Source organism: Epinephelus moara, chromosome 19 (genome assembly GCF_006386435.1).
Source record: "Epinephelus moara isolate mb chromosome 19, YSFRI_EMoa_1.0, whole genome shotgun sequence".
Lineage (NCBI taxonomy): Eukaryota > Metazoa > Chordata > Actinopteri > Perciformes > Serranidae > Epinephelus > Epinephelus moara.
The window spans coordinates 10823438-10886701 of NC_065524.1; the positions used below are offsets into that span (position 1 = coordinate 10823438).

Consider the following 63264-nt stretch of genomic DNA (forward strand, 5'->3'; position numbering starts at 1 on the left):
TTGTGTTGCTATGTGTGGTATTTATTCAGTTTTGGGAAATCACAATGTCTAGAAAGCATCAGTGGCTGCAGCTGACAGGGACAGCTAACACTAGCAGCAAAGCTAACATCAGGACGTCATCTGTTAAAAGCCTCCCGTTGTCGGATACGACATGAAACTACTCCAGTTAACTCAATCATGTTGTAACTAAGACATCCGCTGGAAAAAAAAATTTTTTCACGGACCGTTTACTGAGTTTTTACAGACACCACTAATGGCTAACAGCTAACGGTTAGCCCAGCTAATCTACAATAACCATATTATTAATTACAAAACGTGCACACAGAAATAGTAATGTTTGTTCAGTCATTGTGTTTATAGACTTTACAACCATCAGATTAGTCTAAACGGTGATATATTGACATGAAAAATGTGATATATATATATATATATATATATATATATATATAGCTAAACTCAATAAGGTAAGCAACAAGGCGATTCCCATTAACACAATGGTCAAGAGTGCTGGACCAGAAGTGTCACACAAAAAACTGGTTCTGTTTTGCCTCCATGTTTCCGTTAAAAATAAGGTGACTAGCCTCTGTGTTTACTGTATGGGTTTTGTTTCATGATGATGCTCAAACTATAGGAGCCACTATATTCTCCACTCACTTGATAATTCTCCTATAGGGAGCTTTTTAACCCTCCAATAAATCATTTTAATGCTCCTACTCTCATCTAGTCAAAACACTGAGAGGTGTCGTCCATCATTTATCTGAATACAGTGACAAGAAGTGGGTAGAATGGAGGTGAGAGCTAAGGACAGCACTCTGAACTTACCTGTCTTCTCTACTTTAGATGCTGATATATCCCACTGCCTTGGAAACACTAAAGTATTCTTGGCTTACACAATATGCTTAATAGAGTTTCTACTTGGTTTCATAACCACTTGCTACAATGCTAAAATCAATCAATCAATCAATCAATCAATCAATCAATCAAATTTTATTTATATAGCACATTTCATACAAAGTAATCTCAATGTGTGAAAAAACAGTCCTGAGAGTAAACACCACAGAGGGGAAATAGAGAGACAGAGGCACTAACTATTCATAGGCCTGGAAGAACAGGTAGGTCTTAAGCCTGACTTTAAAGGATGACACACTTGCAGAGAATCTCCGATCATCAGGCAGTTTGTTCCAGAGAGTGGGGCCATGATGGCTGAATGCACCTTCAACAAATTTATTTTGGATCATGGGCACAGTAAGGAGACCACTGTCTGATGATCTGAGGGTTCTGGGGGGTATATGCTGTGAGCAGGTCAGAAATGTATTGAGGAGCCAGACCATCAAGTGCTATGTAAATGGTGAAGAGTATTTAGAATTCTGTATTTTATTGGAAGCCAGTGAAGTGTTTTGAGTATGGGAGTAATATGTTCCGTTTTTCTAGTCCCAGTGAGTACTCTGGCTGCAGCATTTTGAATAAGTTGGAGACGTCCCACCGTCTTTTTAGGGAGTCCCGCAAGAAGGGCATTACAGTAATCTAGTCTGGAGGAGATTAAAGCATTTTTGTGGAGGCTTTATTGTCTACATGATTTATTGTTTCATATCTGTGAAATTAAAGCAAATAAAAGCTTAGTTTCCACTGAGGGAAATGGTTTCAGCTTACAAAAATAGCCAGGAAGTCTGTGTCACAGCAACGTAGTACTTGAATATGGAAGTTACTTAAAATATCCATCCCTACAAGCAGCTCTGTGAGGCTGTACTTAGGCACAGCTGTCGTTTGAGCTTATGGTAATGTCAGTATGCTAACATGCTCACAACGACAGTGGTGTAGTTGTAGCTGATGAGGTGGGTGTACTATTAGGTAGACTGGTAGAGCACCAAGGAGGTAGTTGGAATACTCTCCTGTACATTCCAAAGGATATAATGGATATATTTTGGCTGATAGACATAGACAGAAAAATTTGTATCTTCATGGCTAACAGCCATGAACTAAGGAGGTATAAATTGGGCAATAGGCCCTATAGTCAACTTTTAGTCATCTTATTACTACAACAAAAAAATCCCACTTAATACTACTAAAAAGGTTTTCCTCTGGCTAAAATATAATGCATAGTAGGCTATGCCTTCACATTGCACCTGTCATATTCCTGGTCTCATCCTCCTCCTCATCATTACGACTGGGGTTAGTCTGTCCCTCAGCTTCATTGTCCTTGGGACAGGGAGCACCACGTAACATTAATTGCATGCATCCACAGGAAAAAAGCAAGCACATATTTTCTTTTGGTACAGGTTTAAATTATAATGACTTAACGCAATACCTAGTAGGCTAGTTGGCCTCTTGAACCGGACACCTAGAAGAAATACGCAATTTGCCAAAGCCAACCTTGCACATTACACACTCACGAACGTTAGCTAACGTTAATGCACCTGCTATAATGGCACTGTCGGCTCCAGCTCCGTCTCCGTCGTTAGCAACACCAGCAGTCTCAGCCCGTCAATCAACGCCGCGGCCAAACAGGTCGGTTATTTTGGAGCACTTTGCTGCCTCTTCTTGTAAAGATTGAAGTTTTTATTCGAGTTTTGTCCACACCACCCTTTAGTTTTTTTTTTTTTTTACCGGCTTTATCCATGTTTTCTGTCTAACGATCAAACTAGCTTGGTCTGCCATGAGTAATGATTGATGACTGCGGCTGAGCCAATCAGATTTCAAGAAAAACGAGAGCCTCTTTCGTATTGGAAAAGGGCCACTCTTATCTCCTCCTTCAAGCATCAAAACATAAGATTGACACCTACATTCTCTGAACATCTCACAGCAAACAAACAACATGGGAGGGACGCACATTGCAGTACTGACAGCTAGCAACTAGCTTGACATTCACTAGTCTTTTTTTTTTTTTCTTTCTTTGACCACCAGGCTGGCCCCACCAGCCAACACCAGCCGACGTGATGATTGGCCCACTGGGATTCGTCCCGAACGTCCCAATGACCAATCCGCCATTGGTGTTACCCGTAGAGCCACACAGCTAACGTGGCAAAAAATCCCACACAACTGTACCATCTATGTTTTATCGATAAGAATAAATCCAGATGGGTCAAAAAGTTTGACTCTCGACTCTTCTCTCATTTTTTGTACACATGTGATCATCCAATCTTTCATCGCTGCCTGCCTTGGTTGCACCCTTGGGGCTGTCAAGACACAAAATAGAATATCTCATCCTTTGTCAAGGGGACTCCCACTGCGCACTAGCCACTACCTACTATGTGATTGATCGTCCACCACTGGAGCTTGACCTCAAGACCCAATAGGACTGGATGGAAAGATCAAGGAGGAAAAGAATATAATTAGACAAAACCCAGCCATGGTTAGAACATGAGATCGCAAAATCTGGACACTAATCAATAAAATCAATCAGTAAAAAAGCAGACACAGCTTCTCACTGACCATCTAGTCACAGGGCTCTTTTTTTTTAACAATGGACTGATAGCTGCATTTAAGGACTTTGTGGGTGCCATTATGCTCTCAGTAGGGGCCCAAAGTTAGCTGAGCGCTCATCTAATGCCTTGAGCTGCATTCCTTGCCTCCTTGTAGCCTGCAGTCCACAGGTGATTTAGGATCCCTTTGCTCCTTGTTGCTTCAGATTCACTCTCTAAATAAAATGACAGAGGACAAATTGTATTGCCTCTTCTAGTGCTGTGAAAGCACTTCGCTCTTTCTCTTATCCTTCAACTGTGGCACTTGTGGAAGTGGTGACAGAGTGCTGTTCATGTGTCAAGAGCAGCATCATTCACAAAGCAGAGGAACTGAGTTAACTAGTGAGGAAAATGACAAAGACTGATGATGATGACTGACTGATTTATCCAACACCGCCGATCCAAAGCAAGCTTTCTGTTGTAAGCACAGTTACGATGATAAGCTTTTAGTGCTCTGTACAAATGTGTTTCAGAAAGGTGTCTAAGTGTGTTTTATAAGGTGCTTTAGTGTGTGTGTTTGTGTGTGTGTATGGAAGAGTGGGAGCAAGAGAGTGACGGCAAATTTATATGTTCTAATCTGTTTTTGAAGGGCATGCGCCTGATTTAAAGAGTGGCAGGAGGCTGAAATGTATAGAAGAGGGCAATCAAAAGGCAGGAAGTGCATATCTACTTTACTGTATCTGCAATTTGCAGCAAAGGCTGTACCTTGTGACTGTAAGTGCATGGTAATCTCTTGTAACTGTCAGTTAACATATGTTTTCAACTTTTTTCATGTTGCTGTCGTCACTGTGCGTCACTTCAGGAACCAAGTTCAGCCACAGCAAATTGATCTCTCATCACCTCCAGGTGAAATCATTTCATCCCCAGGTGCTGACAGAGTTTGTCATGGTGAAAGCAATTTTGTACATGTCAAGCGCAAGAGTGATATACAGTTGCAATGATTTAATTTCCCATGGTCCTCTTTGTGACTCATCCGCATTCTTGACTGTAAGTCTTCATGTAGTGAGATAGTTTATATTGTATAACAACACACAAAAACACTTCAGCTGGGCTTATTTTTTTGACAAATGACCTTCCTTTTAAATGAGTATAGTTATATATCACTTAGTACCACCACTTTATGTAGGTACTAACTGTAGGCCTGATCTCCTGCTCAATGAGAGGAGGCTTTGTGTGGTGTAAAACTAACTTTACACTACTACTATTTAACAATGGTAGCATTTACAGGTAGACAGCCAAAAATCTCTCCTAAAAAGATCACTGCTCTTTTATACATCTGGTTATCAGCTGGAGACCAGAAATCTTTTCTCAGCTGGATAAATGCACAACTACTGAATCTGAAAAACAGCTGCACAGTGGTGTACTGGTTAGCATCGTTGGCATGGGGGAGCCTTTCTGTGCAGAGTTGTTATTCCTGTGTCAGCGTGGGTTTTCTTAGGGTACTCCCGCTTCCTCCCACAGTCCAAAGACATGCAGAAAATTTTAAAATTGCCTGTAGGTGTGAATGTGAGCATGAAAGGGTGTCTGTCTCTATGTGTCAGCCCCGTGATAGTCTTTCGACCTGTCCAGGGTGTACCCTGCTTCTCACCCAATGTTAGCTAGGATAGGATCATTGTTGTTGATATGATCTTTACTCATAACATCAATGTATTTCCATGCATTTAAAAGCCTACCGATAACTCTTTCCTGTTGTACATACAACTCAATTCCTCTATCAGGTTTTACCTAACAGTACAGTTTAGAACAATCCATCAAACTACACAAACTATGGCTTCAAATATTTAACATATGAAGCTCAGAGCAACCAACATAGTGTAAAGAACTAGACATAGTCTGTGTAGGGTGGGTGGAGAGGAAAGTGGATGGGTCAAACAAACACAGACTTTCACCCAGGACACAGTTGTTTGTGTCTTGTGTGAAAACAAAACTCAGTGCTATTTTTACGCAAATTCAATACAGCTTGAATGTAACATTATATAACTTAACTGTGTATTTGTCCCATACTGATGTCATGTCACTATGTATTATTTTAAACATGATGTTTTTTTTGTAAACTTAATCAACTTAGTTTTGTTGCCTAAACCTGATCACAACTGTCTGAGAACTTTAAGCCTGTGTTACAAGTTTTACCAAGGAGACAGCTGTGTGTCACATATAGATTTTAAAGGCTGTGACTCATACAGAGGGGTGAGCGTCAGTATTTGATGACCTGGGATGTGAACGCTTTAATGTGTAGGCAAAGGGACAAGACTTTGGTATAGAAAGAGTTCTGGTTTGCATTTGTAGTCCGAGTAGTATTGACCGATCTCATCGCCTGTGTACAGAGGTGGCCGAAATGCAACCTATCAGCTACTGTATGACGATTAATCAGCTTCATTCTACTATTTTAATCTATTTTCATTTATATGCAGATATCTGTTCATAGAGATTAGCTGAAATGACCGGCACACGGAAGAGGAAGTCCTGGCCTTGATATCCGCTGGCTACACCGCCAGTAGTGGGCCACCAATCAAACTGATCAGTACACTCAGTTAGTGACACATTCATTTTAATCTTTGAACTCTGAAAATGTACAGTTCAGCTATAATAGGAAAGGATTAGAGGTTTTAAAGGAATAGTGCACGTAATTAAAATTGTGTCTTACTTTATCAGCTGAAAAACTGTTGATGTTCAAGTCAACTCAGCACAATAAAAATAACACTCATCAAATTAGGTGGCAGAGCTTCATGTAAGCCTTAACACAGCCGCTGACAGGGAAAAATAGATCTTCAGAGCTTCAACTAGAGTTAAAAAAAAGACCAAAAAAGCCTGTTAACAGAATCCAAGTGAATAACTCAACATAAGGCATGGTGACACACAGACCAAATTATTTATTAACTTATTTGACTATAATCTTGAATCTCTCTTCCCTTGCTGATTAGCTGCTTTCATCTTGTCTGTGGAAATGCAGTGACATTTAACTGCTCTGCCTGCTTTTTGATGTTGACAGCAGAACTATTAATTCTACATTAACTGATTGTTTGGCCTCCTGGTGGGTATTACAACAAGGTGGAAACAACATTTACTGCTAAAATGGATAATCTAACATTTGAATTTATTAGTGCTAATTCAGGGTGCGTGCAAAATAAGAGAATCAAAACATAAAGAAGGCATGGGAATCCCTGTAAGCAAATAATGTAATTCTCACAAGTCAGCCCTGCTTTACAAAACAACACAATGAATGCTGTTTTCATGTTATGACTGATTTGTCAGAGCTGTCCATCTTTGAAAGGCTGGGTCTAATTGCTACTGTATAAATATTCCACAACATCTTTTTTCTACGAGATGAAAAAGGACATTAGGACTTTCTATTTCCCCTGCACTTTGAAAGCCATCATTAATTGATAAGATGTCATCATTTTGTCAAGACTTCAGCGTTAATATTTTATCCCAGGAAAAAGGCAAAGGCAGAAAATTGTGAATCCTAATGAAACAGGCCTGAATGAAAAGGCAACGTGTTGTTGGTACCTTTGGGTGATTCAGATGGAAACTAAAAATAAATCTGAATGTCAGTGATAGATTTTAGCTTGAATAGGTAATGAATTCAAATACTTGCTAAATTGGGCTCTAAAATAATTAGTCTTGAGAGATTATATGAATATTCTCATTCACTTGCTGAGAGGCGGGCATTGCCTCAGCACTAATCTCCTGGATTAATTACATTGTTCTGGGTTTATTTGTGAATGTTCCAATCAAGTTACAGAGACTACAAATTACAATATAAATTCTGTTTTGTAATTAGTTTGTTATGATTAGATTATAATAAAGTTCACAGCAAATGTCTGAGGTAGAAGAGAATCTCTGATTTACCACTCCATACACATCATGATGGTGTCCCACAATTATCATCACCCAAGTGAACACACTTGTTTATCTTCTCAGGCTTTCTGTCAACCTGCAGAGCAACCAACTTTGTCACTGGACTCTCATATCTGCATGTACATATAATCGGGTGTCCTCCTGCGTTGATTGTTGACTTTCCAGGACGTCATGTCTGTACATTTACATGCATTGTGTTTTTTCAAAATGCACTTCCGTTTGTGTGCAGGTTATGCTCGTTACATGCACATAGTGTTTTACAAATTAAACTTACAAAGTCAGTAAAACACCTGGTATTTACATTAATTTCCTTGTGCAACGAAAGCATGTGGTTAGGTTTAGAGTAGAAAAAAACATAATGGTTTGGCTCAACATTCACACAAAAAGCAAACAGCTGGCTCCTGGGTGAAAGTGCAGGGTTTGTTGGACCCATATCAAACTGGCACATCACACCGCCACGAAAGGTGCCTTTTTGCATCGGCATCTGACGGCAAAATCACTGTAGTGGTATTTGACGACTTGGGAATGAAAACGGGCTGCCCTTTTTGTGTCTTCCTGATCACACAAACAGAATTAGGAGGCTGTAGAGCGTACCATAAGCAGGGCATGTACGTTTGTGCACCATTGTCCATCTGGAAATAGGTATCAACTAGAATGGATAACAGAGTGTCTAAGTGTAAATTTAAAGCCCAACAATTCATATTCAGAGCAGCATTTTATGACAACCTGTTGAGCCAACATGACCATTCCAGTGGTCAGTGGAACTAGCAGTCGACAAAAACAATGACATAATTAAGCGATAACACATGAGAGGGAGTGATGTTGTACTGTATATTGTCACGGCTGTGATTCGGTCGTAGCCATGATGATATACAGTACAACGTCACAACCTCGAGTGTGATATTGCTTTTATACAACAGTTCAACAACAGCTTAAACAGCAATGCTGAGTAAGGAAATGTTAACAAAAGGTGATGAAATAAAACTATTTAAAGGAGCAAAAAGCGAAATCGTTTCACCGCTAGGTTTGCTGTTGTGCACTGCCTGTAGACCAAAACAAAGTGTGTCATGAGCCACTCCTCCCTCTACCTCTGCTCCCCCTAGCTAGCGGAGGCTAACTGGCTGTGTTTCCCTCCGGTCATGCTGCGGCTAACGCCTCGCCAGCCGCTCCCAGCTAGCTCCGGATTGTTATTGTTCACATGAACGTACATGAACGCGCAGCCGGACCGACTTGTAAACAATGGGCTGGAGATCAACACAGAGAGAGGGTGTGTGAGGTCATGCTATACTCCAGATGAAATTACACCTCTAGTTCTTCACATAGCAATTTTTTAATTCCTTCAATCTAGAAATGATGAATTTCGCTTATTGCTCCTTTAAGTATATTATGTAGCTCCGCGAAAAAAAACCCCAGTCCCCCGGTCTGTTGCCAGGCAACGCAGCACACACACCAGGAACTCACAAGCTACTTTGTATTTACATTGATCTGCAACTGTGTAACTTCGTCCAGTTCAGCTGATGAAACGTTGGCAAACCTGGATGTTGGCACGGCCGGATTCAGCTTCCACTCTCCCTCATCCTCATCAGTAATAATCATATCCATCTTCTTGGTGTAACGCTATAGTGTCAGTTTGCGTCAGTGTAGCGAGTGTGACAGTTGGTTAATTAACGGTTGTATTTATATTTATCACAGCTGTGAGCGGAGTGATTTTACTGTTACATGTCCCAGTGATGTTGTACTCTATATCAGCGCTCATGGAATGCCTCTCGTCTAATCAAATTACTCGGTCGGAATTAACTGTTGTATAAGCAACATTAGCATTCATTTGGAGTCGTGTATCTGGTACCTGATGGATTTAAGTCCAATATTTACTCCTTTTATACTCTGGTTTGGACTCCACCAGCCTCTGAGGGAAATATTCAGCTCTTTAGCTGATAAATACTCCACTATGTACACCAGTTTGTTGCCAACTTTGTCTGCTGTTTGATGCTGGACAGGTAGTAGCCTATACAGTGTGTTTATTAGAGCTTTTTATAGCTGCCTGCTGCTGTGGGAAACACATGAGACCAGTGAGGCTAAATCAAAACAGTAAAGCTGCGGGCCATAAAAAGATACTAAAATGCTTTATAAAGCTGAGGGCAACTGCAGCGTAGGGGATAATGCCCTGTGGGTTCATCATTACGAGCAAGCCATTTCACATTACGTGTAGTTATGAGCCATTGCTAATGTAAAAATATTGCTTAGTGCAGCTTTAAAGTTCAAACACATCTAGCTGATGTGAGGAAACTTCCACTAGAAATATGTTAAACAGACTGTCCAGTGTGATTTTTGGGAGAAAGTTGTGGCTTTTTCACAAACAATGTTCCCCAGAACTTCTACAAAGACTTTCATCCATGGTGCAGCTATAAAATAACACTCGTTCAGATGTTAAAGGCAAAGCATTGTTCCTATTTTTATAGAAACATCCCACACTCTTAAAAGTTGTATTCTTTGTGCTGAATATCACAAAGTATATTTGAAAGAATCCACTGTAGATGGATTTTCTGGTGAGTGATCTCAGCACTTCCTCCTCCTCTGTTTCTCAATTCCACCATGCAATCTAAATGGCAGCAACAGATATTAGCTTACACTGATATAGAATAGAAGTCAGTAAACAAATCTTAAAAGAATCAATCAGAAACCCAGTGGTTCCTATAGATCATTTCCCACAGCATGGTTGCTTGACTGCCTGACTGACACTTGCTGCTGGGGCAGGACGTGGAGCGTGATCTCTGACTGGCAGCCATTAGTGAGTCACACTATTTAGAGAGCTAGAAAGAAACCAAGACAGATGGCAGGTGTGGGAAAGATGGCGGGAGATGAGCTGAAATGGTCAGACAGTGAGCCACAGTGCTGCCACCGCACACTGTGTTCATTTCTCATCACCAGAGAGAGGCGTGTAATGAGTGGGACCCTGACAGTGTACCATGCTATCTCCACATGGCAGACTCAAGGACACACTCTACCATATACAATCAGTAATGTAGTTCAACTTGCTGGCATGATGGAGTTCTTAAGCTAAGGTCTCTAATTGATCATTGATCATTGAAAGTTAATCTTAGTTTAGAGAGAGCATTTGGTGAAGTCTGTTCGGTACAGCTAAAAGTATTTCTAAGAGATTCTGATCTTAGTTTGGACACTCTCTTAAATAATCTCATGTTGCCAAGTTTTAGTCCTGTACACCAAAAGAACTAAACAGAAACTCATGTTAAACTAATAATATCAGATGATGACATCTCATCATTTGGCTGATTCGCATTTGATGTGTCTCTTTTCCTGCCAGCAGACACAGAAAAGAAGCTATGGTCAACAGCCAGATGAAAGGCATCTGTTCAAACAGCAAGTGGAAAACCACAGGGCAGTAATAAAATCCCTCAGATTTAATGGGTCATTTTTTTTCCTAGATTGATTTCATTGTATAAACGATTAGATCAAAATCAATCTCACAGTTTTAAAAGTGAGTCAGCATAAAAAAAGGTGATGTGACAAAAACAATGTCATCTTTATCTCTATGATGTAAGTTATGTCAGAGTGAGACAAAATATCACCCACATCATCTAGTCAAATCAGTCTCCTGTCTCTGGCTTGACATTTTCAAAATGCTAAATGTGCAGGAATTTTTTCTGCATAGAGGAGTTTTTGGTGCACCCCAAAGAGGTTTTATCCAGGAACTAAATTAAGAATTGAGAATAAAAATAGCAATTTATATCCATCAACTTATCAAACAACTGTTGAACAAGCAGAACATAAACTTAAATACGATGTCTTTGACTTCCAGCAGTCAACTGTCATCCACAGCTGCTGTATTTTCCACATGGGGCTGGCACTGGATAAGCTGCTAAGCTGCTGTTGTGACTGGGCGTGAACGCTCCGCTGTAAAGGTAGTGCTAGTAGGAGACAGGACTTCCTGTGACTTCTTATAAAATAAAAGCCACTAAAATCCTGGCATCCCTGTCTCCTTGAAATTGTTTTTATATACCACTAATTTTAAACAGCAAATAAATTGATAATGCTAAGTGAAATAAGTGTTCTATTAACATAATAGGAACATTTTGCTAATTAATACCTGACAAGTTGCAATAATGTTGATACCTCATGTTTCAGTGTTTACTGACAACATATTTCAGCTGTTTTCTAACAAACTAGGTACTCTTGCAATACTGTATCCACTCATAAGGATTCAAGCATTGTTTCTTTTTTTATTTTCTATTTTAACATTTAACCTAAATTATGACAAAGTGCCTTTTTTGCCTAATCCTAAGACAGGAGTCCTTGTTCGAAGGGTTTTCTTTAAATTAATATTTAACCAAAATCTTTCCCTAACCTTAGCTAAAGTGTTTTTGTTGCCTAAACCCAAGACAGCGGTTTAAAACCCGAGGTTCTGGTGTGGAGGTCCCACACTTAGTGCATCTTCCCCAGCCACCTCTTCCCAAAGCAAAGGGGCAGTGGCGCTGTCCACTATTGGTAAAGGGGGGACAGGGGCCCCAAGAATAGGTACAAATTAATATAAAATTATTAAACTATTATTAGATTTTTTTTTCAAATATAGTAATAAAATTAAATAAATAAATAAATAAATTAAATATCCCCACTGACCAAAAAGTAAAAAGTAATCCATGTTGACTGACCACCCCCCTGTATCTGCATGAAATGCTTTGGTCCTACCTTAGGGCAGTGAAGATGTCGGTGCATAATAGCAGTCAGCAGGCCAGTTTTTCTCCAGGAAAGGTGTATAGCCTATAGTCTGTGAGTGGTAGAAATGAACCTGTTAGCTTAATGTCCATAGTGACATAAGCTAGCTACAGACTAGTGTTAGCCTACATTTCACTCCTTTTTAACCTACATTTAATCAGTGCAGGTAAATGTTTAGCCTGGTCATTTGCAGCTCAAAACGCCTCTGGTCGGAAAATGAATTAGACTTGACGCCTTTGCAGCTCTGGCAGCTTTTGGTGTGAATGCACAGTAACTCAGCCTATATTAATATAAAATTAAAATAATCCAGTTAGATGCTTTCATTTAGATTGAATTGTGGCAGTTAAATGACATCTATAGATCGGACTTTATTATTCCCATTATTATTTTGAGATGATGATCTTAATTTATTTTGACTGAAAAGTTAATGTATATTTAAGTTATTTTTTCTAAGTCTTTCATTAATGTTAAGAGAATTTTCCATTTTGGGATTTTACAATAAAAATTACATTTAGACTGTAAAAGATGGCCTTTAGCACATGTTTTATGGTGTCTTTTAATCTTGCATCAAATAGTGAATTGCATACTGTATGCAGACTGTTGCACGTACAACTCACTAGCAGTAATTATTGTATTCGTAGTATTGAACTACAAGAAGCAAGCAGTTGCAAGCCTTTAAAGTTGGAGTTATGTAAAGCTTTTAATGGGTCAGTTAGGTCCTAGAGATGTGGTGAAAACAGCTGCACGGGGGGCTCTATGTGATTTTTTTCATGGGTTAGGGTTAGGCCCAAAATTCCTGGCAGCGCCCCTGCCGAGGGGTAATGAATGTATAGTTGCGTAACCTTAAAGAAACATTGTCTCTGAACAAAAGCCAGGCAGCGATTATGATGCCACAACAAGCTAATTTAGACACGGTTGTTTCTGGTGAAAATCAGGTCATGTCCTGCCTCTGACACCCTTCACCTAAACTGAACAGAGTATTTCCATTTGGTGAGAACACATCTAAAAATCTTTTGTTGTGTGCTACATGTGTGAGCATCTCCCAAAATATCATTATATTTATCTTTTTTTTTTTTTTTTTTTCAGTTTTGTTGATTGGGGTTTCATTTATGGATAATGAAAAATGATTGTCAATACAATAAATCAATAAATGTAATAGAAATATGGGAATGAATCAACAGAAAAATTAAAAAAGAAAAGAAAAAATAAATGCTGAAATCTATAAATTAAAAAATGCACAACCAAATAATCAAAAGAATATATGAATAAATAAATGTTGAAATAAATATTAAATGGATGAATAATTAAAAGTTGGTAATTAAACAGGACAAATGTAGATTACTCAAATTCATTTCTTCTTTTTTGTAAAACAGCATTTATATATTTGGGCATCTTTATCAATAAGGTAGAAGGTAGTAACCTCTGCATTTATTTCTTCATTTATGCATTCATGTCAGTGTGTGCATGTATTCATTATTATATTTATTTATCCCTGTATTTATGTCATTTTTCATCCTCCATATTTAAGCACAATAGACAATTTTATAATTTTCTTTTATTTAAAGTGTAAGAGAGAGAGAAAGAGAGAGTGAGAGAGGGGGAAAGGAAGGCAGGCAGGAGAAACAGCGTTAGTTGTAGTTGTGTCCTCCACCTGTCAGCTCAAGCATACAGTACTATACAGTCATGCAATAATTAATTATATACTTATGTATGTATATGTACATAATATGCATCTGTGACACACACACACACACTAAAAGTGTTCTCAACAGAGAGTTCATAATACTCAAACTGGTTTCCGAATCATGCCGTCACATACAAACACAGTAAGCTTGTGACCAGAAGCATGGTAGTCAGTGTCATATTAATCAGACTTTAAGGGGCTGTAGCTTTTCCTAGATTCTGTAAAGTAATGTCATGGGTGCAGGAAATAAAGAAGTTGTAGGCTGAGGGCAAACATATAAATCAAATTAGTCGAATTCCCCCTGTGCCAGTGTGCCAGTGTGCCAGTGTACAGTAACTGTGACCTTCATTTGGCACTGCAGCCAAAAAGGCCACCAGGTGAGTCATTTGACCTTCAATAATAATGAATAAAGTGGACAAAGAAGGAGACCACTCTCTGTAACCCCTCTGTTTTCTTATTTCTACCTCTCACTCTTCAGCTCCTCCTCTACTGAAACTGATCTGAAGAAAATATAATATACTAATTTCAATTTGGCACAGTACAGCTCTCTGGCCATTGAGCGTGAGACATCATTTCAAGATGAAATCATGACCTCATTATTGTGTGCAACGTTTTGGAAATGATTCCATCCCGAATGACCTACTTTGCCTTGCTGGGACCCCATAAATATCTCAGTAAAAATGTAAATGTAAACAGGTAACACCGCAGCTTGCTGTCGGATAGAACGTTGCTCAGGGTCTGTATCAAATTGAGGGCGCAGGGTGCTCCAGAGTTGCCTCAGTGTGGTTTCGCTGTCTCCTCCTGTTTAGAGAGTACATTTCCCAAGTGCTACAGCTAAATGAGCAACCTCTGTCCTTGAATTGATAATGCCTGGGGCTGTCTGGATATATTATTTGCAAATACTGAGTGCTATTGTACACAAACTAAACACACTTGTGAACTGGCACCGGCTGGAAGAAGGGTGTGAGCGGAGGAATATTTGGATTTTCATCATCTCTATCTAAAGTGCTGTTATGTAGCACAGAACAATCAGCCAAAACATTGACATGCACAACCCACCCAACCCACCCCCCCTTGGGCAACAGCACTTCCCAATGCCAGTGACCCCCCAGCAGGACAATGCACCATGTCACTTTGCAAGAATTGTTTGGGAAAGACTCGAACAACTTGCCAAAGAGCTCAAGGTGTCGACCTCACATCCCAGTTCCCCACATCCCAATCTGATCGAGCATCTGTGTTGCATGCTAGTACCCCACCTCACAACCCACAGGACTCAAAGGATCTGCTGCCAACACCCTGGTGCCAGACACCACAGGACACTCAGAGGACACTCACAGGACCTCTGGAGTACTGCCAGGTCCCATGGATGCTTGATCAGATTGGGATGTGGGACATTTGGAGGCTAGGTTGACACTGTGAGCTCTCTGTGATATTCCCCGAGCTATTCCAGAGCATCCACGTGAAAGCCAGGACCCAATGTTTCCCCTCAAAACATGTAACAGGTTGATCAGTATTATTCACTTTACCTGTCAGTGGTTTTGATGTTTTGGCTGGTCTGAGAACACTTCAAGAGCCATCTCAATGTTGTAACTCCACTCTAAGTAATAAAGCCGCTTGTGTGAACATAATTCATATAGTTGTAGCCTGGAGGAAAGGTAGAAAATTGGGCTAATGACTTAATGACTGGAGGGTTAATCATTTGAACTGGACTGACTGAGTTACTCACAAAGTGCCCATGAACAAGGTTTACTTCAGGTCAATGGAGACAAATAAGGTCAGCATTTAAAAAAAGTCTGACTGCAGACAAAAATGGCTATCTCTTAGGAATTACATTTAGTGCTACTTTATTTTCTTAGTTATGTTTTGTAAAGGAAGTTAATGTCTAGAATCACAAGCAACACTTTTCTGAAAAAAGGAACTGCTGCATTTTTTTGTAGAAAGAGCAGGACTTTGACAACAGAGACCAGGGGTCACATCCTGCGTCTTGTGCGTAATTAGGTTTAAGCTCTCAGCGTGGTCTGTGTGAAGACCCATGTGTGATCTTCCATACACATGTGACCACTGTCTGCCACACTCTCATCCATGCAGGAGTTGCTATTGCTGACACTGTAGAGGGGCGCTGTGGACTAATATAGAGCAAACACAGGCTGGCTGCTGTAGAAAAGGAATGCAGGAAAAGCAAAATACATGACGTTCGGAGAAGTTTGTGGGACTTTTCTTTTTTTCAGAAAGTGATTTCTTGGTTTAAGTTTAGGGGGAAAAATGGTTGGGGTAAAATAAATTGATTTTTGAATCGATTGTTCATTTTTGAAAACCGGCACCCGCACATAGCCGTAAAGCTCAGTACCAGAACCAACCTGTTACCCGTCATTATGTCTAAGTCAAAGCCGCACCTGCCGTTAGCTTCTTTGGTTTGGTTGGTTTAGTTCTGCCAACAGAGGTGAGATTGGTTAAGGTTAGGGTAATAAATTTAGGGTAAGAGTAAGGTAGAGTAGGGCGGGTCACATCTTGCTATCCTAGGAAATTGAAATTCGCAAGGCTGCTAACACAATTTAGTTTGCCACTATATCTCCAATATTTAACTTTTTTAAAAGAAACATAACAATATCTTTGACTTTCAGATATGCAGACTTTTACATGCATTGTGACTTTACAACCTACATACTGTGCTTTGTTTTGTTTTGTTCTCATTTTGGTGAAACTGATTAAAATGTTGCTGTGAAAAGGTATCTGCAAGTTAAAATGGTGACTACCTAATTTTCCCATGAGAATAGCTACAGTCTCATCTAATCACTGAGACACTGTGTGTGTGTGTGTGTGTGTGTGTGTGTGTGTGAGAGAGAGAGAGATCGACAACCCTATTGCTATTTGTATTGACTTTGTAGCTTTCCTTCCCTCTCTTGGTCTTTCCTGCTCAAGATCATGCAGTACTGGAGGCAGGGAGGATCGCAGAGGGGAAATGTAGAGAGGAATGAGCCACAATGAGATGTGTATGTATGTGTATGACATGATGGATGTTACTTGAGTGATGGACAGCCTGCTTGAAGCTATGTAGCCTTGTAGGGTCTTCCCCTTCAGTATAGTCTTCCCATGTTTTGTCATACAACTGCACTGCGTCTTGAGATTGCTGTGCAAAAAGGAATTTTATAGTACAACTTTAGTTGTCTGAAAACCGTATCCGGAAACGCCAGCGGACCACATATCCTTGTATATAAATCTTGCTACCTTATCAATGATGGCCTTTATATGAGCTTGTGAGGATGAGTGTAGTGAAAAGTAGGCAGTAAAAAGTGGCTGTGCTACTGGACTACAAGGCGATGTTCATCAAATGATCTGTTGATCTTATTACCTGCAAATTTTGAACTCAAACAGGTCATCAGAGTTTTTATATATTTTCCCCATTTTTGAATTAAAGTTCAAACATCAAAAAAGTGACAACCTAGGATAAACTAGAATTGCCACCTTATGGTTATGTCTGTCCAAACACATATGCAGCCATGACAGAAGACAATACTTAATAATAATGCATAATAATAATAATGCTTTCAGGATGCTCAAGGACACCTTACAAGATGCAGTAAAAAAAATAAACAAGAAGCAATGTACCCATAGATCATAAAATCAAACAATTCTGTAATATAGGCTACAACAAAAGTTAATAAAATGACTAGACATAAATCATAATTATAAATACTACATATAAAATCATCATAATAAAATCATCATCAATATGTATGTGTCACCATTTAATCAGACTGAGTATGCCAGCTTGAAAAGGTGGGTTTTCAGATGGGATTTGAAAGTGGAAAGGGGGTCAATATTGCGAATGTCGTGGGGGAGAGAGTTGGGGGGGCAGAACAGCTGAAGGCTCTAGAACCCATGGTAGTCAAGTGGGCAGATGGTGATGTAAGAGGATCTAAGAGTGCAATAGGGTGTGTAGAGATGAAGGAGTTCAGACAGGTAATAAATATGGATGTTGCTGCAAAGAAACCATGCATTCTAAAATGCTAATGCTTCACACACATCTTCAACCCAGAAGCACAGATGATCTATACAAACAGCACAGTTTCAAGATCAATTCAGTATTTGACCAAATGTCTTCCCTTCTGTTTCTGAGTGTTGATGTCTAGTATTGGCCAGAAAAGTGTTTTTGTAGGACACTATGATGTCACAGTGAAGCTCACCTCTGATGTTTTGAATATAAAATGTCATCACTTTATTTTATTCTATCAGACATTTGTGTGAAATTTTGTCCTTATCAGCATATGATTTTATAATTATGGCCAAAAGCATGTTTTGTGAAGTCACGGTGACCTTTGACCTTTGACCAATAAAAATCTAATCAGTTCATCCTTGAGTACAAGTGGACGTTTGTACCAAATTTTTAAAAATTCTCTCCAGGCGTTCTTAAGATGTCTCACTCACGGACGCACAAAATGAAAACATAATGCCTCCAGCCATGGCTATCATCAACCGGTAGTTTTTTTAGTAAAACTGTCATGTAGTTATTAGTATTTGCTCATGATGAAGAATGACATATCTATCTGGAAATTGGCAAACCACCCCTTGGTCCTTGCAGATCACACATTGGTTGCACAAAAATGGTATCTACCCAGATAATTATTTGACTTCCTAAAACAGCCAGTGGTGATTTAGCTGTGTCATAGTAAAGAGGACAAAGACTCACACAGCTATTTTATTTTCAAATCATTACTGTACCCACTGTGATTCAGTATAGTAACAAAACAGTCTCAATACATTTTATCAGCACAGGCTCACTGACAAGGCCATTTTAATAAGGCCATTATAAAGACATATATGTGTCCTGAATGGTCCATCTCGGTTGTTATGCAGAGCACAGCACAGCACACAAAAGCAGCTCTGAAACTAATAAAAGCATTCTGCCTACTTTGGAAAATGTATGTGCTGTCTGATCCATACAGTGAGTTTTCTCCTTTCAAAGAAAGAGCAGTCACTGGACAGAAAGAGTCCGTTTCCTTGTGGCAGATGGTGACTGTTACACAAAGTCATTTGTGTAAAATCTCTGGTGCAAAATGAAACCCAAGGTGTTGAATTTAAAAACAGGACAATGGAATGAAGCTATGATGTTACCTAATACTTCATTACTCACGCTGTGTTCAGGTGACAAAAAGCCATTCCTTTTCACAGCTAATGAGGCTCTGCAGCTGTCCAACAGTAACGCTACTTCAGAGTGGTGCAGAGTAAGAGGCAAAACATTGAAAATGACAGCTTTGGCTTGTGAAGCACTCACAACAGCCCTAATTAAGGATCATATCTATAAGGAGGAGTAAAGCAGCAAAATGTCATTTTAAAGCTGTGTTATACATTTGTTTCTGACACACTCCATAGCTACAATATACAAACTAACGATGGCATTACAGTCTTCCTTCTTCCTGTCTCGGCATTTTTCCATTTATTAGCTTAAAGTAAGAATGGATTTAGCAACAATTTTTAGCCATGCAGGGGGCGTCAGTTCATCATCACTTTGATCCAGACTTAAATTGAAATGATTGCCAAGAAATTTGTTAAAAGGCATTCATGGTCCCCAGAGGATAATTCCTACTGAATCCCTAACTTTAGTAAGCACAGGTGGGAATTTCTGTTTCACTGAACTGTCTCCACAACACGTTCTCACTCCCAACTCATTAAATACAGCAGCCAAGTCAGTGGTCCCATGCTTCACACTGTTATGTTCTAGGTTCCCCTCAAATCCCCGCAAACCTCCTTAATTTCCTCTTGTTACATGCATGGTGTCTTTTCAAAAAATAACCCTCAGTGTTCAGGTCATTTCAGAGAAAGGGCGTTCCTGTTGGCTGTCTACAAATGCACATGGGCGTGCACATTCCTTTGGTGAAAACCTGATTCAGTGCCATAAAATCCTGCAGAGAACGTTGATATTCCAGCTTTGACAACTGCTCACACTGCAAAGCAACTCAAAAAGGGAAGATGGATTCATAAAAAAGGGACTCTAAAAGAGACCCTGACAATATAATGAAATAAAACACATTAAATATCAGCATCAGTGCCATTGTTTTCCTATGGAAGCTGCCGTCAACGCTGCTGCCGGGGTACTTTTCGACTTTGGCATCATTTTGGTGCGACGCCGAAAGTTAAATTTTGTTGAACTTCGACCCTGTTTGACGGGGGCAGGGGCGGAGACGGGGTGCGGAAAAATGTAAAGATCCGACTGCAGGATGGAGGAGAGATCAGCGTAGGGGCTAACCGATGGTAAGTGCTGTGGCGATGGCAAATCGTCAATCATGAGCAAGCGCCTTTACTCACAGCTGCTGCAGACCACCTCGCTGGGAGAAGAGTGAGTAGTAGCTCTAGAGACGGACCCCTAGCCAGCGGCTGCAGCAACTTGAATTAAGCCAGTGCAAATCCCTGCGCAAGGGGGCTGGTCCACTCCAGATTAGCAAACTGTCTGTTGCTGCCCTTAAACAGGTAAGACCTGGTGCTGCCACTGGCCACCAGGTGTGTCCCCAAAGCTGCTGCCCAATCTTCCACAGCAGGAGGGAGCGATATGGAGGGACTGCAGGGTGCTAGCTAGCTAAATCTTGTCTAATTTGTGGTCTGGTAAACAGAGAGAGCAGGGTAGGGAGGGGTCGAGAGAATGCAGTGTGCACAGCTCTAAAATAAATACTGTATAAAGTGCGTGCTTATACCCTTACTTGTCTAGTGAGAGCAGCTTTGGACAGAGAGGGGAAAGGGGAGAGCTGCAGGACGAGGGTTTATTTTCACATTCTACCAGTTTTTTTGGCTTTTCCAGAAAACCGCATATCCCAGCTTTAATGGATCTCTACATCTCTATGATAAGTGAGGTTGGTCCATGACATCCACTGAGTGTTTGAACTCAGAGGAAACCTCCAGTGTACTTTTTCTCCTAGCACCACAGCCGCAGCTCCACAGTTCCCACTGTGTCATGACTCACCATGGCCTCGCAGAGGGGTGTGAGCAGAGAAAGTGGGGTGAGACTGGCCTGTGTGCCAGCACCTGGAGTCTAAAACACCAGAGGGGTGCCACAAGTGCAGCTCTCTGCCTGAGGGCCACTCCTCCATCCACATAGTGTCGACCACAATCCATCAGTGTGTTTCTCCTCAGCCATGACTGACATGCTGCTGGCTGATTAATCAGCGAGACTGACCTGGCCCGTCAGTCAGCACTGCCTGAGGGGCTCATCCCCACACTGATGCAATGAGATCGTTGCTGTCTCTGGACACGTTCCTCAGGTCCACACAGTAATAGAAAAATGTATTATTCTCCTGGATAGATGGTATAATGGATGCAGTTGTTAATAAGAAGAAGTTTGCATGCAGCTGCAGGAGAATCTGGGGCCATGAGATGGGATCAGAGACTGGAAGCCAAAGGGTAATTGTGACAGACAGAATTAAGGCGATTCTTCTCTCCATCTATGAGTCACTCCAGTCATGCCACCATACCATTTCTTGACTCCCTTGGATGCTAGTGTTGGATATAAAAATCACTTTTAAACTGACAAACCTTGCAGATTCTTTCAATGAAAAAAAACATTTTAATGCACTTCCCATTTCCCGAGAAATATATTAAGGGGAGAAACTAGTTTATAGTTTCTATGTTTTAGAGCTAAACCAAACAGCCTGATATGTATGATACATATCATTACAGAAATACAGTACATAAGTCCTTTATGTAAGTCCTTTATGTTCTCCTGTGTGGATACAATTCTTGGAAAGATGAAAATATTAGTAGCACAATGGTAACTTTCTTCATGTCAACAATATTTAATCAAATGTAGGCTCTACTATCTAAATTAGGCTAACGTAAAACAATGTCCGCAACCAGCTTTGCATGGAAATACTTCAAAAGACAACAACAATAGTGCTAAGTATGTGTTCTGTCAAAGAGTGCAACATTTGAAATCTCAGCATGACAAATTTCCCAGTTAAAGTCACAAAAGCGTGCAAGCACACTGGATTAATACTTAATCCAAAACCCTTCCCTGGGTGAAATACTGGCAGGGATGGCAGTACATGATGGATTTACATTCAACAGTTCGGGGAAATGCGCCAATCTTTGTTTATTCTAGTGTTAATTAACATAATGCTCTTTTGCCTAATGATGATTAATACCACAAAATAACACACTAGAGCAGTCGTAGCTGGAATCCACAGGTTTATGCATATTCCTCCCTGTTGCATTTATTGTTGTTTTAAAATATGACCAGTGTTTTTTGACCATAGCTGGAGTTATATCTTGAAAAGTGGCAATGGGCAAAAATAAACAATGATCTTTTTTAATGATTCTGGTATGTACTAGAGTTAGCCTGTCGAGTGACCGAGTGCTCATGGTGTTGTAAAGTAGCGCAGCAATGAATGAGCAAGGACCGATTAAATCCGACTTTGCCAGCCAAGGTTAAGGGTGCATTCACATGCTCCATGGATGATCATTCTTTTGACTCATGAGCCTAAAGTTGTAATGTGGGTACAACATAGATGCTACAAATATGATGTGCTGTATTTTATTTACATTTCTCTAACATCCTATTGAGCTTACATAGCTTACCTACACGCAGGTGAGATGCTGAATCAATGCATTAAAAAGCAGCAACAGTGTGCCTAACTAAATTATCGCTGAGTTGCTGTTAAAGTGTTGCTTAAGCGCTTATTAACGTAGTAATGTCGTCACAGGCTTGTCTGTGTCGGCCACTTGCCACAAAGCACCTCAACTGAATGACATCTAAAGGTTGTGTTTGGTGATAAAAAAATATGCTTACGATAGTTGTTCGAGCCCCATTTAAACATCGCAATTCGCTGCCTCATTGCATCACTGTGTGCACCACAATGCACATAAAGCTAGCATAGCATCAGCTAACTAAATAACATGGTACCACAGCTAAAAAAAACATATGACTGACTGGTACTTCACCATGTCATTGGAGTGCTGTAAAAAGTTGAGGTCAGTTCAACTTGTGTATTGTGCATCAGTTTGTAGCGTCATGTCACCGGCTTCCATTCAAAATGAATTGTAGCCTGTTGCTGTGTTGCTCATAGTATCAACAGAGCATTAGACTGGTAATGCACTAAAGAGACGTTTCATGGGGCAGGCAGCAGCTGTCGAACGTACATGTGCTATGACAGAGAGGCACAGAAAAACTTATTTATTTATTATTTAAATTTTATTTAAATTTCGCAAAAAGTATCAGACTTTAAAATGTAAAAAAAGGAAAAGGAACAGATTTTGGGAAAGTAATTGGGCAGCCTGACATTATTAAAAACATCAATTTCCTGGGATTTCTAGGATAGCGTGCTTCTGCTCTCAGGAGAGAAAATGTCACATTTTTAGTAAAACAGCATAACCGATTGTGGGTTGAAATGTGTTTCCAAATTAATTTGTTTCCTTAGTTTACTGAATTAATTAATTAACTTTCTTGAGAAAATGCACTAAAAAACAGCTGAAGGTGAACTGACATGCATAATAACTGTATTGTTACTTGCTACATTGTTGTTGAAGTGTACATCTAAATGGCGAGACATGCTGTGCACACAACAAATTTACAAACCAAAAACCTAGATGTCATACACTCGCAAGGTGATGGTTGGACACGTCCCCCACACTGCCACAGTGGGGGGTGTGGCCTTTTCGCTGACATGGGTGTCTTGGCGGAGATCTCACCTTTGTGTGGACAACAGCTCTGGTATTGTGCTGCGTGCAACAATGTCTTCACTCTTGAGTCTCAAATAGGGCACATATGATGTCTAACATCAGCAACAATATACCTGCAGCCATTAGGATTCACAGCCTTACACAAGCAATCAAGAGCTCAAACGGATAAAAGAGAGGGAAAAACACAGTGGACTCCTGCAGCCAATGGGGAACAGGTAACAAAATGAGAAAGCAATCACCGCACTGAGCACAGACACACAGTCAGCTGCCAGTAAATGAAATTCTTCTACGTGACTAAGTAGCTATTTTACTCTTCTAATGAGAGGCCAGTAGATTCTCTTTAGCTCAGCCCTCTCAATCAGAATCAGAATTCTCCTAAACACACTCGCAGCAATAAGGCAGTGGAACGGTAGAAACACAAGGTGAGCAATCTGAAGGTCGCTGATGGAGGCAATCACAAGAGGGGTGATTTCATTTAAGGTGACTGCATGGTACAATAGCCTTGGGGCTAAGATATTAGAGCATCTGTGCTAATGAAACTGTTCGCTTGATGTACACATCTACAAGAGGAACGAAGATAAACTTCCCTCATGTGAATTAGCAAGCTATATCACGGGCAATGCCATCATGTATTATGTGACTGTACTCCTGCTTAAAGATTAAGAAATCCATCAAGTCACATGTCCATGTCATAATGTACTGTTGGCTCATTGTGAGAAAGATGAAAACGGCAGAGGCACTATATGAGAAAATCTATGTTGTGCTCATTTACAGCAGGAACTGTTCCCATTTTGTTTACATGCTATAGCTCCCATATCTTGTTGCTATGATTATTTACTGTCTTGTATCTACTGATTATGTTCTGGCACTGCTCCTATGAGCAGAGAGCAGGAAGGATGTCAGAGTCGCTTCTTATATATGAGCACTCCTGACACTAATGCCTTGTTTCGAGGACCAGTGTGTGTTAGCTGTCTCTGATAAATCTTCATGGGACCTCAGAAGCATACAAAGCATGATGGAAAGGTGAAATTGAAGTCTAGTAACTTGAAGTCCAAGCCTCATCTGGACTGAGCTGCTACAGATTAGACCCTGAAATGTCTAAATAAGTGTTTGATGGCTGAGGAAAGCAAATTAAACCAGTGAAGAGTGGGAAAAGAAAGAAAGCAGAGAACATGTAGAATGGGTTTTTACCAGTGTGTTCAATGGCTTCATCCAATACACTCCTCCTCTGTTGCTGTATTGAGAGTTTTCACCATGGCTGTATTAAAAGAACTGAATGCAGCATTTATTCCAATGAAAGTTGCTAAGTGGCACATAAAGCCAAAACGGTTTGAGCTTCTGGGTATAAAAATACCCAGATCTTCTGCATCATTAGGCCCACAGAGTAGGCACACTACAGGCTTTTGTGAGCCAAGTGGCTAACTTCTGCCAGCCAAGCAGCTAACTTCTGGTTTAGGGCTCCGCTAACTTAAGTGGAGATAAAATGATATAATCATGCAGCTCTTCTAGACTTTGGAAATGTCATCAAATCGAATTAATCAAATCCTCATAGTGAAACGAGTTCTTTTGCAGGGGTTGTAATGCTTATCCAATGATTAACAGACGTCTCTTTTATAATGTAACTATGGGAAAAAGTCTTTTTGGACCCTATGGCATCACAAAATGGACCTGGAAGTTGCAATTCCACCATTTGGTGACTACAAAAATTAGAGATGTACCGATACCACTTTTTCCTTCCCGATATCGATTCTTCTCCCTGAACCTTAGGTATCACCCGATACCAAGTACCGATCTGATACCAGCGCATAAAATAAAAATGGATGGGATATGAATTGTTATATGTCTCAACTCCTAAAACTCTATGTAAAAATATTAAGACATAAATACATAATAGTAGAATGAATGCCATAAAACTTTTTTTTTAATTATTATTATCCAGTGTTGACACAGATCAAGACACAGGTTAAAGTGCAGCCACACAATTTGATTTAAAAAAAAAGACATTTTAAAGGCTACAGTAGAATGTAGGGCTGCACGATATTGGAAAAAGAAGACATTGTGATTTATTTATTTATTTTTTTGCAATATTGCGATATTAAAAAATACAAGAATTTTCACCAGATGACTTAAAGTAAGAAAATTAAAAAATAGTGGCAGGGCTTTTACTCACCACAACTGCAGAGGCTACCAGCTTCATTTGAAACAGACTACATTATAAAAAGGCCGTTATTTATTAATCCCTCTGTCTCTTTATATTTTTACTTTTTATCCGCTCCCGTTGCCTTGATAAAGTTAATGCATGGCGCTGTCATTTCAAACTCAACTCTTCTTGAACTTGTTTCAAATTAAAAGCCCCTTATAACCTCAGCTGAGAGAATCCCTCCATTTTCTAAATAGGCTTTTATTGTGAAACATTTGTAGGAACTTGTGGAGAAATCAGTGACTTTTATGTTTATGTAAAGTAGGCCTACTTCAAATGTAGCACCTGCCGTCTGCTGGCGCTTTTTATGTTACTACAACAACATTTCTGCTGGCACATGAACAGACACAGTGACTGAAATAATAGTAAAGCTAATAAAAATAGGACAAGAATAACCCCATGACATCACACGTCGTGAAAGACGACCAGGGATAATTGGTGAGTAACATCGTGTAGTGTGTCATGTCTGTCTGCCAAGTCACGGCACGATTTTATGACTCCACAATCGTGTAATGTGACATAGTGACTTTCAGAATGGGCTGGAAAGTCGTGTAGTGTGTACCAGGCATGAATCCTCCTTTACGGTTTCTCCCTCTTGCATGTCATTTTCAGTGTGTGACTGCAGCGTGTGCATGAGAGGGGGAGGGGCTGCTGTTGTCAGAGAGGGAGAGACAGAGAGAGAGGCGAGTGGAGTGGAGCAACGAGCGTAGCTTCAGAGCTGCTTTTCTGAAGCAAAACAAAATTTTACATGTTCTAAAAAAAGACAAAACATTGCATGTCCTGCGATGTGACTATCGCACACGCACACATCGCGATGGCAATGTTCAAACGATAGCGTGCGTATGTGGTATCAGATTGGTCACAGGCTGTACTCGCCGAAGCCTGATGCCGCATTTTAGGCAGTATTGGAGGCATTTCCGATACTGGTATCAGTATCGGTACAACTCTAACAAAAATTGGCCTCAAAGGCTGGTGCACTTCCTGGAGGCCTGGTTTTCAAGGCACATCATCACATCTTAAGTTGGAAATTTTAGAGACACAATTTTTAGATTATTGTTGTGTATTTTGGCTGTACTAACCGGTCAGCGTCACAGATTGCCAAAAGTTGTTGTGCATCAGGGAAATGAGTGCAAAAAACTGTATGAGGAAAGGAGGCTATTGTGGTTGGCCAAAGTGAATCAGGACGTTCAGGGCAAGAATCTTGACAACATTCAAATTTATTCTGTGCATTTCTTGCCCAGTAACATGAGGTGAAATATTAATAACAGCAACTCTTAACTGATTTTATAGTGTACTAGTATGCAAGCACATTTATATCTAAATATTTTGTCTTGCATTCTTAGCTGAACATCTGATTCTGAGTTCATTTCATAGCTTACCACAGTAGTAGGCTGACACTATAGTTTCTATAATTTTTTCCTAAAATGTAGCTCCATAAGTCTGCTACATTAAAACATATATTGTATTAAAAACAATGGTGGGATAGGAAATTGAAGGCAAAAGTGTCTGGCCTACATTCCAAGACCAAGGAGCCAGCTGGTGCATCATCTTCACCACCTATTAACTGCAGTTTCTAAAAATAACTCACCCTTTTCTGCTGACAAGTCCTTCTCTATGAGTTTTTGGAGCTTCCACACGTTCTGCTGAACTTTTCCGTGGTTTAGACATCTTAAATTTTGCTCAAATTGAACATTCAGCATGCCATCCATTCTGTTGTTTACAGCCCAGTATTTGTCCTTCATCTTCAGCCACATCCCCACTTCCTCATGGACTATACATTGTCAGTTTCCTCTTTTCCTCGAGATGTTCACAGACTTTTGTCTTTTCCCCATCACCTGACTGCCTCAACCATCAACACACCAGCTTCCACTTCTCTCATCTGCTCTGCATTACCTGGAACCTCCCTGCTCACCTCCTCACCTACATTGTCTCATCTGACACTCAGTTACATAAACCAGTCCACTTCCTTAGTTACTCTGTCAGTTTGTTTTCATTGCAATGCAGTTTCATGATTGGTGTTACATGGACTCTGTAAGCTTTACTGTAATAAATCACTCAGTACATTTACATGCACAGTTAAGTTGAGTTATGGTTATAGCTCGACTAGGCCATTTAATTGGTCTACTGTCCTTGTCCCAGTATACAAGCAGAGGGGCAGAATAGACTTATTGACCAAGGTATATCTGACTCCGCCACAATAGGTGGTGATATGCCCCCTTTCAGCTTGTTTGTAGGCTATTGACCAAACAATCGAAAAATACATTAGCTATTGTTAGCAAGCGGCAAGCTGGTACTATGGACAGCTTTACAGGTCTGTACATTTTGTACGTGCTGTACACTTTACTTTTTCTTTTTCTTCTCTTCTTCTGTTACGAATTTAATACTATTCGACTTCCAGGTCAAAGCCCGGGGTGGAAACTATGGAGCATGCACAGGGCGCCTTGGCCAGTTTGGGTCCGATTGACTGTTTACATGCAGGAGTAATCAACTCAAATCACACTGGGTGTGTTAGTCTGACTTTGAGAAATTCAATTTGGTAAAATTTCAGTTGCACTAACATGGTTACATGTATTCACAAGTCTGGTTTTAGTTGGACTAACACAATAAATCGTTGGGTTACTTAACGTAATCCCTGGTTCTTTGATAACAGAGTGAGGTGTTTCACTATGGGAATCGCTCTCGGCGTGACCATTACGGAAGCTCCAATGACACAATGTCTGTCTTGACAGACAGGTCGACTCGTGGGAGGCCCCGCCCCCTCTATATATACAGTCGACCCCCCCCCCCGACCAGGTCATTCTATACCGGTTTCTTCCTCCAGCGATGCAAGGAGGGAAATGTTGGTGAAACACCTCACTCTGTTATCAAAGAACCAGGGATTACGTTAAGTAACCCAACGTTCTTTTTCTGACTTCGTTCGGTGTTTCACTATGGGAGATATGGCCCACTCCCGGATTGCATGTTCTCCCGAAGCCATCCGGCTCCACAACCCAGTCTGATGTATTAAACGGCCTCCGAAGCCCCCGTCCCCAGCACCGCATGGGCTAGGGACGTGTCAGAAATGTCCAGCCTGTAAAATCTCACAAATGTGTGTGGTGTGGCCCAACTTGCCGCAGCACAAATGTCCTCAACTCTGACCCCTTTAAACAGAGCCCATGACGTAGCCATGCCTCTGGTGGAGTGAGCTTTTAACCCTGCAGGAGGCTGCAGGCCCCTGCATCTGTAAGCCAGCTCTATGGCATCCACAATCCAGTGGGATAACCTCTGGCAGGACAGTGGTTTCCCCTTGTGGGGCGTAGCCCAGGACACGAACAGCTGGTCACTCCTCCGGAACCCTGCTGTCCTATCCACATACAGACGTAATGCCCGCACCGGGCATAAAGTATTCAGTCTGCGATCTTCCGCTGTCTCAAACGGGGGAGGGTGAAAAGCCCCTAGTTCCACCGTGGGGCACCTGTACGCAGACTCCACTACTTTAGGTACAAAGGCCGGGTTAGGCCTTAAACACACCTTAGATCCCCCTGGGGCAAACTGCATACAGACTGAGCGTGTCGACAGTGCCTGTAGATCACTCACTCGCTTTGCTGTAGTCAAAGCTAAGAGCACCGCAGTTTTGAGTGAGAGGAACTTCAATCCCACACCTTCCAAAGGTTCAAATGGATGTCGAGAAAGGGCATCTAGCACCACTGACAAATCCCATAACGGCACCAGGGGCCTAGAAACAGGGTGTTTGCGGCGCACCCCTTTCATAAAGCTGCCCACCAACGGGTGTTGGCCCGGTGTTTTATCACCCGGGCCCAAATGGCACGCTGAGATAGCCGCCAAGTAAACCTTAATTGTGGAAAAGGCTTTACCTCTGTCCAACAGGTCCTGAAGAAAACAGAGGATATCCCTCACTGAGCACTGAAAGGAGACAATCTGCCTCTCCTCACACCACTTCTCAAATACCCGCCATTTACCACTGTATAGCGAGCGGGTGGAAGAGGCCCTCGCACACTGAATAGTGTCGATCACACTGGGGGGCAGTCCGACTGCATCCAGATTGAGCCTTTCACGGGCCAGGCCCAGGGTGCCACCAGTTCGGGGTGGGGATGGTAAATCTCCCCCCCGGCCTGGGACAAGAGGTCCCTGCGTGGCGGGAGGGGCCATGGCTGGCCCGACAGCAGCTGCACTATCTCCGCCACCCAGTGTCTGGATGGCCACCGTGGTGCTATCAGGATCAGTGACAAACCCTGCTCCCTCACTCTGGCTAGAGTGGGGGAAATCAGGCTGAGGGGAGGGAACGCGTACAATAGGGCTTCTGGCCACGGGTGAGCCAATGCATCCACACCCAATGGTGCATTTGCGTCTGCCAGGGAGAAATACAGAGGACACTGTGCGTTTTCCTGCAATGCGAACAGATCTACGGCAGCCTGGCCGTATCTCTGAAACACCTGAGCCACAACTTGGGGATGAAGTTTCCACTCCCCAAACAGAGGATTTCCTCTTGACATGAGATCCGCTCCTCTGTTCAGTACTCCCGCCACGTGCGTCGCCCGCAGCGACCTGAGCCGAGAGCTGCTCCATAGAATAATCTTGTGAGCCAATTCGTGTAGCTGCAACGATCGTGTGCCCCCCTGACGGTTCACATACGCCACCACCGTGGAGTTGTCGGACTTTAATAGAGCATGTTTGTCCCTGAGGAGCGGCAAAAAATGTTTCAGTGCTAGAAATACTGCCATTAACTCCAAATAGTTTATGTGAGCATGGGTCAGCTCCGATGGCCAGATGCCGTTCACAGCTCTGCCCTCGAAGGTCGCTCCCCATCCTGTCAGCGACGCGTCCGTCGCCATGACAACCCTCAACGCTACTGTCCCCAGGCGCGCTCCCTGAGAAAAAATCGCCAAGTTCCGCCACTGATGGAGAGCCGCCATGCCCTCTGGTGAAACCGTCACCAAACGGCGGAGGTGACGCCGGGGGCACAGTTTTAATGATGCCACCCATCTCTGCACATCCCTCATCATGAGGAGGCCCAGCCTCACTACCGATATGACTGACACCATCAAACCCAGTAGCCGCAGGCAGACTCTGAATGGCACAGCCGCGCCAAGCTGGAAACAGGCCAAACACTGAGTGAATGCCTGTATCCTCTCCTGTGAGACACAATACGAGAGGGAGTTTATGCTGAGACCCAGATAAACCGTGCATTGTGCGGGTTGCACTCGGCTTTTGGACCAGTTTATTCTGAAGCCCAGGCTCATGAGATGTGACGTCAACGTCTCTGCATCTCTGTGTGCTTGTTCTTGTGAACGAGAGCATATCAGGTAATCGTCTATGTACGAAATAATCCTGATGCCGCTGTCCCTTAACGGAGACAACGCTGCTTCCACGCACTTGCTGAACACCCGAGGGGCTAGTGACAGCCCAAACGGAAGAACTAGATACTCGTAGGTTATGCCCTGATGCGCAAACCTGAGAAATTTCCTGTGTGCAGGGAGGATGTCTATGTGAAAATATGCGTCCGCCAAATCTATCGTCACAAACCGGTTGGGCGGATAGACTGACACAGCGCCTTGTGTGTTAACATTCTGAACATGTATTTTCTCAAGTGACTGTTTAATACACGAAGATCCAAAATAGGGCGGAGCGCAGTGCTCCCCTTTTTTGGAATGAGGAAGTACTGCGAGTAGAAACCCTGCTGACTCTCCTCTCTCGGGACCACTCTGATTGCTCTCTTGGTTAAAAGAGATGTGATCTCCTTCTGTAACACCTGCAGCTTCCCCCTCCGCCACTGACTCTAAAAAACCGTTGAATGTCGGTGGTTTCATAGCAAACTGTAGTCTGTATCCCCGAGTGACAGTTGACAGTACCCAAGGGTGAACTGCGCATGCGCGCCAGTTTCCCTCCTGTGTAGCAAGAGGTCCTATGGAGCCTCTCTGTGCCGTCTCTCCCTCCGTGAGAGGGGAGAGACGGCACAGAGAGGCTCCTTAGGACCCTCTAGAGGGGCAATAGCACCCTCCTGAGGGAGGGGAGAGGTATGGCCCCTCTCCCTCATTTTGCTTATTATTTTCATTTTTTGTGGGGTGCAACTCGCCCTCGGCTTCCTGTCTGGCTGCGAAGTTGCTGCTTTTATTTCTGTCAACCTGGGGACATGACCCAGTGCTTGAGAACACAGAGTGTGAGTGCTTGGCGACACTTGGGGTGAAAGTGCTTGGTGACACTGTGTGTAAAGTGCTTGGTGGCACTGACATAACAGCCCCGCTTCCTCTACTCATGAAGAGAGGGAAGGAAAACCTTGGCTGCTGGCTCGAGAACCAAGAGCCACAGCACTGAACTGTGCGGGGCAAGAATTCACCTCCTCTCCTCTTCTCCTTTTTTCCGGAGGAGGAGAGGGTGAGAGAGGGGCTGGGTGTGTCAGGTAGAGTGCCTCTTCTTCCCCTCCGCGGGGTGTGGAGGATGGCGTTTCGCCACTACCGCAGCGAAAGACTGTTTTCCCCACGGCTTCTTGTTCCCCGCTCTCGGCTGCTGCTCGCTGCAGCCAGACGCGGGTCTGTGCGCCGTCTTGGCCTCAGGCTGCCTCGGGCTGCCTCCCTCTCGCGAGCGCGCCGTGGGTCGCGGCGCCTGCTTACGAGGCAAACACAGGTCGAAAGCCTCACCCTCCTGCTTTCTGAGGGTGCTCGGCTCCCTCATCTTCTGCAGAGCCGGGCCGAAGAGACCCTTGGTGGGGTCGTAGGGAGCGTCCATCACCTCCGCTTTTTGTGCATCCCCCAGCCCAGACAGGTTCAGCCAGAGAGCTCTCTCTCCTGACATGGCTTAGGCCCATGATGCGGCCGCTGCCCTGCACCGCTCCCTGAGAGGAGCGCAGGAGGAGATCATTAACCACACATATTTCGTCCCAAAGTGCTGGATTTGGGACTCCTGAGTCCAGCTGCTGACCCATTTCCTCCAAAATCTCAGCATGATAAGCCGACAGCAGTGTGACAGCGTTCAGAGAGCAAACAGACTGAGCCGCGTATTTATACATCCTCTGATAAATACCCGCGGCTGTGCGCTCACCTTTACCGGGCAAGGAGATGTGGGAGGATGCTGAGATGGCCCGGCGGTTCGGGTGAAGGTGGTAAGCCACCGAAGGCTCCACCACTGGGGGTTCGGCCAGCCCCAGGTCACCCATGCCGTGCACTTCCAGCTTGGAATAGCCCTGTGTAGCTAGCTTGCTCTTGTACGGGCTAGACCAAAAATGGCTCATTTCTTTCATGCAGGCCGGGACCGCTGCAAGCATCTGTTTGGCCGGAGGATGGGCCGGAGGGAGACGCTTACCGTCGTACAGGTCCCTCTCTTTTCCCTCCGTGTCCTGGGCCGCTGGCCATGGGGTCGCTCTCGCCTTCCGGTCCGATGAGACCCTCGTCCTCGAACAGTGGGGGCATAACCTGAACATCCCGAGCATCAGCCTCTTCCATCAAGTCCGCCCAGCCCTTTGAGGCTTGCGGCTGATGGTCAGCTTTTGCTCCGGTGGCTGGAGCAGCTAGGCTAGGGTCTTGGCCGCTAGCGCTAGTCATCGCCACTCTCAATCTCCTCTCCAAGATTTTCTCCGGCATCGCGGAGCAGTGAGTACAGACGAGGCGGTCCAACAGCGAGGCCTGGGCGTGTTTAGCGCCCATGCACACGATGCATAATAGGTGCGGATCCCTGCCTGAGATGGACGCTCCGCACGACGCGGGACACGGGCGAGAGGCACCACCTGCCTCCTTCAGCTCGGACCCTTTGGTGGGGGCCGCGGGCGCAGACATGGTCCACTGGAGAGAGAACACAACGAACTAGGTGTTAGCCTAGGAAACACGGCTCGTCTCGACACGTTAGCCTGGTGAAAAATGCCGGTTAAAGCTGGTGTAAGCCTAACTATAACCATGTAATAGCCCGCCGCTACGCAATAGCTATGTGCTCCGAAAGTCCGGTTAGCCAACAAGCTAATGTTAGCTGACCCGACCGGGCTAGCGTTTTGAGGCGTTAGCCCAAAGCTAATGAGGCTACTTTGTAAATTAATACGCCGTAGCCCACAGGAATAGCTCGCCACAACGCGGACACTATTCCCAGTCCCTAAATCACTTCTTACAAAGCTTACCAACACAATCCAAGTCGCTGCCGGTACCGCGCTAGGCGACGTGCTCCTATAACGGGACGTCTATTAGCTGTTAAGCAGGTATCCGACTCTCCTGGATGCGCTGAGGGAGCTTAGTAATGTTTCCGCATGGGAAGAAAGTGAGAATGACCTGGTCGGGTGGGGGGGGTCGACTGTGATATATATAGAGGGGGCGGGGCCTCCCACAAGTCGACCTGTCTGTCAAGACAGATGTTGTGTCATTGGAGCTTCCGTAATGGTCACGCCGAGAGCGATTCCCATAGTGAAACACCGAACGAAGTTAGAAAAAGAACCATTTTCTCAAATGTCATGTAAATGTACTGACTGAATTCATCCTGCTGCCTTCTAAACTGACTGCAGTTAGGTCTAGATCCTTTTTCTCTGCATTATCAACCGTGACAGTTTTGACTCTGACACAAAAAGAATTTAATTTACAATTTATGGTGCAATATAAACTAGGCACACCACTAGTTAGCTTGTCACTAACTGACAAAAATACATATAGTTTCCACTCTCATGGAGTCGATATTCTCTCACAGCTTGATTGTTGGGGTCAGGGGCGGGGCTTCCATGGTGGCACGGGGGGGCACCCGCCCCCCCCAGCTATCTGATTGGCCACCCCATGTGCACCCCCAGTGGTCATTGACTCGTGGTAATGTCAGTCATTGTGTAAACGTTGTTACCACCGCAGCATGTTAAAACGGAAGCTAAGCTGAAACTTTGTGTGACTCGACTGTGTTCTGAACACATGAAGGCTTTTATTTTGGAAAAAGGACAAAGGAATTGGGTCTGTGGCTCTGCTAATGAACTTGTGTAACATCATCAGTCACGGACTTTTCTGCGGGGGATTTATAGTTGTGCGTAGACCCTACGCACGTAGCCAATGCACGCCGCCTATGCACGCCGCCTTTGCTGTGTTGTAGCATTTTTACTTCTGTGGTGGTGTGTCTATGTCACTCTGCAGTTACACCTCCAAAACACTTGTCAGAGGCGGAGGTTTCCGTGAAGTGCTGTAAAGTTTAGATGATTCAAAACACATTAAATATGGCTTAATAGAGGCAATTTCAAACACAAGTACACAAATCAGCTTCACTATATCTCGCAGCATTCACAGACAAACACTTGTCTTTATCTGGACACATTTTCCCCACAAATACAACATCCTAACCTCATTAGCACAAGCCTATGGCATTTTACATTGTATAAATTAGCCTAGGGACGAGTGAAGATTTCCTCTGTTCATATGAAACCTGTATAATACCCATATAATGTATAAATCCCTGAAGGATAAATCACACACAAGACTTAAAATGCTATTTTAGTAGAGACTTTACTGTCTTCACAATTTATAGTTTCTTATCTGTGAAATAAGAATAAATACAAGCTTTGTTTCCACTGAGGGAAATGGTTTCAACCAGGTAAGAACAAGAAACAAGTTAGCATCAACAAGCAAACATCCTAGTGTTCTGTGTAGTAAATAAAGAAAATAGTGTAACATATTGTAGTTATTGTTCTCAATTTCACCATTATAATTTGAGTAATGTTTGTTCTGGTTATTCTACATATATTGATTGTCTCTTACACAAAGCACTGAGATGTTTGTCAAACAGAGCTGAGCTCAAACTACTGGGTAAGAGTATAAGATACAGCTGTTCATTGTGAGAATATATTGTGTTTCTTATTCTGCTAAGACTTCTTGTTTACAACATAGAGTGGATTATTGATTGATTATAATTTCAATGTTGACACTGACAGTGGAAAATGAAAAGGTCCACAGGAGACTACATGTCAGGAAAATGTTTGGTTGGCAAATTAAAGACAAAAACAACATAGTAAGACAAATGTTTTAATAAGATGTTGGGCCATGAGCTGCTCAGCTGGAGGTATAAAGATCATTCTTCTAAAAGGTATTCCAGCATTTAGTGTTTGTATGCTGCAGGTAGTGGAGAGAGCTGTTTAGCACATTTTTCATTGGGTTGGGATCTGGTGGCTGTGAAGACCACAGCATCATTTTCATGCTCATCAGACTGCTGGATGGCTCCTCGTCCTGTATGGAAGTATTTACATTTATGTTTCATCGCTCATTTATTCAGGTTTTTCCTTCAATTTCTCAGCTGTCTGTGGTAATTTAATGTAATATTGATTTTTTTCTTGCTGCATTATACAACGTAATAATGCAATAGCATGACATAATAATCTTAAACAAAGAGAGTAAACATTCTTCTTCTAGTGGCATATAAAGGCAATTTGCAGTGACACAACTTCTGTATTATTTTTGAGTACATTTTACAGACGTGCCCAGTGTTGTGTTGATTATTGCGCTGCTTTGTCTGAAAATATTGTTCACCTTCAGAGCTGAACTTTCAAGGCAAGCAAGGCCATTGAGAAGCCAGACAGTATCCACATTGCTAAAGCCCTGTAAATGTTTCACTTAGTTGTAGTTCTGTCTACTTCAAGAATAAACTTCCCCATCTGCCTGAAGACTTACAGGGAGCAATGTGGTGGGAATACAGATTGAAGTTTTCCAGTGATCAACTTGTTCAATCAAGCTCATCAAGCAACATTTTTTTTCTTTAAATTCATGTATTTAATTTCCTATGAGAATATTTTTTTTAATCTAAGGCACTAACGTAACTGGAGTGTTGCAGTGAAATTTGCTTTAGATTAAAGGCCCCAAGAGGATAAATTCTAATGGTGATATTCTGATTAGAGCAACACATATGTCAGAGTTCTTTTTTAATATATTTTTGGGCCCTTTTGTCTTCTTCTTTCTTCATTTGATAGGACAGATATAGTGTGAAAGATGGAAAGAGAGGAGGATGACATACAGTAAAGGGCTGTGGGTTGGAATTGAACCGACACCCACGGTGGCAAGGACTCAGCCTTTGTACATGGGGTGCTCGCTCTACTAGGTAAGCTAGTGGGCGCCCTGCAGGTCAAGGTTTGTACTTATTCAGTGAAATAGATTGTCATCTACTAGACAGACTGGCTTGCAATTTTTTCAGAAATGTAGGGTTCTCAGACAATGTATTCTTGTATCTTTGGTGAACCCCTGAAATTTGAGCTATCGCAGCAAAAAGCAGGAAAAAATATGTTTACAACCTGGTACAAAAACAGTTTTGGTCTCTATAGCTATTTTCAACATTCAGGTTTACTGTGTTGGAGGGGAATATTTATAAAACTCACTCATTTACATTTTATTAAGGTTTAAAGTTATGCATTATTAAGGGTGTGGCCGCTGTCTGCAAAAAGTGTTCTCAGGTTCTCAGTCAGATCCACCCCTTGCTGTCAAGTATGGTCACTTTTGGCTCCAAAAACCCAAGTTCAATCAGGAGAGGCAGAAGAATGAAGTAAAGATACAATTTAATACAGAATATAAGTGTACAGGTTAACAAATGATTTGTGCTGATTAAGATTTAACAGAAGTCTTAATCAAAAGACATCCAAGCGGCAGCAGGATAAATCCCTCTATGGAGGCCAGGTGGTGGAAGATGACTCTGAGGCTGCTGACTGCTGAGGCAGATGAGGCGGATGAATCCATAAAGACTAGGTGGTGATGAGGAGGTGGAAGGGGTTCACAACGGCAGCAAGGAAGAACTGGCAGAGAAATAACCATATTTAAAATGAGGAGCAGTAACATGATAGGGTGACAGAGAAAATATGTGTCACAGTGCTATTGGTTGATTATTAATCAGCTGATGACTCAATTGACCTACCCAGGCAATGACACCTAGAGATATTGAGTGAGCATACGTGCAAGGAGTGAATGGCAGGGTAAAGGTAAAATCTTACAGTCTGAGCATGGAAAGTATTGTTGTCCCGACTGAACTTAGAGCTTCATATGGCAAAAGCTGAAATTCTGAACTTGAGACTTCAAAATGGGAGTGACATCACAGCATTTAGCAACTTACATTTTTTTTTTCCAGTCTTGATTAATCATTTGATTTACAGAATGTTGGAAAATGACAAAACATGCCCATCATAAGGTGTCAGGACCCATAGTGGTGTCTCAAAATTTCTTGTTCAGTCCAACCAACTGGCTAAAATCTGAAGGTGTTCACTTTCCTTTCTTGTTAGAGGACTAAGGAAATTAGAAAATATTTATTTCTGAGAAGCTGGAACCAGCAAAGCTTTGCCTGCATAGCCACTCTGGAGGGGAGCTGTGACAGAGAACGGAGGGGCTCTAAGGGGAACAAACAGGAAAGAGATGAAGTTAATTAAGAGCACATCCCTCGGTCCCAGCTGTTCAAATTGGTGTCTTCAAACCCCTGGGCAGTGGCTGTGAATAAGCATTAAACAAATATCTTTGGTGTTTTTATTGCCTGCATTGCTTAGTAGAGTGCAGTGTTAACATGTTTCCATACTCCAACAACAGTACTGAAATGAAAGCTACCAGCACATAACCAATGGCATTTCAAAGTAGACATTTACAAAGCAACCACATATTGTCCACTGATTGCACCACTTTACTGCCATGAACCTAGAGGACCCACAGCTATGCTACAATAATGAAGCAGTGTACAGGATAAATTTATAATCTCAGAGGGTAATGGATCCTTGAAGTGAACCCATACCTGCAAACCCAGCACTGAACCAAGACCTGCAGAGCCTTCACAGAAAATTGAGTGTGATGGGCTGTTATGGGGAATGTAAATTAGATGCAAAATGAATTCATTTTTGTTACAGTGTAGGGTGGAAATATGGGATCCTGCAGAAGACCATATTGTTGATACAGACAGCTGAAGAAGAGGAAATGGGAAGAGAGCTGAAAATTATAAAGGCAGAGGTGATACAGGAGGACACATTAAAGACCCATCAAACAGTGAAATAGTGAAAGAACCCATAAGAGGCTAAGAAATGGTGTTGACAGATATATAGAAGGAGGGCAGAAATTGAGAGAATATAAACCTGTGTGAGTTGCACAGTAAGCATCTGCATTTTTCTGTTCTTGCTCTTTAGAATCTAATCTTTTCTACTTCTTGTCAATCTTCCCTCTGAAAAGATTTTTCCTCTCCTCTGAAATAACTGAGATATACAGCCAGAGTTAAAGATCCATTTGGCAACACAGCAGTCCTTTAAAGGTTCTGTATATGACATTCAGAACACTGATGTAGCAGCTGAATTTCATTAGTAGGTCCACTTACCCTCAGCCCTTGGTATAATGTAACAGCTTACGTCGCACGGAGGGAAAGTGGGCCGGGAGGATTTATTTGGAACACACTTTCCCTTGTTAACTTTCAGCCCAATTATTATTGCTACAGGTTTATGATATACTGCAAAATAGCAAATTTTCCATGTGTCTTCAGATGTTGAAATAAAGTACTTACACAGCAGTACAACAATTAAAGTAAATACTAAGTGCAATTTAAAGTAGAAAAGGCCCGTGCACAGCGTAAGTCAAGGTGCTGGTACTGTGGCAAAAGTGCAAAAAAACACATATTTTGTGGCTACATACCGCACACAAGACAGGACTTTGAAAGAGGATCAAGATTTAATAGAGCAGAGCAACGCGTTTCGCTTACACCTTCATCAGGCTCATACTGAGTGCAGGAAGACCGTCATTTAAATAGTAAACAGCACTCTAAAATGTACATATATAATTGAACAACAGAAAAGAATGAATACAATATATACACTGTTTCAATGGCAAAATTACCATTATATCATATAAAATATATGGAATAGCCTCACATAGTCAGATTCAGTGAAGAAGATTTTGTATTGAAAGCACAAGATATGCACAGACGTTCATAGAGAGAGGATATAAAGAAAGTACAATAATAAAAGCTTACAACAAAGCCAAGGAACAAAACCGTAATGTTCTTCTTAACCCCACTACAGTCAACAAAACCCGGGATAATAGAGCCATATTTTTGTCTCTGAATTTGACAACAAATCGCAGGAAATCAAAAGGATCATAACGAAACACTGGAAAATACTTAAATGTGACCCGAACCTTAAAGCGCTTGCCTCTTCTCCACCTAGATTCTGCTTCAGGAGAGGAAGGAACCTCAAGGATCACCTGGTCTCGTCCAGTTTCATGTCCTCCAGCCCTAAGACCAACTGGCTACAACTAAAGGGCAACTACCGCTGCGGCAGGTGTACACACTGTTGGTATAATATTGTATAATGGTAATTTTGCCATTGAAACAGTGTATATATTGTACTGATTCTTTTCTGTTGTTCAATTATATATGTACATTTTAGAGTGCTGTTTCCTATTTAAATTTCTTCCTGTGCTCAGTATGAGCTTGATGAAGCTGTAAGCGAAATGCGTTGCTCTGCTCTATTAAATCTTGATCCTCTTTCAAAGTCCTGTCTTGTGTGTGGTATGAAGCCACAACATATGTGTTTTTTCTTTACTAAGTGCAATTAATTGACATTTTTTCAGTTAAATATCAAGCTATCAGAGATTTTCTTGAGAAACCATCTGCTGATAGATGAGTGAATCTATATAATCTACCCGTATCTCTACCTATACACATAACCTATTAGAAAAACTTAAACTGAAAAGCATATTATATAGTGAACATATTTAATTTTATTTATTAGTTTATTTATATTCCAATTTCATCATCTTCTTCTTCTTTGGTGGTGTAACCAGAGTTTTACTGCCGCCGAAGCATGGATGTATTTTCTTGCATCAAATTGCATCAAATGCATAACTGCAATGCATCGTGGGTGATATAGACCTCTGGAGTGACCACCGTTGTTCACTTGCTCCCTCAAGCTCACCAAGTTCATTTCAGTTTTTCAGACAACTGGAATGACACTTATGATGGTGGCAGGGATTCTCTGAGGACAAGTACTGTGTGTGTGTGTGTGTGTGTGTGTTTGTGAGTATCACACTGGCTTGCTAATCTCTGCTGCTCTGCTCTGCCCTTGAGCAAAGCACTTAAACCCTTACAGCTGGAGCTGCCCAGGTTTCAACAGTTTTGCTGTAGGAAGCTCCCAGTGGGAAATGTGTGCAACTACGAATGTGACAAAAGGTACCACTGAAAAAGTGCATTCTTTCACCTAGCCTTAAACTGATAGTTCAGGTTTTTGGACATGAAGTTGTGTGAAACGCTGACCATCTGTAGCTCTGATGTGACGGTGTCACTACTCTCAAGGAGCCTCCTGCTCTGAGAAATGGCCCGTAGCTTACTGGAGAAAAAGTAGTTCTGAAGGTGTACGGGGGACACGTAACCAAAAGGTTTTAAGCTACAAAAAAGTATGCATGTGTTTTGTTAGACTATTTCAGTAATTTTAAGACATCCCCGCATTACGTCAGACCTTGCTATCAGTTGGGACTATTTTCTGGCCATTACACTCCGCCGTGCAGGCCCGCAAGACAGCACGCGAACAGAAATCAATTAGACAGTTCATCACCACGCTGTGCAGGTGCACAGGATAGCAACGGCTAACGAAAACTTCATCGGCTGTTTCCAACAGAGAACCAGTAGGCTATTATTAGTGAGGAAAAAAGATTTACTAGCCTTATATATACCTACTACTACAGCGCGAACACCGGCTCAGGCTCACGACACACCCTCATCAGCTGCTGTAGGTCAACAGAGGAATACCAAAATGGTGCGAACTTGTGATTTCCCCAGCTGTGGGAATAAAAACATCGCCGGCCCCCAATTCCATCGGTTTCCTGTTACAGATGTAACCTGTAGGCAACTTTGGCTAACCCACCACCAGAACAAAGCAGAGACTGGTCATAATCACATATGAATTCACATTTCTATGTGACTCATGTCACGGATTTAGCAGTTCGCCTAATATAATAAACTAAATGCCGACGGTAAAACGAGGCGCGTATAATGTACTCTCCACAACACAACAGGCTATTAGTTCAATCAAGCATTTGTTTTACAGACAATCAGTTACAGACATCGTTATATAGACTGGTATTAGGTAATATATCTCTCTCTGGGCACAGCAGTGCGGAAATTGCATTTTCTCAGTCCGCAGGGATCTGTGGGCAGCTGAAGTGAGCTTGACATACGCGCAGTTGCTTCACCCTCGCCGGCTTGGTAGCGAGGTTCATCCCAGTTGACACAAGCCAAAGTTGCCTACGGGTTACATCTGTAACAGGAAACTGATGGAATTGGGAGCCGGCGATGTTTTTATTCCCACAGCTGTTCGCACCATTTTGGTATTCCTCTGTTTACCTACAGTAGCTGACGAGGGTGTGTCGTGAGCCTGAGCCGGTGTTCGCGCTGTAGTAGTAGGTATATATATATATATAGGGCTAGTACATCTTTTTCCTCACTAATAATAGCCTACTGGTTCTCTGTTGGAAACAGCCGATGAAGTTTTCGTTAGCCGTTGCTATCCTGTGCACCTTCACGGCGTGGTGATGAACTGTCTAATTGATTTCTGTTGCCGTGCTGTCTTGAGGGCCTGCACGGCGGAGTGATACTGGCCAGAAAATAGTCCCAATTGATAGCAAGGTCTGACGTAATGCGGGGATGTTTTAAAATTATTGAAATAGTCTAACAAAACACATGCATACTTTTTTGTAGCTTTTGGTTACGTGTCCCCCTTATACCTTCAGAACTACTTTTTCTCCGGTAAGCTACGGGCCATTTCTCAGAGCAGGAGGCTCGTTGAGAGTAGTGACACCGTCACATCAGAGCTACAGATGGTCAGCGTTTCACACAACTTCATGTCCAAAAACCTGAACTATCACTTTAATACATAAATGTTAGCATAGCATTAGTTTAGTCATTACTGATATTACTAAAGTTTGAATAAAGCATGCATGACAGAAAAGTAAAGCATAAACATGAAACATATTCTATATACTGTATTTGCACATATTTGGAGTACACCAAAGAAACCAGGTTTGCAGTTCACATGCAATGTAATGTAACCTTTGTCTGGGGAATAATAATGAGAGATCATCTCTTCTCTGCATTCCTGCCTCATTTTGCAGGTTCAGTAAAGGAGCAGATATGAGCACAGCGTGCTTTAATAATACTCATAGATAGAAACATGATGAAAACTCTGCTGCTTTACATCTGCTGCATGTTTCTGCACTGCTTTAGCAGACGATGCAAATAAACCTTACATCCTTGTGCACTGTCTGCCAGTAATGACATTGCCTTAGTCCCTGTATCACTTTAGTGCTAACGCATTTCTGTGGAGTTTCTGAAGCATGAAATAATGAGACTTGTAACAATTTCCCCATGACTCCCCTCCTCCTCACATGTTAAACTCTTCTGTATGGCTCATCGTGTGATCTAAGGCATAAAGTCACGACTCACTGTGTGTAGCATTGCTTAACACATTCAATTATAAAATCAATAAAAGCATGTGTGCTCAGACTTAGAGCTGCTATCCTTGCTGTGCTGTTGTGATTACCACCTAATTGCATTTTTCAGCGCGGATAATATGATTAGGATTATGAAGACCAAATGTTAAAAGCCCAAGTCTTCCTTTAAACCTGGAGAGGGAATTGTTGGTAATAAAATGATGTCTGATCACCGGCTGTTTTTCCTCTCGTGGATCAAAGTGAAGTTGCAAATAACAACTAATATCAATATTAATAACATTTTGGTCAGAATGCCAGTGGGCGAGAATGTTTGAGAGAGAGTGCATATCAGGAAAAGCCAGCACTCAAAACCACGCTCCCTGAATATCATCCAGCTGCAGAGCTCCAGTTCCAGCCCTCTGACATCTGCAGTTCCAGTCCAACCTATACAACACTTTTAGAAGAGGAAAGTAAAAGCACCAGCTAAGACCAGTCCACTTTCATGAAATGTGTTTGTGTAAATAAAAGACTTCTCAAGTGAGTTGCAACCCACAATCCAAGAAGCAGTTAAAGCAGCAAACATACATTCATGAAATTATTTTTCTGACTGGAGTGATTGCTTTGGACTTGAAACACCCCCTAAGGGAAAAATCCTTTCCACAGATAGATATAGATAGATATATTGTTTATTGTCCTTTCGGAAATTTTTCTTGTGTCTGTGGCCGTCAGAAAAACAGAAAAAGATACATAAAACATTACAATGAAGACACCACAACGCAAACACTTAACACTGCAGACAAAACCCTCAGACAATTCATAACATTGGACATTACAATAAAGACAATTTAAACATCCATCAAACAATACAACAAACAAAACAACCAAAGTGCCCACATAGCATCACGAGGCTAAGCGAGGCTTATTGTTTATGGCAGCTATGGCTGCGTGGATCAGACTTTTCCCAAAGCTTTGTGCAGCTCTGTGCTCTGAACCTGTGCCCAGAGGGCAGTAGTCTAAGCTGGTGACTGTGTGATGTCCTGGGCTGTTTCACAAAGAGGGTTTAGTGAAAACTCAGAACATGCTTTAATGTTCAAAAAACATTTTATTCCCCTCAAACTGCGCTGGAACACCTGTATTCACCCTCAGTCTGAGACACTCAGTTTTAGGGCCTGTATCATTAAAAGCATACTAACCAGATTTGTTGGTTGTTTTTCGAGAACAAACCATTCAAACTCGGCCCCCTCCTCCTCTGTTCACAGAGACTCAAAGAGCAGCGGTAGTCAAGCGGGGTAAAGAGTGGATGAAGAGAGAGAGCAGTGTCAACAAGACCAAAGCAGTGTGTGTGTGTGTGTGTGTGTGTGTGTGTGTTTGTTTGGAGCTCAACCTTGCTCTCTATCAAACAGACACAGAGACCTGCAGAACACATCCAAAGAGCAGAGAAGAGACACAGAGATGCGATGTTACCTGATTGTTCTGTTTTTATAGACCCCTCTGCTGCGCTGCTATTGGCTGGGGGTTACACACCACTGCCCAAAAGCCGAAACCCCAAAACGTCCCGAACAAACCAAGATAAGAAGAAAATAATAACATTTATTTTATTTAACCTTTATGTCACAAGAAAAAAAAATCTAAAAACACAAAAAAACACAATATAAGTACAAAGAAAAGCCAAAAAGTATGTTAATATATACTAGAAAGGAACCATAAAAACACATATAGACATATAGAAGATTGTGTACAAAAATTCTGCTTTGAAAAGCCTGAGTAACCAATGAGTGCAACTTTAAGTCCCTCTGCAGAAGATTCCACACATAAGGAACTGCATACAAAAATGCTTTCTTGCCAAACTCTGTACGTACCCTCCTGAATGACTGTAACAGAGTATAGTGGCACTTTCTAGCCTTAAGAAAAACTTTCAAACAAGTGTTCCAGCAGGAATATGGTCTGAAATTGGGCAGAAATTAACAACACTGACAAGCAAGGTTACATGTTTCCCTTTGTTAGCATGTAGCTGTATGTAGGAGTGTGGGCTCCTTGCTCACAAGGATTACTTTTACATGCGTTTACTTCCTTATTTATAACTTTGGCCACATTTATTATGAACATACAACATTGTAACAAATATATGACGGGTAATAAGGAGAAGCATAATAGGTCCCACTGAGTTTTCCCCTGTTGCTGAGCTCTTGGCCATGAGGTGTCCTTTTCTCGTCAACCCAATCAATGTTGAAGCTGAATTAGGCCTAATTTGCATAGCCTTACATCACCTGAGGATTTCTGAGGCCCTGATTAGATGCCCTGTCACTTTCTGATGACTACCTTATTAAATGTTACCGTTCTGGTTGCACCAATCTGGACAACATTCTCTGGCCTTACATCTCTAGTGTTACACACTGCAGACGATAGAAGAGCTGTCCAAGACATAATTTGCTGGAATCAGTTTACAGATAAAACTACCACTACCCCAGCAGTCTAATGAAGACAAATCCTTCACATTTCATTTGGTGTTTTTTATTTCTTACAAATAAAAAGAATAGTATTTTTATATTGTTCCAAAAATTACCATAATTCATCTGATAGGCATTCACCCACCTCTTACTTGAATTACAGTAATTCAGTGTCAAGATCTCCCTGTCTGAACTGTCATCTCAACTACATCCTTTCTTTGTCAGTTTTTGCCATTTTCTTAATGAGATGCATTTTGTACAACTCCTCTATTTGTAACTGGGATACAGATGGTTTTCATTTCTACAGTCCTACATGCAGAACTACCCTGGCATTAACTGAACATCTTGTTGTGTTAATCTGTGCTGTGCAGGTTGATGGACCCTCCTCCTGATAATGCCAAGCCAGACTCCCATTCATTATTTATTCTCATCACTTCAGTTTACATTTCAAACTCAAAATTCCTCACAAGAAATGTGAAAAAAATGAGTATATCTAGAACAAGACAATACAAAGACTTTGAGGAGTTGAGACTGAGTCAAGATAAAGACCAAGGCAGGGTGAGATAGAGTCAAGACCAAGACCAGAGCAGTGCAAATCCCACAATGAATAACACACTTACAATAAAAAGTAGAACATGCAAACTATAGGCACTTTGTAAATCGATGTGAAAGATCAACATTTTCATAAAGACACCTACTGAAAACAAATTCTTCCTCCCTCACCTCTTTTGTTGCCATACTGTATGTGTGTAGGAGATATGCCTCGATAAAAATAATCAAAAGGCATTGCAGAAGTGAATTTTAAGTGTGGAAATTTTATCTAGTTTTCTATGAGAAAACAAATACAAACACTAAGGAGCAACACATTTTGCAAAGTTGTGGTCTTGACTGTTCTTGAAGTAAAGTCCTGAGTTGTCTATTTCTGAGATCAGAGGACAGAAAACAAGAGTGAGTAATAATGTGTAACGAGTCCTTTTATTGAGACCTTAAAAAAATAGCCTTCAGACCATGGCCAATCCCAAGTACAACAACGCAAGGTTACAAACGGCAGATAACACCATCAGTGGTGGTGAAAAACCCAGCAAGTACATATACATACAGTACACACACACACGCACACACACACTTGCTCACATCTCATGTACTTACTTGTGTCAAGGGGGGTGTTTAAGGCCCCGTTAAAGGTTTTTTTGGGGGGAGTTTTTCCTTATCCGCCGCGAGGGTCCTAAGGACAGAGGGATGTCGTGTGCTGTAAAGCCCTCTGAGGCAAACTGTGATTTGTGATATTGGGCTTTATAAATAAAAATGATTGATTGACTTTAAAGGTCATTCTGGTCATGCCATGTAGGGTTTAACTTTGCAACTATCAAGCCAATTTCCTTTTGTCCTTTTATCAGCAATGGCTGCACAGATATTATCAATACATAATGAAGGTTAAAAGACACACCTCTCTCTCAAGGCCGGCCTGCTTGTTTCTCTCTTGGACCACCAGGCCATCATATTTGTCATATATTATATTCAGTTAGCCTGATATCAACAAACATATGATAATTATTTTCCTTGTATTTTGATGGATGGAAGATGCAGGTTAGCCTATGGTTTGGCCATGATGTGAACTTACTAAAAAAAAATACAAGTGTCTGTCTGCAAAGCGAAACAGAGCAACTTTAAGGATGTCTCTGGTATGCAAAAAAATTGCCAAGGAAAGGTGGCTGTCAAATAAAGCATTACCATAAATCAGAGCTTTGTCTGGGCAGCCATGGTTAGCAAGCAGACTGCTCAGGCCTTGAATAAAGAAGCTGAGATTTCATGGATACTTCACAGGGCTACATTAATCAACCTTGCTTGTTGGAATGGCTGTGTGTCACAGTCATGCAGCTCAACTAGGCTTGTTGCAGCTAGTCTAAATGCAGCCTCCAGTGCTCACATACATTACATGGACTAGGTGGCGTGGTTGAGAAAGTGTGTGATGCTGGGGGAAATCTACTTATGGGAGTAAAACACATCTCTTAAAGGTACAATCACATCAGAATTAGCCAGGAATAATTTACTTGCACATTGTGGCAAAAAAATGGAAAATAGAGTGGGCAGCTTTGCAAGCCTTGGCTGTTAGAAATACTGTAGCATGAGGAACAAATATTAACATTCCACGTTTAAAAAGTTGCATCTTACTGAATCACACTTGTATACTCTGTATCCCTACCCTTGCACTCACCGGCAGACTCGCAGCAGCCCTCACATTATGCAGCCCATGGTTACACAAACAAGATGTGCATCTCATTTCTTTCTCACCTTGCTTCTGTCACGTACATAATGGGGCAAAAAGCTGGTCATTGTACTGGGACGACGGCTATAGCCTTTCTTGACAGAGTTAATGGAAGGTTATTTATAACTACACAAATGGTTCCTGTGATGTCAGCCTGTCGGTCACTTCACCACTTTGGTCCAGGCTGAAATTTCTCAACAGCTATTGGATCGACTGTCAAAGAGTTTGGTACAGACTTTAATGGTCCCTAGAGAATGTATCTTAAAGACTTTGTAGATACTGACTTCTTTTTTAAACCAGCAGCAGATCAAAAATGTAAATTTGTTTATGACCCCAAAAAAACAACAACCCCAAAACAACTGACATTCCCACCAGCATCAGCTGTATGAGGTTTATTGCTAATTATCAAATATTAGCATGCTAACACTCTAACATATTTGCTTACCTTGAGATCTCAAAAATACAAACAAAAACCCACAAACCTGGGTCATGAATGCCTACCTGGAGGAAGAATGGAAGGCTCATCTCTGGAAGACAGCTAGGTACCTTGCTGCAGTGGAGGAGGGCGAGTGGGGAACCCCCCAACCCCTGATCATCAATCTATCAATCCCCTGGTAGAGCATCTCATAAGACTTACATACACAAAATGCAGTCAGCACGGATACAAGCTGTTCTCTGGCAGCTGTGCCCAACTAATACAGGTCCGATGGGCACTCCTTTCCAGCGCCCCCTTTTCTGGCCCCGGGAGGTCGGGAGGAGGAGGAGGAGGAGGAGGAGGGAGAAAGGGGGAAGCACCAACAGGTAGAAAACAGTACACTTTTACACACTTTAAAGTGACAGATATAGGATGTGATAATGAAAAAGAAAAAAAACAAGAGGAAAATTTGTCAGAAATATATGAGAATGGTGACGAAGTCCCTGGAGATATGGGGTGGTTGGCAAGTATGCACTGTAGAAGCTGAACACGACAAACACCATAGGCTTACCTGCATAGCATCAGCATGTTAGAATTGTTATTGCGAGTATGTTGGCATAATGACCAAGCTCTGAGGAACACCATTCAGCTTTGCTTGCAATTTTTTCCAGTGGCAACTCACGGCATTGCACCAAAAAAATTCCCTTCAGGCCAAAAAGCAGTCGTTGTCTCTTTCTGTTACCTTTCTTGAGCTGAGAAAAGCAATTTAAAAATCACTTTAGATTTACAAATTATCTGGCTTATGCACAGGCGAGCAATTCTCATTGGACTGAAGAGGTGCCATCTTGGGTTCCAGTATCCATGTCTAATCCATGATGCTGACGTTAGCATTAAAGAGGCAACAGATAGCATATTTTCCTGAATATATCATTATGAAAATAATGTGGGTTGCACAGGGTAGTGGCCACAGTAAAATCAGACTATCAGCATTTACATAGGTTACTTAGTGGCTTTGCAATCTTTGCAATAAGCTTCTGCCACCGGTGCCGAAATTTCACGGAAAAAATCTGCTTTATGGCAGGAAACGTCATGTTTTGCGAAACTGCTCGGTCAACCAATCAGGGACTGGAGCTAGTCCTTATGAGGAGTTGGGCATGAGATAGTTGAGTCACGAGCACAATGGCAGACTGACAAAGTTTGGAGAGAAGTGAAAAACGGCCTAGCAAAGGAAAACGAGCTCCTCTGTCTGAGGAGGCAAAGAAGAGCAAAAAGGAGAGTGATAAAAGAAGAAGAAAAACAAGAGTAAACCTCAGTCAGGCATACAGTGACCAGACGTCCCCGATTTCTGGGGACAGCCCCCGATTTGGGTGACGTGTCCCTGGTAAAAGCTGTTCCCGAAAATGTCCCCGATTTTGACACTGAATGGGGGGGGGGGGAAATGCGCGCAGACTNAATTACGACTGATGTGGGGTTTTAAGAATTTTTGATCCATTTTATATTTTTAAAACCTTTCTTGAGCTGAGAAAAGCAATTTAAAAATCACTTTAGATTTACAAATTATCTGGCTTATGCACAAGCGAGCAATTCTCATTGGACTGAAGAGGTGCCATCTTGGGTTCATAGTACATAGGTTACTTAATGGCTTTGCAATCTTTGCAATAAGCTTCTGCCACCGGTGCCGAAATTTCAGGGAAAAAATCTGCTTTACGGCAGGAAACATGTCATGTTTTGCGAAACTGCTCGGTCAACAAATCAGGGACTGGAGCTAGTCCTTATGAGGAGTTGGGCATGAGATAGTTGAGTCACGAGCACAATGGCAGACGGACAAAGTTTGGAGAGAAGTGAAAAACGGCCTAGCAAAGGAAAACGAGCTCCTCTGTCTGAGGAGGCAAAGAAGAGCAAAAAGGAGAGTGATAAAAGAAGAAGAAAAACAAGAGTAAACCTCAGTCAGGCATACGGTGACCAGACGTCCCCGATTTCTGGGGACAGCCCCCGATTTGGGTGACGTGTCCCTGGTAAAAGCTGTTCCCGAAAATGTCCCCGATTTTGACACTGAATGGGGGGGGGGGGAAATGCGCGCAGACTCAAACACCAGTTATTACAGTAGTCAGTAGACGCATCGCCAGAGAAGACGTCGTATAACTTATCGACGTTATCAGGAAGCACGACCAGACGCAGCAGCATCAACAACAACAATCTAGAGGCAGCAAAAAGAGCAGCATCAACAACAACAATCTAGAGGCAGCAAAAAGGAGAGAAAAGGAGACCAGCGGCTGCGTTAAATGGTATGTTGTGTATGAACTTATTTATTTTGTGTGAGCTGGCAGTAGACTTGACTGTGTGTGTGTGTGTGTGTGTGTGTGTGTGCATGTGTGTGAAGTGAGGTAAAGTAAGTATGATTGTTACATCCAGTGCGTAACATGCAGGAGAAGAGATAGAAGGAGAAACTGGCTGAATGTAGTCTGTCCCCCTGATGAGTGACTTTTGTGAGTGCACTTTATAAATGTAGGCTATTCTTTGATTTTAATAAAGGAGCATTTTGTTGATGTTGTTTAGCCTTGCTGATGCTGTTGCATGGGGGATACAGTTATTTTTATTGTATGAAAAAATCATATCTGCAGTAGAAAGTTGCACTTTGGAAATTTGGTTTGGTACATAGTGGTACATGGTCTGAAAGGTTTAGGAACCTCTGATGTAGCACATTTCAAACAGAGGCAATTACATAGAGCAGATAAAAAAGAGCACAATGACTAAATTATATAAGTATATTACCAAAACTGATGTTATTTCTTTAAGAAACTATTCACTTACTATTGGCTCTGTTCTGTTTTTCTCATGTTCTCCTCTGCTCTTTTTCTACCCAGGCTCCTGAGGCGGAGGCTACGGAGGTGGATGAATGAGGGGATCTCGGTGATGTCACCCATTTTTTTGATTGCCACCTTTTGTGTCATAAATATCAGTTCAGTATTCAGGTATGAATAGAAACCTTTGACCAAAAAAAATCCATCCTCAAGCTAACAAGATTAAGATATTTTTGTCTTCCTCAGTGGACGGATGGTTGGTGATGTCACTCATTTGTTTGATTGCAACCTTTTTTGTAATAAAAGCTGGTTGAAATACATGAAAAAGTACTTGTCCCCGTTTTTTATTTCATAATGATAATATTTAATAATTTTTCACTGCCACACTGAAAATGTCCCCGATTTTCATCTCAGAAATCTGGTCACCTCAGTCAGGCATTCAAGAGATGGAGGGAGCTCCGTGACCAAAGAGGCTTCAAAACCGATGTCCAGCTAGCTTTCTTTCTAATGGATCAGTAAGTTACACGGCTAAATGTTAGCTAGACGAGAGAGGACTGTACTGTACTGGCTGCTAGTTCATTCCTAGTTGGCCAGCATCACAAATCACCGCAACCAAGGACAGCATAGCGAGTGTTGGTTGGCTGACATCTTCATTGCCATTCTACGGCAGCCCTCGGACAGTGATTACCCCCTCCCTTCCTTCTGTTCTCTTCTCATAGAGGCAGCTATCGACGGACATCGCCCAGTTAAGTGAACACTATACTCTGTTTCCCATTTAGTTTGAGCTCCAACCGGCCGCATCATTTCCATATGGTAGGAGTGTGTGTGGAGGAGGAGACTCATCTTGTGTATTCTCGCTGAGGCAATCTAGAAAGCTTCCTTTCTTCCATCTCTTATGTGCGGCATTAAGAGTAAGCAGATGTACTGTAGATGTAGGGATGGCAAACCTGATTGATTTCCTGATCACGCTAGGACAGTGAACAGGGGATATGATAAAAGAGAAATGACGTATACCTAAAGATAGAAGAATACAACAGCAGGAGAAGGTCGGTCCCACAATTACTTTCCATTTAACAAGGCATTGGTGTGTCTTAGTATTCTTGTTGCCTCAAGGCTACTGGTGCTTTTCAACTGTTCTCTTTCAACTGTCTTTAGAATCCCTGACAGCATCTCAAGTCCTACTTCATTACTGTGAAAACTCGCGTGGGCTATTGTGAGATCAGTACTTCAAGGACTCAGAGTGATTCAACAATGCTTTGCACTTAAGGACTCACCTTACTTCAAGTGTTGTGATCTTTCCTTTACATGTAGTGTGATGAAAGACCAAGTGATAAAATATTTTGATGTTCAAAGACTCATCCATGAAATAATAAAGGAAATAAATAAATGGACAGTCTGGAGACAGTGGCTGAGAGGAGGGTGAAGGACAAAATCTGTGCAATCCTGGACAATCCTTCTCACCCTCTGCACAATGAGCTGTGGCTGATGGGCAGTTCATTCAGCCAGCGGATTATCTCACCCAGGAGCAGAACTGAACGATTCAGACGCTCATTTTTTTTAATTCACTTTATTCATCTGTTGTAGCATTTTTATTGATGTAGCAATTTTATTTGATCTTTTATTTATCTACTATTATCTTTAATTTTTACATTTTACTTCTTCTCTTTAATCTTATTCTATTTAATGTCCTTTGATTTTGTCTTGTGCTGTTGTGATACTTGAAATTCCCCCCTGGGGGATCAATAAAGTATATCTTATCTTAATCCACCTTTTCATCACATTTTCCAAGTGCCTAATCATCATCATTCATTATTGTCAATAATAGGCCTGCTTAAAGGTCAAGTGTCATCTTCTTGGATCTTCCCCCCTCACTCTGCAAGTGGGCACTCATGGAATGTTCAATGCTAGATCTTACTATGTGCTGTCCGAGGATGGAAATGTGAGAGAAAATGACAGATGTGTGGGAGGACGATGTTATGCCACTCCATCAAGCAAAGTCAGGTTTTGTGGGAACATAAACTCGGTCCTTGGTTAACTAGATGACCCTATACAGAAAAGTAAGTGACCATAGGCCCTTGTTTGGTCAAAGGCTATATCTTTTACTTCATGTGGCCTGGAATGTATCAATTTAGCCAAAAACCAGAAAGGAATATCAGTGGACACTAGGCTTATCAATTAAAACACTCATTCCTCTCAAGTGGAAAGAGCGTAATCCATTCAGTCTCTCGAGACTTTTGGTCAGAGCAGTATACTGTACAGATCTGCTGAACACTAAATGGGCAGCTTGCTTCCTTCCTTCCTAATCTGAAGCGAGGGTCAAAGGACAGAGGGCGTCGTATCCTAGAAATTGTAAAGCCCCTTCAGGCAAATGTGTGATACTAGTCTACATATGCTTAAAGATGACTTGAATTCCTAGAAGACATTCACAGGAAACAGGATGAACATTGGCATAAAATAAATCATTTTTATGTATTCAACATTATTCATTAGACTGTCCTTTGGAGCTGAATAACGGGGTCAGTTTATTGATTTTTCAACCAATTAAGAATTGACTGAGTGGATATATAATAATGTTATCATTTTGGTATTGTGAAGGTGACAACTTTTCTGGTTTCAGCTTCTGAGATGCATTTGTTTATTTACTTTTCCACATTTTATGCTATTGTAAATTGAATTTTTGAATTTCTGGACAGCAGTTTCACCCCAATAAAAGTACCTTAGGAGTGGGGTAAAAATTGATTTACCTAAGAATTATGTAAAATCTATTTTTATCATGTTGGCTGAACGAATAACTCAACTGAATAGACACAATGCAGAACCCCCACAGTGCTGAGCACACTCACGCTAAAGTCATCTTACAGTACCTCTTCAAAGAGGGCAAGTGTTTGGGGTAGGGATGAGCAAGTACACCATTATCTGTATTTGTTCCAACAAATTAATTACCTGTATGTGTATTAGGACTTAGAATGGGTGGGGTTTAAACCAGAAGTGGGTGGTACCTAACCAGAAGTTGTTATTTTAAGCCTAAAATTTATAGGGGTTGATCAGAAGTTGCTATCTGTTATTTATTAGTAAGCTATTTGTAGAACAGCCTCAGAATTGAGCTTCACATCATTTTTGATCACGAGAGTAAGAAATCGAACACAGCCATGCAAATCAGGATATTCCTTCAGTATGAGTACAGATAATTTACTCGGATCATACACATACTCATAAAAAGCACATTATCTGTACCAAATACTTGTTTCATGTGAGTATTCGGCTCAACCCTTGTTTGAGCACATTTTGGAATTTCTAACTTAAAAATTAGCCTTTAAAGACTACGGTGATTTTGTAACTACCCTGCAGGACTGCCAACCCTCACATTCACACCAAAGATTCACAACAAGATGAAACTGTTTTAAGACGTTGCAGAGAAAAGTTACAGTGGTGTGAATTGGCCCATCTCAGCTTGACTCAAGCCGGCTGATGATGTCAGCTGTGACTTAGCTGGTCAAATCACTGGCAGCTGGTTTTAGAGCGTGTGGCAAGTCACCTGTTTCATAAGCTAGTCAGCCCTCCGTTCCCATCAAGCTGGAGTCCGTCTCATGTACATCCCTCTTCAATCATATTTTCAGAAGCTACAAATTATAGTCAGCTACAAAATAAGCCTGAAAAGCTGAAATTCCAAATGACAGTACAGAGAGTGGTTGCTATGGAGACAACACACCATCTCATCTATCACATTAGTGTAAACTGGCTGTTTTTTTAGAATGTTGTAGGCTGACGCATTGCAAGTAGTTGCAAGTTTCAACTGGTCTCATTGTGAATCTTTGGTCTGAACTGGGAATTATGCATTGACCATGAGACTCAAACAATAAACACTTTTAACATGCTCTCATGCCACACTTCCATTTTTTCATGCAATGAAAAACAAATTTACTGATAACGTCGGGGCACGGGAGGACACAGCAGACAAGACACAGCAGATGTAAAACACTGCGGTCAATTGAACTGTTGGTTGCTGAAACCCCATCTTGCATCTCAGCAATAATTTCATACACCTAATAAAATTGTCAGCAATAAAGATCTAATTTTATAAAGCAGTTCTCATAATAGCTTTGCTGAGCAGTACAATGGATCTCTGCTCAAAATATCCCCGTCTATGAACATAAATTGTTTTACTACACATAGCTGTACAGGGAAAGCACCCTCAAATAGAAATTGCATTTCATCGAAAATGTCCCACTTTACTCTCATAAATTCTTCCTTCAGAGTTTTGCTCAAATGTTCAATTTTAATCTTTTCCAGAATGACCCTGTTTATGACCATGTAAAATTTGATGTTATTTTACTGTGCAGTTTCAGAGAAAATTAAGGGAGAGTTAGCTCAGTAAACATAACACACTGACAATGTCCTCGTGTTTAAACCCTCATAAAAATCTTCTGAGGTTTGCCAACATTTTCAGTGTAATCTGGTTCAGGATGACCCTGACTGTGACCATGTAAAATATGAAGTCATTTACAGTCTCACTTTGGATGTTACTGGGGCAGAGATCTGAGTTTGAGCACAAGCAAACAAGCCGTCCAACCAACACACACTGCAGCACTTAACAAATCTTCTGCCAACTCTGTTTACTAATTTAGTCCATTTAAAAGACTTGCATCCGTACCAAGTTGTAGTTAACAATGAGTTTGGCTGGTAATAATGTTAAGTACAGCCGAGTGCTTTGCTTTCTTTTTTTCATCCTTACTCCAGAAAAACACACCACTCTCTGTTTTTGCAAAAGACATTAACCTGTGATGTTGGTCAGGAAATCACATTTTCATTTAACATTTCTCAAACAGGCAAAAAGACTGTAGCATGCTTCCAAATGAGTGCAGTCACTTTTTCAAAATCAAAAGGCTGCGTACTCACACATATTCAATTTGATTAATCAAGAATCAAATCAGAATCTAAATCCAATCATGGGATTACCTCAGATTCCCCTCTTGGTGTCATGGCACAGGTACTACTGGAGAGATAATTTGTTGTTATGTCTGGGGGAATTCATTAACACTTAGCCTTGTAGCTATACCAGCGAAGGCCACAACATAAAGTGATTGCAAATGCTTGCAGATGCCATCCAGAATCATAGTAGTGATGATGCGTGAGCGTGCAGTAGACCTGGGCCTCTGCCCTCTTTCCTCCTGTCTCTGCTGCCTCCAGTGTGTGATGACACTGCAGCACAATAAAGAGTTCTCTCTCTGACCTATTTACACAGCCTACACACAGTGCAGACAAAGGTCAAACGACAGGCTGTGGAAGAATTTCCTCTGGCTATAGTTCACCTTCTCTTTGGTCAAAACAAACACAATAATAACATGGACTCTATTCCTCCAACGGCACATGACAAAGTCAGGAGGAATGTGTTGAAAACAGCGGCGTTAAGTATAGAAGTGTGCTCTACATGCAACTGTTTTGATGTATTTTCAGTACATAATTCATCTACACTATGTCAATCAACAAGACCATTTCATGAAATCATTAATCTGATTAATTCATTGATTCATTCAGGGCATTAATTGATTGGGGTAAAAGTCAACTTTGATAATGAAAAGACGCAAAATTGTAGTTACATAACCATGCATGTCAAATAGCTTTTCAACAAGTGAATATAGCGTCTACTGGTAATGTATACAGTATTCAAACATGGATGCTCTCTTCAAGTTGAGATCTGAGCGTAAGTAAACTGAACTTTAGGAGCACAACAGCAACTGAGAAACATATGTTGGCTGCCCAGAGGGGTGAAAAGCTGAGTTGTCCCTGGGTGAACAGGCAAAAAAACTGCTGGGACAGACAGTTAGCAGCAGTTTATCACAATAGGGGAAAATAAGAAACGTGGTATCCAGCCACTTCCTCTGAATGTCATCAGCTAAACAGCAAGCTGTCCAGACATCAGCAGTGCAGGCATGGGCTCAGTGTGCATGAATTCCTAAATGTTATTCAATAATCAGCAATTTGTTCTAAAGGGTACATTTCTGTGAATTCATGAGCACCATCGCAGCACACAGACACACAGAGGAGCTCTGTAATCTCATCATCAATATCCGATTAGGGACATGGGGCAACATTTGGGCTTGACACAAATAAATCAGCTGTATGAGTCTGAATGCTGCTAAGGACAGAGGGTTAGAGGCTGGCCGAATCAAAACAAATCTAATGCAATAAAATCCTCCAACCAACTCTTCTAAACTCACTTGTTAACATGTTAGAATTCATACAAAAACCAAAGTGTAAAAACAAGTTGTGGTTTTATGGAGGGTTATGTGCCTGATATGTTAGCCAGGCACAGCAACTTTCTAAACTCTCCACTGGTTGTCTGGCAACCTCACAAAAATTAGGTTTTTAATGTGTGTATGTTTTAATTCGTGAGCTTTAGAGGTGCTGTTAGGTGGACAGATGCAGGCTAGTTGTTTTGTCTCGTTTCCAGTCTTAACGCTTAGCTAAGCGGCTGCTTGCAGTACAGCCGAGTCATACGCATCATATCAACATTTCTAAAGTGATGGTGTTGACTTTGTAATTGGGAGGTGGAGGGGATGGTGGAAGGCTTGACACCTAAGTGAGACAGATGCCAAGACAACAGCAGACAAGTGTTCAAGACCAACAGACAACAACGCCGGCTGCTTTTCAATGACACTTGCTTCAATTTTCCTTTCCTTGGTATTTTAAGCCAAAACATGATCTTTTCCAAACCATAACTAATAAGTGGGTTTGTGCCTAAATCTAACCACATGTTAACAACAGTGTTGTTGAAAAATAAATTAAATGGCATTTATACCAGTGGTTTTGTGTGTGTCAATCAGAAGGAAATTCTTCAGCTGAAGAAGAATTAAATCGCTCCATTCTTGCACACATTAAAGGGAAACTGTCCATTTTCAAAATGTATACATTATTCCTATGGTCTAAGACACTGCAAAAATATTAGTTAACATGAACAACTCTCTCCCAAATCCAAAAACTGGAGTGCTAAAACTCAAATTCATAATGTCAAGTATAAAGTCTGGAGCTGCTCCATAGCAATGAATGGCGAAAGATGTTACAGATGGCGCTGAGAGCGACCATGGGAATGTTCTGAGTATATTTTCTGTTTCAGAACTGAGAACACAATAGAATAAAGCTCATTTGGGTATAAAAAGAAAACAAGCATTCTGCGAGTCAGCAAAATCAGTCTCCTATCCACTGTCTATGGAGCAGCTCCAGATTTTATACTTGATGACATCACAAGTTTGAAACTTACTTCTTTGGTTTCTGGCTTTGAGAGAGAGTAGCTCATCTTCACAGTACTGACTGAACCTCCCATGCTGGAACGCTTAATTTAGTGTTCCCCTTTAAAGTAACAAAGGAACATGTTTTAGTAATCATAGGCACCCAAATCTATTATGGAACTAAACATTAATATGGCAATGCTGACTTCCCCTCTCCTCTTATTTAGGGTTTGACTTACAATAAACAGAGCAGGGGGATATTTACCATTTAGAATTGTATTCAATTAGCATTTAGTGAAATACAACAACAAATATAAGGATTAAGTGTGCACTGCAATGCCTGATAAGGGTATTCTCTAAATAAAATAATTACATTTCATTTGAGCCTTTTTCATTTTCATGAAAGGATGAATCCAGCTTCTGTCAAATGAAGTCAACTAAAGTGAGGTCTTGTGGTTTTAATGTTGACCCAGTGTGACATGGCATGTTTAAACTATGAGTTCACCCTCTTGTGGGGTCACCGGTTTAAACTGTTTAAGATTTAATTTCATGTGACAAGTCAAGACAACAAAACTGTTGTAAATGCTGTCAGCTAGACTTAATTTGCAGTAATTGATAGGAACGCTACAATTATTAAGAAAACAAGGCAGTAACAGAACTTTAGTTACAGCTGCAAGATGAAGCTGCATTACTACAGTCAAAGCACACCTGAGTGAGAGCCTCTGTTTTTGAGCTCAGTCCTCTTATTGTAGGATTTCATTCATTTTTGTTCTGTCACAACAGGATTGTTGGTCAGGTCAGAGCGTTTATTTGGCTTGAACTCATTTCTCTCATTCAGTCTGACAGTAACCCACATCAATAACACATTGGTAATCATGGTGACTGAAGCGGACAGTACACTCTAAACACTCAATATGTTGAGAGTTATCTGCAAAGCAGGTACAACTTGTCAGGACAACCTGAGTAGAAACATTGGTATTTTAATAATACAAGACATGTATAGGGTGAATCTCTATAAGCTGCCCTCTCTCAGAGCATACGAAGCTCTAGCCTTATCTTATGGAATCAGGTATGTTATATATTGTGTATTATGTCTGCTGTGGGTAAAAACATCAATGATAAAATCTGTATTCTCATAAAATGATATAGTGAAAAATGTGGAAGCGAAGAATCAAGGATCATGTTTAATGAAATATCTACCCCCTCATACTACAGTAGCTTTACTTTTTTTGCATACAGTAATATTTGCAAAGCTGGATGACATGTAGGCCTGTAATCATCCGCAACTGCGAAATATAAACGTGAAATATTGAGGATAGAAAGTATATTATGAGACAATTACGTTAGGGAGTCCATAAAGAATGCAGTTGAAAGCTGATGGTGTGAGGAGCGTTTTGTGGTGAACATCACCTTCCTCTGAGTCGGTGGGGAGCACTTGATCTGCGAAGGGAAACCAGAGAAAACAATAACTATACCTGAGGGGTATATTGAAAGCCAGCTCAGTTGGATTCATAGTTTGAATGATTCTGCTTGACGTTTATGTATTTCTTGTTGCAAAGAAAAACAAGCCTCACATACAGAGACAGCCAGATGTGTGGGTGTCTGTGATGCAGCTATAAAAAAGGAAATCTGAATACCTGATTACAGTAAACAATTTGAGGCTAAATAGGGACATGATCAAGATATATAGTACCTGATCCTGTAGCTTTGTGATGTGGTGTCTCGGGGCTCTCCCCTCTCCTCAGGGCATGGATGGCATGGCCAGAGGTCTGTCTTACCCTCAGTAAATCTGTAACACATGGTGACACACACAGATTGCATTACTGTAACTGACAGGCATTAAGTAAATGTTTAAAGAGATTAAATTACAACGTATTACGTACTTTTTCCATGAGAATAATGGAAAAAGTAGAGGAGATATGTCAAAGACTTACTATCTAGTACATTGACCATATTGTGTGTGTTCTGTTGAAGGCTGCTGTGCCACTGGTTGAGGACAATACAGCTAACACCAGCCAAACTCAACAGCAGAGCAGTCTCCAGGGGTTTCTCCAGGGCTAACTGTCCTGCACTGCAAAGGAGAGAAACAGTGAGATCACAAGAGACACAGAGAGGGGAAGCCCTGTTTCTACAAACTGTGACCAAGTAAACAGCTGAAATACTGTCAAAGGCAAAGACAAAATCACCAACTGTTACTATTGTAAGCGAATCCAATAAAAACAACCTAAGAAGGTAAAAAGAGCAACAGATATAAGTGGTAAATGTAAATTAATTTGACAAACAGAGTTTGAGCTTTATTTCATTGAGTTATTTTGTTACCTCTTGTACATATCAAGGGTTGATTGGCGGACAACACTGGCATTGTTCTGAACCAAGTCAAAGAGAAGAGCCATGCGACACTCTGAGGAGAGCAAACATCACTGTTATTATCCGACCACAGAATAAGTAAAACTTTTCTAGAACAGCGAATATGAAACTTTTTCATAGTCATTCAAACACAGCCTTAAGGATGCCCATCATGTTCTGTCCCAAATAACCTGCTGTTTTCAGCTCCATATTAATTCAATAAAGGTGATACAGCTGGAGTTAAAGTGTGTATGGGCAGACTGCAGTCTTAAAAGAGAGCCAGATTGTTAAAAACAACAGCACAGTTGTAAAAAAAAAAAACTGTGATAGAAATATCAAAGGTGCTTTTAATAATGGTGATGATGATAGTAATAATAATAACACATTAATTTGATATATATAAATATAAAATATAGATAAACAAACCCAAACACTATCTTTCAGCCATTTAAGAAGAAAAACAACATTCAAAAATACATAATGAAACAGAGGCACGGAAAAGGGCCCAAAACCTATTATGAAAAGCGAAGTGGTAAAAACAAACAGTTATGAGAATTCTACATGGATACTGCCTGGACAAGTGATAAGTATTTAACACAATATGCTGTATAAGCCATTTTCCTGTGATATGACACAGACAAAAACTGTCACATTAAACAGACACAAATGCAGATGCCTTGCTAATGTTTAAGTACAGTATGTAGTTTCAGTTTATCATTTTCTCCTGCCCTTTGTTCTCTTTGCTCTCTGTGGATCAATGGATGTGTTTAAAGTGTTTAAAGGAGCTGTATGCAACATTCAGAGCCTCAGAGACTGTATAAAAAAAGTGGATGTAGCCATTGTGAGGTCACCCATTTGGCATTTTGTCCGTCACTATCCTGGTTTTATATGAGAAGAGGAAAAGATCGTTAGTTGCTAGGCTAATTCATACAATGTAAAATGCCATAGGCTTGTGCTACGACTTCAGTCGACCAAGATTTTCTTTGGTTGACTACAGCCCTAGTTATTTGGAGCCAGAAATGACCACATTTGGATGAGAGGGAGGAGCTGTGGAGGAGCTAGGGGTGGATATGACTGAAAACCCAAGGACACCACTGTGGTAGCAATTTGCTAATCACAAGGCAGCCCTGTCCTAAAGCATGCCTTGCTAGTGACTGAGACCATAAACTCATAAGTAAATTGTTGACTGAAGTAATAAATCAAGTGAAAAGTAGGGTCATTTGCTCTTTGATTTGTATACAGTCGGACTTCTTTTTGCAACTAGTAGAGTAACCAACTGGTGGCCATTAGAAAGAATGCAGGTTTAAGGTACTTCCACATTGGTTTTACTCTTCAGACTTGGTGATAATCCATTGATTCAGAGTCAGGGGCAGGATTGTCTGCAACATTGAGGTGGCTTAGCTGGCAGCTAGCATCTAACGAGGCTTACTCTACTCTATAAATGAGGCTAACAACTGCAACATTGTTGACAGAGCTAACAGTGTTATCTTGGGAGAAACTGGAGGGTGGGCTCTATGCTTCCGTGATGACACCATCTAGATATCAGCTGTTTGAGTGTAGTGCAGAGTGGCAGCGATGAACTAGCCAGTGGAATACACACATGTATTAAAATGCATCTATCACAACAACAAACAGAAAAGCTGGGATTACGACACACAGAGATAGTGTGACTTCTTTCTCTGCTGAGGACACCATTATTTCAATATATCAATACACAATTCACATATAAAATAGTGGTTTGCTGCTATAGTAATGATCTGAATGTCATATACAGAATCTTTAAACTTTATGGGTAAAGTTGAGTTGTGCATGTACAGTATGTGAGAGTATATCAAATGACTGAACTCATCAGTGGGAGCATTTGTTTTTCTCTGCTACTTCTGGTTTTAGTGATGTTCCATATTTCCTGGAATCAATTCGAGGTGGGAGAACGAGGCGCTACGCATCTACTGTAGAACACTATTTGTCAAACATTTAGCCATGGGCCTTCATCGGAAGCTCAGCATACTTTACACAAGGAAATGACACAAACCGATGAAAAACACTTTAGAATATTGTGGCAATAAGTCATGCCACAGAGCCAAAGAGACTTTAGCACACTGTTAAACACTGTAACTTCAATACAGTCCATCTATTTATTGGTACACAAAATAGGCTTTTACAATACAAGCAATTGGACTAGACCTGTAGGTGTGAGAAAATGTCAGAGACCAGGTGTGTATACAGTGACAATCATGTCTGTCTGAAGCAAGACACTGCTGCCCCCCATGCCCTTTTGCCATAGACCGCGGAACCGGGGGGGCCAGGGGGGCCATGGCCCGGGTAACTTTTGTACTCTGACATAGAGGGCTGCATTGGGATTGGGTCCCGTCCTCGCCAACGCAAGTATCGCGGGAGTGGGCGGTTTGAACTTTGCTGCGGGCGGGAACGGACAGCTAAAAAAAACACTGCGGGATCAGGATGTAGCCTATTTTTTTTTTTTTTTTTAAAAAAAGGTGTAATACTCATTTTGATCCACACTCCACCAATTGGTGGCGGTAATGGACCAATTCCCTGTTTGCCAACCGCCATTGAACAGTAGAAGAAGAAGAAAAAGAAGAAGAATAAGAAGAAGATGTAGCCTAGCGATTGGATGTCAACACAGGAACTTGGTGCACATGCATGAGCGTTTCCACTCCATATTTATTCATAAATGGACGAATATGCCCTGAACCAGCTTTCATACCAGTTTGCCGCTTGCTCCACCTATCTGTCTGTCTGTCTGTCTGTCTGTCTGTCTGTCTGTCAGCTCCATCTGTCATGAGACAAA

At 41.5% G+C, this 63264-nt stretch overlaps 2 protein-coding genes across 2 annotated transcripts in view; both read right to left on the reverse strand.

The window, feature by feature from the left end:
- Positions 1-28597: 28597 nt before the first annotated feature.
- LOC126407128 (uncharacterized) lies at positions 28598-32317 on the reverse strand. Its single transcript, XM_050071814.1, has 3 exons — positions 32048-32317; positions 31444-31570; positions 28598-30726 (listed from the first exon to the last, which is right to left on the reverse strand). The coding sequence occupies exons 1-3, from the start codon at positions 32315-32317 to the stop codon at positions 28598-28600; spliced, it is 2526 nt and encodes an 841-aa protein (XP_049927771.1).
- Positions 32318-58934: 26617 nt separating this feature from the next.
- Positions 58935-63264, reverse strand: part of LOC126406622 (cilia- and flagella-associated protein 46) — an 80003-nt gene continuing 75673 nt past the window's right edge. The window contains exons 56-59 of the mRNA XM_050071034.1: positions 60429-60510; positions 60044-60180; positions 59803-59898; positions 58935-59549 (exon numbers count right to left, since the gene is read on the reverse strand). Coding sequence (XP_049926991.1) covers positions 59437-59549; positions 59803-59898; positions 60044-60180; positions 60429-60510 — 428 coding nt within the window. The 3' untranslated portion in view covers positions 58935-59436. The remainder of the gene's footprint in view (positions 59550-59802; positions 59899-60043; positions 60181-60428; positions 60511-63264) is intronic.

Bases quoted from the DNA above. Each gene is read 5' to 3' on its own strand.
- LOC126407128 (XM_050071814.1), bottom strand. From the start codon at position 32,317: ATGGACGCTCCCTACGACCCCACCAAGGGTCTCTTCGGCCCGGCTCTG. The intron at 31,571-32,047 runs GTAGTGGCGAAA...TTGCCCCTCTAG, and splicing joins GAAAACAGTCTTTCGCTGCG to AGGGTCCTAAGGAGCCTCTC. The intron at 30,727-31,443 runs GTACTGTCAACT...TGTGTCTCACAG, and splicing joins CATGCGCAGTTCACCCTTGG to GAGAGGATACAGGCATTCAC.